Source organism: Ambystoma mexicanum, chromosome 3p, assembly GCF_040938575.1.
Source record: "Ambystoma mexicanum isolate Mex_15411 chromosome 3p, UKY_AmexF1_1, whole genome shotgun sequence".
In the NCBI taxonomy this organism is placed as follows: domain Eukaryota; kingdom Metazoa; phylum Chordata; class Amphibia; order Caudata; family Ambystomatidae; genus Ambystoma; species Ambystoma mexicanum.
The window spans coordinates 660,160,357-660,232,445 of NC_090925.1; positions in this window are offsets into that span (position 1 = coordinate 660,160,357).

Here is a 72,089-nt window from a genome sequence, read left to right on the forward strand (position 1 = left end):
ATTTAGAGGGCTTTGTAAAGGACCTCTTGCACTATAGTTTGACGTGGCAGAATGGTTTTAAGAAATACACAAAAAAAATCTCCATTCCTATAGCCATGATGTGGCTAGTACGAAATAAATAATGTGTGCCAAAATTAGAGCATTGATTTCTTCTGAGTCTTGGGTTCAAATGTAGTTCAAGCAAAAAAGAAAGGCAATCTCACAAGCATTGGCAATCAAGCCCATGTATTCAACTAAATGCTGAAAGTATGTTGATGATTTTGGGAAAGAAAGAGTACAGGTCATTCTGGTATCTAATGAATGATATGGAAAGTACCCAATCAGAATACAGAACACAGAATGTCTTCTTTATCTGAAAAGCAATGGGTCATTCACTTTAGTAAGGTTTTCTCTGGGGTTGATGTAGGGGAAGATAATATGGTGATATTAAATACTATTGACCCTCATAATTGGACACTATCTGTTGATTCCCAATTGATAACTACTGAGGTTTATTTATTTATTTATTTATTTATTTATTCAGGACTGGATCAAATTCAAAACAATGGCAATCACCACAAATGCCTCACTAACATAGCTCCTAAATATTTTACCAACCGGCTCACTCCAACCCAAACCACCAAGCCTACGTGTTCCGCTTCAGCCTTCCTTCTCTCTGTTATGAAATTCAAAAGAACAAAGGCCGGGGGACGTAGCTTCCCAGTTTTGGCAGCCAAAGGCTGGAACGCCCTACCTCTAGACATTAGATCCGACCCTACCCACACTTGGGTTCTTCACCTCCAATGTGTAGCCTTCTGTGCCTTAATGTCTACAATATCATCCTTATAAAAATATGTTTCTGCAAATACATCTGCTTTACCTCATTTGTAAATTACTTATGCTAATAAGTTGCACATGTACATACTACTAATTATTTACCGATGTGAACAATGTATCTGTAAATATCTTATGTCTGTTAATATGCTTAATATGATATATGTCAAACCTATGCTCTCTATTGTTGCCTGTGGTAACCCCTGTAATGTGTATTACCTGCTCTCCAGCGCCCAGATGCCTACGGGTTTGGTGCACGATACAAATGTTAAATAAATAAATAAATGAATGTTGAACAAAAGCAAATAAAGGTTTCAAGCCACCTCTTGATATTTCCAAGTCAAAACAAATGTTCATCAAACAAAAATACACATGTAACAAATCATTTGTTCCTGGATGAAAGATCCCCTTGCAACTTGCAGTAAAGAAATAGCACTGATGGTAATCTTGGTTATGATAATATGTCTCTTCTTCCAAATAGTTTGCCACAGTTCAAAAGAAGGTGTAATATTCCCCAATGTCAATAATTTACAATTGTTCAGGACTTCTTTAGTTACAACTTTACATCAGTGTATTTGTCAAGATGTTTCCTTGTAGCTGCGTCTTCCACCTCAACAACCATACTTCTACTGTTAGTACTATGAGAACGGTCACCTTGGGCCCACAGTGCGTTACTGGTTCATACCACTTCAAGGTTACATCTGCTTACAACTTAGTATACCACAACAGTTTAAGTATTACTACCACAGCTTAGTAATTTGAAATGTTAGACAGGCTTCGACAAGATACACTTCAACCTCTTCAGGTAGGCAAAGCGAGCTTCCTTTTTAATGATATTCTCAAAAAGGGGCAGCCTCTTTGCCTCTCCTTTTGTCTGCCACCAGAACAACCTGCTTCTGCTGATAAGACTCACTTCCCTCTAGCTTCATCAGTCGTTGGCAACACTGGTTGTATTTTTCTTCAGAATATTCTTAACAAGCATTTTGTTCTGCTTCCCCAGCTTTGCTCACACCTTTCTCCCAGCCGTGAGCCCAAGCAATCCCCCAGAAGCTTACTCTGTTCTTTATGTATGTGCTTTATGTAACAAGGGTATACTTGTATCTTAGGCCACTTGAGTGTTAACAACTTCACAGTGTAGTTGGATGGCTCTTTAACACTTGGCAAGTCTAGTTTCACTACAGAAAGGGGTTGCCTCTTGGCTTGGATAATGCTTGTTCTTTTATTCAAGGGTTTAGACTCTTTATTTCATAGAAATGCAAGGTATGTCACTTCTGGATGCAGTATAGATACAACCTTCCAACTGAAAACACAATTGGGCACATGCAACCTGTCTTTAAAGTTGATTTTAAAATGTAAGGTTGAATAAAGAATTGTTCTCCTGTGTAACGGCAAAGGATGAAGATCTGACTTCCTTTGGGAATTACAATTAGGCACACGTGATGAAATTTTCACTCTTTGTAACTTGTATCTCGTATATTGTCAAAGTTAGGTATTCAGTAATGGTTTAGATAGTGTTACCTCTTCTTAATTAGGGACACACAACCACTCTGTTAAGCAGTAACAGTCTTTAAATAGTTCAATAATGGTTTTCATTGACTTTAGCTTCGCGCACGAGTGTTGATCTTCTACAGTATATGCTAGTGCTACAATTCCATTGTTAACAAGACTTTGCATATAACGAACAGCTTTCATATGCATTAAGCAATATGCAAGTGAATTAGTAGCTGGCTACAAAATTACTGACAAGGCTTGTGCAGTGCATTAGAACACTGTACTTCATTCACCGGCTTCAAAGACACTAGATTTGCAGGGTGCACTGATTTCCCGACTTCCTCTACCCCTTTACTGCTTCTGGCTTGCTGGGGACGCACACTCTTCTCCTGAACTGGTGTCTCCAGGCTGGCCACTCGAATTGGATGTTCCTTTTCTTCCCGAGACCCTCGGCTTGCCTTCTGCTTCTGACCTTATTCTCCTGCACGTTCACAGCTCTGCAATCACAACAATACAGCTCACACAGAGAAAACATAGCCTCCTGCATGTCTTCTGTGGCACAGCCTCTGCATTTAAGATTTTGGGAGAACAGGACCTTCTCAGAACTTGCAGGTGAAATCTGCTGTCTCCATGTTCCAGCGTCCCTTCTGTGCTCCCACTTGTTCGTGATTTGCGTACCTCATGCTTCCCCTCTGCTTCTACTCCTACAGCCAGCCTTTCAGCTCTTGTTCCAACTACTTCTACTTCTTCCTTCCTGAGGGGTCCTTTTATGTCTCCCAGGTACCGTAATAGGCTTCAGATGTGGGCTATTAACCTTGATTGCCTGACTACTGCAATGGCTACTATGCTTAATTGCCTGACTGCTACATCTGCATGCCTCTTCTGCCCTGTTCCTAGTCTCAGTGTGTCTAGGATTCTGGGACAGGGATGTCATTTCACCAAAATGCCAGGGGTAGCGGAAGTGACATCACACAACCCTCGACCGCTGATGAAATCACAGGAAGTGATGTAATTACCCCCAACCCCAGCCCCCTGAAGTGACATCACGGGAAGCGTAGAACATGTCCTTTAACCCCTTGACAAAACAGGAAGTGGTATCACATAGCATTGTTCCTAAGTACACTATGAATAATATGGTTATGATATCACTATAATGTGATTTACATTTCATACAAATGGATTACCATATGTATCATTAATATCAGTGTGTATAGGCCCATATTTACCAAATTACTGTGAATGCAAGCAGGCATCCAAGGCCAAATGATAATGATGTGTTAGTATATAGTACTTACGTTTACGCGCCTTATATAGAACAAATATACATGCAATTTCACCCAACCTGTGTTGGTACTCATTTATCAACCTCAGAAGGATTAAAGGCTGAATTGAGGTGTTTAAGAACAGACTAAATCAGTGACTCACCCCCTGAAGTGTGCCAGAAATAAACCTTTATTGAGTCTAGCAATTATTGTATAGAATTCCAGAAAGACAAATGATGTGGTATTCCTATTCTTTCTTGTTTTGGCTCACTACTTAAAGTGTTACACTGTGGAACCCCCTGTTTTTTTAAGAGGCCTGAACAAGAAAGGCAGCCACTGAAGAAACTAAGAGCCACTTGGCACTGGCCACAGTCCAGGAGCTTACATTTAAAAAAAGAAAAGTAAAAAATATATCTTTCAATAAAGTTATGTTTTTCCACTTATGCATTGCTTGTAATCACAGATTTGATTCCTTTAAAGTTTTTTTAACAGTGGGGTTTTGAGAAGGAGCTATTACAGAGGAAGGTGGTTTCGTGAAGACAACATTTCCATACTCCTTTTTATTGTACCCTTCAGATCGAGGAAGGTGTTTAGTTTGGGATACTGAAAAGGATCTTTCTTTTGGTATAGATTGCTCTGGTCTAATAACCTTAGGGTTCACAACCCTAATTCTAATATGAGTTTTAGAGACATTAAAATGACAATAAGGCATAACCTATTTAGTCACATTGGGAAGAATCTTCCTGTCAGAGGAAAAATACTGTCTCTCATTCCATGGAATCTCCTCACCACCCTGGGCCCTGTCTCCTCCCAGGATATCCTCCTACAGTGAACCACCCCCAGGGTTGGGATCAGAAAGCGTCTGCCTTCCCCTGGTCACATGGGAGGAGACTTTAGACAGGGTTTCAGTGATGGATCCTTAGGATTGTTGACACTATGCAGCGCCCAGAAACTGGAATCCTCCAGGCAATAGATGTGTCTAGCTCCCAACACCCCCTCGTTCTCTAAAAAATGTAAATGTAAATACCTCTCCAAATCCTACTTCTCTGTATACATACTGTTTGTGGATTATTTACCCTCTGTGAATAATCTATTAACCCCTCGTCCGTCTTCCTCGTCAGAATACTTACTTATGGAAGGCATCAGAAACTACTCTTTCAAAACATATTCTTTCTTCTTTTTTATCATTAGCATTAGACCTATAAAAGCCCCACACTCCCATACTGCACTCTGCTTTATACCAAGTGGACCAGGCACAGGGCAGGAGGTCTGGAAAACTAGGTCTGTGAAGGGGAAGACTAGGACTTGTAGTAATGATGATTACTGGTTAGGAGTCGGGCTATTACGCCCTCATCAGTCTTCCTCATCACAGTGTTTACTTTCACAAGGAACTACCAATCAGCCTAAGAGTCAGTCTTTATCCACCCATTGCAGCAACATTTTAAAAGCAGCATAAGGCTAATGGCAAGCGATGATCACCTTGGATGTTTTGGAAGATCCATTCTTCAACCAGTCAGAATGCTGTCAACATAGATATATATTGGTTATAACCGTACCTAACCCAATTGATCCAAAAATGCACTCCTCTGCAAGGGACATGTACATGAGGAGGGCAGCAGAAGGTCCTCAAAGTATCCTGCCAACAAACTGAGTTGAGCTTTGACCCTGTGTAACTGAGTGGATGTGCTTCTGTGGTGGGACATGAACTACAGGAATTAACCCATGGGCAAAAAGAGATTGTTGGCGCTGAGGGAACCCTACTTGAGAAGAACAGGCAGAACTACCTCCTGATACAGGAAAAAGGAACACCTCATGGGAAGGAAGCCCTGCATGGAGGACTACAGGTACAACTACAGAAATTGCAATACAGCTTTCACTTATCAACCATTGAGCAGTCTGATATGATAATATAACACTTGATGGACTTTTGTTTATCAGAAATGCACAATACAACACCATGCATCCAAAAATCAGCCCATTTTGCTAGTATTTAGTAGGCCATGCTAATTTACAGAAAGAGAGAGTTCACACAAATGATTTGTAGAGGGATCCTATTATCACCATGATAATAGGTTTTCTAATCCCAGACAGGGTGGAACAGTACTCCTCATCTATACTCAAATGAAGATGTCTGTTGTCCATCCTCATACCAGGCTATGGGGGGAAATGGGACCCTTGACTTCACTCTTCATCATCTCTAGAATTCACAACCTCCCTAATCCAAGGTACTGTAACTCCTATGCCCAAGCATTCTGACCACAAGACCATCTACACAGTGCCCAGTGAGCCATGACAGCTGGTCTATGATGATGGTCTAAGATTGGTCTATGGGGATGCCACCAAAATAAAAGGGTGATGATCAAGTATCTCAATGGATGCAAACCTCTTCATGGTAAGCCCAATATATCCCAAGGACAATACTCTTCCTTGGAACGGAAGAGTTCAGCTTGCCTAGATATTCCAGAGGTCAGGGCTTTTTCCCAAGAAGTGATCTGAAGTCTAGTTGGCATACTGAAATGGAGACTCAGCCTTGGTGCCACCTGTATTTTACAGGCACAAAGTGCCTCACAATTAATGTCTTCCCTGTTACGAGGACCACAGGGAGAGACACGGTTACAGTAGGATTAAGCTATGGTTACCTTACAACATGCCATATTGCAGGAAACCTTAGAAAACATGCATGTACTATTTCCCTGTCAGTAAGCTTATGGAAATCATACTCTGTCTTTGACAATTGCATTTTCAAGGCCACACTCCCTAAAGAGTGACATACAGAATGCCACGTACAGATAGCCACATCCCATGAGCCACTCTTTGGGGGGCTGTGGCCTGACGGGATGCAGGAAGACTATTTGGGAGTTCATTTTGGTAAGTGGGGTGTGGATGGGAGTGTGGCGGAGGCACCGCACAGTGGAAATTAGGAAAAGGAAGAAGTAGGGGAAAGGCTGACCTTGAAGAGGTGGCCTTCAAGGCTGCCTTCTGCAAAGTCAGTCTTTTGATTGCAGGGTTTAGACCTGGAATCATATTTGAATATCACTGAAACCATGTTGAGGTAAGCACACATTGAGGTACTTTCCCGACCAGTAAATGAAGAGCCAAGTTCTGCTTTTAAACATGGGAAGCTTCAGAGACAGGCGTCCACCTACCCGTACTGGCCTGCCAGATATACCCCCACTGTAATGTTGTCTCCACTTTGGTACAGTGAGACCTCTGAGGGGGGATCATTGGCCCTGCCTAGCCAGAAACAGAGAGGAAGCTGGGCTGCAAAGGCTTCCCAAGTGAAATTAACTTGCTTTGACTTATTTTTATAAGTGTGCGTTTTTATTCAAATGACATCTAATTTGAGTCTGGAACCGGACCTCCCAATTCTTTCTTTCCCAATTTGCTGTCACCTTGGGAATCTTTAACTTGGTATTCAGAGGATCATGTGCCTAATAAATTGCTTCTGAATAACTGCTGAAAATCTCCATGTGGCCCCATACGGTTGGTGGAGCACAAACATAGTAACGCAATGATTAGGATTGTTGGAAGAGAGCTGGACATTGCTGGTTCCTGACAGGATTGCTGCTCACTTTCGTAGAGACTCTGCAGTGCAATGGAACTTGATATATGTACAGTAACCTATTCCTCCATCATTCGCCTGTCATTTTCAAAGTGACTTCTGGGTTGATTCGGTCGGAACCTTGTCATACTGGCTAAAATGCACACACACATTCTAAATTCCTCTCATCAATCTCCCCTACTTTGGACTTTGGTCCACCAAGGGAGTTCACCTACAGTGCTTTGAGTTCATACCAAAGGGAATATCTGCCGTACAAATGTAATTTTACATTACATTATGCAAAGGTAGAAATGTGCAGCACTCTGGGTAGTGAATCAGAGGTGAAAGGCAAGTAGTAACCACATGTTCTTTCAAATTATAAGTTCTTGTGTGCAAAAAGTGATTAAAGGTGACATAATCAGTTTCTAGGAACTAAAGGTGAACCTAGGGTGCATTTAGCAGTCAATAATATATTACTTCAATTCTTTACAGTTCGACAGTATTGAACCAAGTTTTTCGATACTCTTTGTTTAGTTTGAATCAGGCTTGAACGCATCCGGTGTGTAGTTCCAGACAGGAAGGAGGTGTCGAGCAGGGGTTAAATTGATGTTTTGTTGCAGTTCTAAGAATTGCAGATTGTGAGGTCCACCAGGGTCATGTTCGACAGACAATTGATGGCGAAGATGCAGATGTTGGGATGTCTAGTTTGAGATGGGCGGACTGATGCATCATCAAGGGTCATAGATCAATAACACCACAAGGTGAGTTTGACTGGCTATAAACATCGGCAGCACATATTCAGGCAGTTCAAAGAATGGCTCCCAGCAGGATGCAGAAAAGTGTAGATTGTGATGGCTTCCAGGGTTAATTAAACAGTCAGTTCGATGGGGAAGATGTTGGTGACTGGATGCGTAGTTGGAGTTGGATGGCTCTAGTGGTGGTTCAAAAGATACTCCAGTGTCTGGTCGACTGTTGAAGAAGATCAGCAAAAAAGATGCCAGTGGTTCGAAAGGTGGTTGGAAGAAAGCAAGTGCAACGATGAGCTTCCAATTTGAGCCTGGTAAACAATGTACTCAGCTGGTGTGGTACAATGGAATACTGGTTCAAGATCACAGAACAGCAGCTTGAATATCAGTTGAGTGTTAAAAACAGCTCTGGATAGTCCTGTTGGTTTGTAAGCAGTTGAATGCTAGCCACATGGATCCTGGCTGACTTGATTCTCAGATTGGTGTGAGTCCCAATCCAGTGTCTCTGTCTCTCAGCTGTGTGTGTGTGTGTGTTTGATCTTTTATAGAACAGAAACCTCACACTTTTAAAGTGTGTATGATTTCCCAAATCCTATTGGTCAATGAATATAATTGAATAATTTTCCCAAAGTGATATCACAGAAGACCTTCCCATCAGTAGTCATTGGACATATTACGGAGGGGGCAGTCAATGGGAGTAACTTCAACACCAAGTTTCCCTCCCAGTTAATATGCTGTCATCTCAGAGGCTTCTTGCATTAAAATGAATCACATTCAAAAATGTTAAATTCCACCTATTTGACCAATTTAATAATTTGCTCACCAGATTCCTCTCTCTGACAGAAACCAATTGATAAACCCACACAGGGTACAGGTGCATCATGCTTGATTATATCATTCAGAAACTGCTTGGAAATAGCTAAAATGACCCTAAACACTTTACTAATTGACCCCTAAGAGTGGACTATTTCTAGGTGGAGGTGATGTGCTGCCTATCTAGGGCTAGGGGACTGTGAAGAGGCTGGCCCTCCTTTAACTAAGGAATATCCAAAAGCATGAATGTTTGCATGATATGTACTGAAATAAAATCTGGAGCTTAAAACCATCTGGACTGTAAGCATGAGTGGAAGTAAATATGCTTTAATGCTCTCACTTCTATGCTCAGAAACAATGTGAGAGAAAATAAAAATATATGTTTATTCAATTATGGGTGCCTGGTTATTGACTGAGCATCTCACTATTGTCTGTGGTTAACCAGTTTCAGTGGGTTATTTTATCTCTTTTATCCCACTCTCTTCAGGGCCCAATGGTTGACAGGAATATTTGTATGAATACTTCTCAGCTGGTTACTGGTTCAAAGACTGGGGCCACTGTGTCTCAGATAATGAGTTCCCCGTAGAAAACAACATTTCCTGGCAGGCGACACAAGGCAATAAATGCAAATTGAAACATTCCCAGCATGATGCCTTACAGATATACAATGTCATTCTTTCTGGGCTTATAATTTAAAATATTAACTCAACAAAACAGTTGACTCTACTGGCTTCTATACAGTGATGACAGCCATCTGGATTCAAGCTGCATATTACACCTAAACAAAACAAGTGTTGAGGTGTAAAAGGAAATTCTGAAGGGAAAGGAATCCAGCGGTCATTCTATTAAATGCCACATTGCAATAGTTCACTCTTCAAAAATACATCTACAAAACCTCTGTGAGCCTCTAAACACCTAAAATAGACTCCCTACCTCGTCAGTATGTGGTTAGGAAATGTGGCCACATCTACACCATTCCCTGGTGTCGGTGCAGAAAGTGTTGTTACTGTTTCGTGCATCTGTGCTCAAAACGCCATCTTAAAGGCATATGTAAGCATCATGTACGTATATGCGCAGAAAGCCAGATTCTCCTGATGATAGTGACCGCCATTATTGCATAGCATGGAACATTATGTCAGCCAGATTGCATACTGTGATATGCTCCAGGCAAAATTATTATAGTGTGTACTGTACTCCATGCAGGTGTTGGTAAGTATGCAGGCATATTTAAAAAAAAAATGTTAGAAAAGTTTCTGCACCTGCGGAGTCACAGCATTAAATGGGCAATGCTTGTTATTCTTTTACTTAAGTAGAATATACACAGAATTTGTGCTCTGACTATTCTTCTTTGCCCTCCATCTAGGGACATACAGGTAGTGGTGCATGTGAATGTGAGTATGCCACTAGCCTGTATGTATGTGCATGCGCAGATTGCATGATCTGTTACAGAATGCTGTCCACCATTGCTCAATGGTGTCACACATCACAATGAACATGTTTAGTAATGTGACACACTTCCATTGTGCTTGCTTAACAAAGCACAAGTGAATCTGGCTTAATGATGAAATTACACAGACATTTAGATGTTATGATTGGAAGTTCCTAGATGATATGCATCACACTGGATGTCTACATTGTTATAATAAATTCCCATTGAAGTTGGTTTTCAAAGTTATTAGTCCATACGAATATGTGATAGAATTTCATATGTATTTGCATGAACCAAAAGAAGTCACTCAGAGGATACTAATCCACAGCCTGCAATGTGTAATCCATATTGTGCATGCAATATGTATGCTAAACTACTGTGGATTACTGATGAGTAGCTCGTATTCACAAGTGGAGATAAGCATGTAATCTCATATTTGTAATGACAGGGTAGCCAAAGTCAGTCAGCTGGTTTTGTGAAAACAGAAAAACAATATGAGGTCGGGAAGCCCAAAAGGAAACACACCAAACACTGGTTACAAAGGAACATACAAAGTACTTTATTTTAAGCTCAAGCAGTTACAAAGTCAACGACAGATCGGATAGCTATCGGCCCTCAGTACAACACAACGAACTTCAACGGGGTTTGATGTATTCAGTGAGAGACTGTACATTGGGACAATCATGCCTTTTATACATTTCTCCAGCCTTTTGTCCAACCCCTTCGCGGGTTAACCATTCCATGAATGTATTACTGGTCTAGGGTCTCTGCCAGGTCAACCTTTAATATATTCATCAGTATGTGCATAGATCAGTTCCGTTGATACAGGTAATCCATTTACACACAGATCAACAGAAGGACAAGGTCTCAGTTCACGACCCTAACAAGTGGCCTGCAGGCAAGTTATACATTAGCTGTACTGAGGTCATGACGACCAGATGCTGTTCGGAATGACATTGTCCGCCATTTTGATGTGCAGGGTGACTTTTACAACTCAAGAGAACCTAAAATGGCGGCTTGATTCAAGATGGTGGCCTACATCAATTTCTAAGGTCAAGACCTTGCCGTAGAGAGTTATTCGCATACAGTTTAAAGCAACTTGGCGTAGGCCAATATCCATACAATCGTTACAATAGGAGGAATAATATAATATTCAATTTGACAAACCCTCCTTTTGGCCTGTGCCGAGTGCTAAGACTACGTGTGATGTCCTTGCAAGTAACTCCATACGTCATCGTCCATACACCCTGAATCTCTGTCAGAGATATCTATGGCCATCAGGTCGTCCACTAAATTCTCTTTTAACACATACTCCTTGGAAGTTTTATCCGGGACATATACTTTATGTCCTATCATACCTATCGGCTGAGTGCAACATCCCCCCAGCATCGAACATATACTAGGCAGACATTGAATACAACAACAAAGGAATAGCAGAATTACCGAAATGATCAGCAAGACTGAAAGCACTTTCCAGCCCCAAGATCGCCAGAAATCCCAAAACCAAGCACTAAGATTCCAGTTCCCCTCGGGAACATGCACTTCTGAGCTAAGGACGTGCAGATTCTGAATTGCCTTGAAAATGGTCGGGGAGGAATCTGGTTAGAAAACAAAGCAAGCAGACCCCACTAATTTACATACTCCACCACGTTCAGCCAGAATGACATCTAATGCCATCCGGTTCTGGAGTGCTACTAGTCTTATCGCTTTCTGCTCTAATGTCATGTTATAGAGTATATCTGTGGTCCGGTTGATGGTTCTCTCCAGTACTCTTGCTAGACTCCTGATATGTTCGGAATTTGCTATCTGCCCCCAAAATGGCACAACTGATTTTGCTATATCTCCCAGTATTTGTGCGGGAGTATCACCATTCTCGTCCCGCCGTGGACGAGCCTTTGAAACTTCCAAAGTGCTTGCTATGAACACCCCAGGTAACAGGATCCCTAAATAACAGGTTCCCTGCCAATCCATGGGCAACCATGGAAATGCTACATTACCGCAAACTAAATAGACAGGTTCGCCTACATACAAAGGTCTGTTTTCCCCAGTCAAATTTGCAACGTTGGCACAACCTTTAAAATCTCCCATTCACCGGGTGCCATTCCTCTGCATGCAGAAAGAAACTGAATCGGGGCTATGCTTAACAGAGTAAGAAGGAGGCAGAGCATCCGTATTGCCTATCGGAGCCATGTTAAAGGAAATCAAAGATTGGAAAGGACGAGATAGTCTATCAGAAGGCCTAATAGAAGCAACATTGAGCTTACTCCTATTTGCGGAAAGCGAGCATCCCAGGGGAGTCAATACACGTTTTTCAAAACTGTTCAAATTAGTTCCATCAAAGTTCTCTGAGATGCTATCATTCCAACAGCAAAAGAACAGTGCTCTAAGAGAGGCATAACAAGCAGTCGTCAAAGGTAAGGGATGAATATACCAACCTAGCCCCTTATCCCCATGTTGCTGTAAATGCGAGCAGACCCAACAATTGGTTTTGTTAAAAATGGCATGGGTCGAATTCATAATTAACATCAGGGTATTGTTGTGATACTTCTATCTATGCTGAGAGTCCCTAGGTGACAGAGTATGCAGAAGTACAAAAGGAGTAAAGACAGTAGGTGCAATTTCAGTTTGCAAAAGAGGCTCTAGAGGATAAATCTCCTAGACGTACCAAAATCCTAAAGCAGTGACTATTAAAATCCCAATTATTATCATCAAAACACAGCAATACGTTTTCGGGGCCCAGGCACATTGTTCATTGTCCAAGTTGGTCACCCCCTTATTTACAAGTCCAATACGAGCAGTAGCGGTGGCGGGCATCGTAGTCTTCGGATGGAAACCCCAATGTTCGTTGCTGGCGACCCCCTGGTCGCGCGGCTTCTTAGTCCTTCCACACCCTTAGCCAACAGAATCCCTTTTTTCTCTCAAATCTGGGCAAAAACAAGCCCTCAATGATCCTTTCCTTTTCCAAATGCACGGACAAACCGTGCCGTAGGTCTATTTTTTCCATCGAAGATTTTATCTGGTGGTTCCCGGTACTGTTTGATCTGGAAATAAAGTAACGTCACTTCCTGAGGGAAGCAACGTATCAGAGACAATGGAAGTTGCAGAATTCGGAGCAATGGTTTCCGGAAATGACTTTTTCGAAGAGTGTGGAGACAAATTGGAAGGTTCCCCAAGCCCCACAGGCTCAGAGAGATTCTCCGACTCACTCACAGTGCTATTTGCTGCTTCATGATCATCGATTGCAGCGTTAGCAAGGGGTTCTGCTTCTTCTGTAACGTGTGGCGTTGGGTGAGGAAGTTTCTTGACATGCGTCGCGTGGATCCAATTCTTCCTTCCAGCCACCCGCACTGCCGTTTGGGTGACCAACAAAACCTGGAATGGTCAACGCCAGCGAGGCGCGAGGCAAGAGGACCGCTCGTATGCTCTCACCAGGTGTCATGAAGCCTACCCCCGGAGCACCAGGCCAGGCCCAGCACCCCCGGGAGCAGGCATCACGCCCCCGGGTAAAAGCCCAGCGGCCCTTTATAGGGGCTCTTTGGACTCTGTCCTGGTGCCGTTGGCTCCAGGCTCATGTTGGACATCAGTCCTGGCGCCATAGGCGCCAGGCTCATAAGGGGAAGTGTTTGGTGCACTTAACTGAAGCAGACCATGCTGCACGCTCACCTGATGCAGACCATGCTGCATGAAGAACCAAGCCAAATGAGGCTTAGGAGGGACTATTTTTCTGAAGGAACTACTTTGTTACTTGGGTGGAGCTGTGGAAGAATACTCACCTGGAACTTCTTTCAAGGCTATTTAAGCCACGCCCGGACAGCCACACGTGCTTCGCGTTGTTCTGCATCCCAGCAGCTGAAAGCTCACTGTGTCTGCTCCTGCACCTGGACTCCAGCCACCCCCGCCTCGAACCTGGAAGGGAATAAGAGAAGAGAAAGGTGAAGAACTTATTCAACCTTCTTACCTGCATGCGAAATCTTCACGCCAGCATTCCTGAAGGAAGACTTCCATTTAAAAGCACTGCGTTGCTCGCTGCAGCGCTGCGCTTCACTCACCTGTTCCCGAGACGCCGCCCGGCTCCATTGCGGCTCTCAGCACCGATCGCCACATCTCTGCACCTAGGGGAGAGAAGAAGAGACAAAAGGTGAGCAAGGGAACACAAGAGGAAAGCCGAATTTTGAGCCATATTACTTACTGGCTTTTCTTGGTGAACCATTCCACATCTCGGGTCGGCGCCGCATCTTTGGCAGGCATCGCACCCCGGCCCCTATGGGGAAAGGACAAAAGACATTACTGGGGAACTATAAAGACATTTAGAGGGGTCGCCCTCATCACTAACTCACCTGATTTTACCACTGGCAATTTAACCCCTCAACACATCGCCTTTGTTCTGCACCTGAAATAAAGGACAGAAAAAAACAACATAAAAGGAGGCTCACACTGAACTTTTGCATCTTCATACTTACGGCGTATCGCTCAGAAAAGTCAAGTGGATGTTCCAGCGCCATTCTGAAAACCAGTGAAGTAACTGGATGAACGCGCGCCCCTGCACCAGAAGCAGGATGGAGAGTTCATCCTTCCAAACCATAAGGTGAGCTTAAACCGGGGGTTTTGGAGGAAGTCAGAGAAGAACGAAGAGGGAAAGGGGGGAGCAAGCACACTATTCAGCAGACAGTTAATCCCCTTTCTCATCTGCAGAAGGATATTCGTACGGGCCAGACAAGCACGATTTGGGGGTCCTGTTCAATCAGTGGTCCGAATTCTGTGCATCACGCTTGAAGAGGCCACAGCAACCCAGACCAGACCAGCGCCTCCGTGGGAGCCAGGTGAGCGTTACACCAGGACCCAGCTTCCAGGCCGGATGTTGTGACCTGGGCCCTCGTAGCGTACAGGTAAAGCTGATTGTACCTGATGATAAATGAAATACAGATTTTTAGTGAACTGGTTACAGTAGTCTGAAAGCAATACATTCTCAACACTTCTCAACGCTTTAGGTTTCAGAAGACCCCAAATATTGGCAGGCCTCCCCATCACCACCTCAAATGGAGAGAGCCCAGTCTTAGTTTGAGGGGTAGTGTGCATGGCTAGTAACACGATCGGTAAGGCGTCCGGCCATTTTAGTTTGGTGCCGGCACACGTCTTAGCGAGCTTGTTCTTTAAGATACCGTTATGTCTCTCTACCAACCCGGCACTTTGAGGATGTCTAGCCGAATGAAATCGCTTATCAATATGTAGTGCCGTACATATCTGCAAAATTACAGCAGCAACAAAATGTGGACCATTGTCCGACCAAATGACTCTTGGCAACCCAATCCGCGGGAAATATTCTTTTATCATAATTTTCGCAGTGGTCATGGCTGTAGCATCTTTGACAGGGAAAGCCTCAACCCATTTACCAAAGGCACAAATGACCACAAGGACATATTTTAAGCTATTGCACCGCTCCATCTCAATAAAATCAAAATTCAAATGGGACAGAAGGAGGCCCAAAGCTACCTCTTGGCGTTGCTGTCTCCTTTCCCACATTGTGCTATAGGCAAACCATGCAATTTTGGACATAATACTGAGCAATTTTTGAAATCTTATCATTTACCCAGACTTTCTCTAACATTTTCGTGATCTGTTGAGCACACACATGTGTGGGACCGCGTGCCATGGTAACCATCATTACTATGTAGGCATTAGGAAGCAACCATTTCCCTTCAATTGTGTCCACCCAACACCCATCATCATCTAATTTCCCCAAGCCTTCAGCCCACTTCTTAGATTCTTCCATTGTGGCATCAGCTTGGATATCCCGTACAGACCCAATATCCTCGTCCATTACATAGGCATCCCTAGTTTCTCTTAGAGCATACATTTCTGTGCGAAGATCTGTGGCAGTTTGTCTGGCTATCTGATCAGCGAAAGCATTCCTTTTCCTACATCATCTGTGATCTTGTGATGCGCTGCGCATTTCATGATCGCTAACTGACTAGGGAGCGCGAGCGCTGAGAGCAATTGTACTATCAGGGGCCAATGCTGAATCTTGGTCCCATGTGAAGTTAGAAACCCCCTCTCTGACCAAAGTCTCCCAAAGTTGTGAGCCACCCCAAAGGCATACTGACTGTCAGTATATATATATTCACCGTTAGCCCTTCGGAAAGCTCAAAAGCTCGGGTTAATGCTATAATCTCTGCGGCCTGCGCGGAGCTATGCGTAATTAACTTGGTTTCTACAACCATACTCAATGTAGTGACTGCATAAGCAGCTGTGGATGTACCATCCGGAAGTTTGAAGCAGGAGCCGTCACAAAACAGCTCCCCTTGTGCATTCTCCAAAGGAGTGTCCTTAAGATCAATTCTGCCCTTTGTCTCTTGTTCAGTAGTATACAGGCAGTCATGTGACTCATCATCACCGCAAACAGTATCTTGCGGGAACGGTAGGAGTTCAGCCGGATTAAGAACACAACACCTCCTAATTTGGATGTGGGGAGCAAACAAGATCAATTCATATCTCGTCAATCGTGCGGAAGTGAGGTGTTGCGTTTGGGTTTTGTTCAATAGGACATCTACAGAGTGGGGTACCAACAGGGTTAGATCATGGCCTAGGACCATTCCCTCACTCTGCTTTACAGACGCGGCAGCAGCAGGGACAGCTCGCAAACATCTTGGCAAAGCGCATGCGACAGGATCAAGGGCGGAAGAGTAGTAACCGCACGGCCTATTTTTCCCTCCATGTTCCTGCGTTAATACAGCCAAAGCACATCCATCACATTCATGCACAAACAACAAAAAGGCCTTGTTGTAATTTGGTGTACCCAAAACCGGTGCAGAGCATGTGGTTTTGAGAAGCTCAAATGATTGTTGATGTTCCGATTTCCATGGCAATGGCAAAGAAATGCCCTTCTTTGTCAAGGCCAACATCGGTTTTATCACTAGTGAAAAATGTGTGATCCATAACCTACAGTAAGAAGCCATACCTATTAAGGCTCTGACTTCCTTCTGTGTATTTGGGACAGACATGCCAGAGATGTGTTTTATTCTTTCAGGTGTCAATCTTCTTCCCTCCTTTGACAGGAGATAGCCTAAATAGGCGACCTCCTGGCAACAATATTGAAACTTTTTAAGCGAAGCTTTGTGACTATGCTTGGCTAGATGGATGAGCAACAACACAGTGCCCTCTTTACAAGAGCTCTCAGAATCTGCTGCTAAAAGCAAGTCATCAACGTACTGAAGCAGCGTACAAGTAGAGGGTAATTCAAGAGTATCAAGCTGTTCTTTCAAAGCCCTACTATAAATTCTAGGACTCTCGGTGTAACCTTGAGGTGCACGAGTAAATGTGAACGAGCATCCCCCTAAGGTGAACGCGAACAAATATCTGCTGTCCTTGTGTATAGGAATACTGAAGAAAGCATTGTTCAGGTCCACAACACTAAAGTAAGTAGCCATAGCTGGAATCATAGTTAATATCGTCGTCACATCGGCCACAATTGGAAATTGCAAAGCGACAACTCTATTGATGGCACGCAAATCAATTATAAAACGAAACGGATTGGCATTATCAGCATTTTTGTACACGGGTAAAATCGGACTATTGCACAAGCTTCCTGCAATCTCCTCAATCACCCCATGATGCACAAAATCGGAAACAATGCTCTTCAAAGCACGCTCACCTTCAACCGAGATTTTATACTGCGGGATGCGTGGCAGCTTAATACCATGTTTCAAGACTATTCTAACAGGCTCAATCTGTAGAACACCGACATCATTGTCATCAGCTGCCCACAAACACTCTGGGACATTACTGAATTTGGGTGGCAAAGGTCTGGTCAAAAATTGTGAAACAGAAAATTGCTGTGGTGAAATCGTCAAACGCACTCCATCAGAAGAACAAAGAATTACCATTTCCTTCAACAGATTCAACCCCAACAAATTCTCTCCACAATTCGCAGTCAAAAGAAATGGACAGTGGTCCATAAAGGGACCCAAAGAAATAGGTACCAGCGAAGAAACCGGACAAACAACTGGTGTGCCAGAAAACCCTACGGAGACATTGGTTTGCCCTGACAGTAGAATGTTTGGAACCCGAGAATGATCAATGGAGCACTTCTGTGCTCCAGTGTCTATCAAGAACTGATGCTTCCTTTTTCCCACTACCATTTCAACGTAGGGACCTTTTTGACTAACGGGAATAGGTGTAGGTTCCAAACCCTGCTTCGGGCAATCCTAACAAAACAGATTATCATCAAAAGGAAGCTCCTCAGAGAGGTAAGCAACAGAAGGGTGATCGAATATGTTTCTAGTATCCACACTCGAAGTCTCTGATTGTCCTGTGAAAAAGGTTGCTGAGGATCCTGTGAAAACTGACCTCTACCAGGGCCCACCACCCTGGGGCGACCTCTGGGTCGTCTACCCATACTCCCAAATGTGTTATTTGACCTCTGTCGAAGGACGGGGCATTGTGCACGCCAATGACCCTCCTGGTGACAATAGGCACACTGGTTAATGTTCACAGGACCCAAGGGCACGTTCCATTGTGGAACATACTGGCCTCTAATCTGTGAACTACCCTCTCTGGGGCCTCTAACAATTTGTTGTAGCAATACTTTAGTCTTTAAGTCTCCTTTTCTCTTCTCAACTCTATCTTTTTCATTATTGACACGGTTCTCGTAGTACTGAGCCATGTGCAGTACTTCTGATTCGGATTTCGCCTGCCAAGCGCTTTCGGAAGACATAATTTATGACTGGATGTCAGGCAGCAATCCACACACAAATGTGTCCACAAATAACCTTTTCTCAGACTCTGTACCTAAGTCCTGTCCACTGAAGTCCGAGAATACTTGTTTGAACCGATTAAAGAACTCAGTGGCACCCTCAGATTTTCCTTGGACACAGGCCGTAACCTTGTCCCAAATAATTCTTTTTTCGGGAATTATAGTTTTTAATTTTGCAATGATTCTGTCAGGCAAAGTAAGTATCACCTGAGGCGGTCTCTCACCAGCTGGCCTTTCCCCGTCAAGCCTAGTTATGTTAGCCCACGTATCTCCCAACCCAGGTGCATCATCTATTGTTCTAACCTGCTTCCACAAATCTACGGGCAGGAGTACAGGGAATAACAAGTCAATATCGCCTAGGGTGAACACTGAGGACTGCAAGACGGACTCTATCTCTTTATAGAATCCTGTCTGATTTTTCCTAATGTCGGGAATAGATTGCCTAATAGTGTTCACTTCCTGTCGCGAAAACGGGACGTGAACAAACTGCGATACATAATGTGCGAGAATGTCCACAGCAGCTATACCTGCTGCAACATTAGCAGCAATCTCAACTTTTGGGACAAATGTCAGAGGCACCTCTCTCATAGGCAACTGAGATATAGGCAACTCCGATCGCTTACTTAGCAACAGAGCGAGGTCGAGCGCTAAAGCAGTCGAAGACGTGTCGAGCGAGAAAACCCCCTTACAAATACCCAATAACTCTGTGGAACAACTAACCTTCTTCCTCACACATTCATCCTGCAGGTACTCTACCATTACCTGAATCACCTTCCTCTGCATTTCTAGCGTATATTGACTGTATGTGTCATATACCTAAACTGGAGTTATTGACGAATCCGAAATCCATCTAATCGCATCTTTGTACAAATTCGCGCTTCCTCAGATGCCGATTTACGAAACGGAAGAAATCGTTTCTGTACATACATACTTTCTTCTTCGTCATCCTCATTCTGTAACTTTTCCAAATCTCTCCTATACTCAAATAACCTTTCAACATGCTCATGTGCTTTCTCCATAGTGTCTCTTGAAAGTGCTAAAATATTCAGATCCCTCAGTCCTTGTGGGAGATCCACATTATTTAATTTACCCCACATTACACATAAATGAATCCCTAAACCTTCAATGAAAACTTTTTTCTCAGGAAAATTATCCATATTAGACAGTGTGACAAAAACATTAGCTCGATCATCTCTCTCCATGCAAGCTTAGCCCATACAAACAAATACCGCTTCTTATCTGTAGGGACAGTATTTCGAGTAGCAACCTTCGACCCCGCACCTCAATCAACTACAGTCGGTACGGAACCACTCGGGAGTGGAGGTGCAGGCAAATTCAATGGAGGTGTTATTAATGGTGCAATGGGAAGAGGTGGTAGAGCAGGCGGAGAAACAACAGCCGGAAGAATAGGAACAACACGTTGAGCAGGGAGAGCAGGAATAACAGCAGGAAGAAGCAAAGCAACAGGAAGAGGATCATACGGAGGTGGTGCAGAGGCACCAGGCCTTCGCTCATTTAACAATTTGTCGAGAAACTCGTCAGAAACTCGAAGGTCTTTAGAAGGATAGATTTTCTGAATACCGAGTGAGAAAGCCCTATCCGTATTCCTAACCGACTCAGACTGTTTGTCCTGATCATATAACAACGCCTTTTTCCATACTCTTAAGCTGCTGCAACGCTTCTCTTTTCCAATTCTGCAGAACATCAAATGCTGCAGGTCTGGCCTTTTTCTTTAACAAGACTGACTCTAAATATTCAATATGAGGGATCTCAAAACTACCATTGATTAGCCACTGAAGTTCAGAGGCATGTCTGGTTTGTCTGTGCCAAATATCATTAAATACTACACTTCCAATGCCATGCTTACAATACATAGTACACGCCGGCGACCCATCCTGTGATGCCGGGCGGCTAAATTCCAAAGATTGTCGATCGCTGCGGAATAATGCCCTAAAGCAGTTAGACAATTTCCCAGGCATTTCTCAAATACTTGGTGTTACCTGGTCAATAATTGTGTCTGCAGATACAATGCGCCAAATTCAAATTGTCAGGGTTAAATTAAGAGTCTGGTCACGACTCACCTGACCAAACCTAAGGAGGACCGTACGGTTTATCAAAGAACTTACCTAACGAATTTTACCTTGTGTTTGGTGATTTCGGCAAATCTGCACGCCTCAAAAGTGGACCCTTATCAAGATGCCATCTCAGACCACACGGCTATCGTCCAAGCATCGGATCGTGCAGCGCTGTAGAGGTGTCGCGTCTCGTTCAGTTGGGCACGTAGTATCACACCGTCTGATCCCAGTCCGATAGCATGCGTCAACCTTCAATGATCCGGCATCAATCTTGAGGGTCCCTATTCGGGCGCTAACTGTGAAAACAGAAAAACAATATGAGGAAGGGAAGCCCAAAAGGAAACACACCAAACACAGGTTACAAAGGAACAAACAAAGTACTTTATTTTAAGCTCAAGCAGTTACAAAGTCAATGACAGATCGGATAGCTATCGGCCCTCAGTACAACACAACGAACTTTAACGGGGTTAGATGCATTCAGTGAGAGACTGTACATTGGGACAATCAGGCTTTTATACATTTCTCCAGCCTTTTGTCCAACCGCTTCGCGGGTTAACCATTCCATGAATGTATTACTGGTCTAGGGTCTCTGCCAGGTCAACCTTTAATATATTCATCAGTATGCGCATAGATCAGTTCCGTTGATACAGGTAATCCATTTACACACAGGTCAACAGAAGGACAAGGTCTCAGTTTACGACCCTAACAAGTGGTCCGCCATTTTGAAGTGCAGGGTGACTTTTACACAGCAAGAGAACCTAAAATGGTGGCTTGATTCAAGATGGCAGCCTACATCAATTTCTAAGGTCAAGACCTTGCCATAGAGAGTTATTCGCATACAGTTTTAAGCAACTTGGCGTAGGCCAATATACATACAATCGTTACAATAGGAGGCATAATATAATATTCAATTTGACAGTTTGCTAATTAAGATCCATGGAGTCTATCTTCAAATGGAAAACCCACATCTGTTCGCTCTTGAACAGAAATGCACCAATATCTCCTCCACGTTTCAGAATCTTAATGTTTTCCAGAATAGTCCATGTGAAATCTCTATGTGAATGTTGGTGGGTCACAACATTTTCCACCATAGGTGTTGAGAGTTTCCTCATGCAAATGCATGACCTATGTTCTTCAATCTTAATCTTGACTGGAAGGCTAATCATTCCCACGTATCTAAGACCACATGGGCATGCAACAAAGTAAACAACCTGAGGGTTATTACAATTAGTACATTTCCTCTGTGCCCATTAGAAATTGAAACCTATATCGACAGAAGTGCTCCATTTCATTTTGGGACACACTGCACAATGTCCACAAGAAACATGTCCTGTTAGTCCAACATTGTTCCACAGAGTGTTCTGGCTGTTACCATCTCTGTCAGTATATGTGGAAATAAGCAAATCTCTAAGGTTCTACTTGGATTTAATGGTAAATATTGCAATTGGGATGTTGTGAGCTCCTTCACTTCAGATTGTCCGTAGCTTCAGAATCTCTCGTATGATACGGTTTACTAAGGGTGAATGGGCCTCATTCCGGGTTTGGAGCTAACCATGGAGGAATTAGCTCCGTGGTTGCCTCTGAAACCGTCCCAAATCCGGCATGATGAATGGAGTAATTACCGGTCCATTCCAGGGTTGGAGGGACCGGTAATTCCCTATTCACCTTTTGCCCTTCCCCATTCCCATTTCTGCCCCATAGGGCTCAATGGGAATGGGGAAGGAGGTAATTACGGCACCGTAAATTACGGTACCGTAATTACCTCTGAAGTACCTTTGCGGGTCCCGTACTTTACTCCTGCTAAAAGCAGGAGGTAAGGAAGCACCCGCAAAGGGACCTCAGAATACAGAGGTAAGGGATTACCGGCATCGCCAAAGTTACCGGTGCCGGTAATTCCATACCTCCAACCTCGGAATGACCCCCAAAAACTTATCATCGCTGTGATGTTAACAGAAGTATGTTTTCTAGAAGGATGATGTCTCTGGGAATATGTCTAGCTCGATTGCACGCATCACACAATACTTTTCTAGGGTATCCCTGTGTTCGCAATTTTTGAATGAACTCAACTGCTTGTCCATCATAATCATGCAAAGAGGAACAGTTTCTTCAGTAAATGAGAAATTTTCCATAAGGGAGATTCTGTTTAAGACTCTTGTGATGGTAACTCTGAAATTGGAGGAGGGAGTGCAATTGATGCAAGTATTATCGTTACAGCACACATAATATCTGAGCTATAGATTTTTCCCTTCAAATCATTTCTACAATTATATTCAAAGTATGTTTCCATTTCAACATAGCAGGCTCGTCCCTGCGAATGCTATGATATATGACACACTAGCGTGCACCCTTTTATTATGACAAAATGAAAATGTGCATAATTTGCATAATTTGCATATTTAAACTGCATTTTGAAAATGGCCTTCAGTCCAACTAATAGAGGATTCTCACCTGAATATTTCAACACCTAAATGAGTTATAAAAGAGGTTTGGTTCCAGAGATACAGCCGATATGAACACATCAATGTATATTTTAAATGGGGATTTTCCTTCATACAAAAATATGGCATTATTTTCTATTAGGTCAGTGCTGCAAATCTGCTTTTAGTGACTCAAGCATGGCTCATGTGGTCTTCATGACTCAGGGCCTGGCTGATGAAAAGAGCCTTTGTAATTTGCAGTTCCTGGGGATTATATGGTGTTAATTTTGTCTCCTCTTGAGAAGTTTCAGACCTTCAGTCCTGTCAAATGTTAAATTCTTACATTCAGGAAGGCCTGTGAGATAGTGTTAATATATTTGACTGACAAGGGTCTTGATTCAATTCATCTGATTTAAAACACTTTACAAAAAAAAGTTCATCCATAGCACACCTACAGGGCAAGTAATACAACTCAACACTTAAACTTCATGGCTTTGCTGGATCCTTATCTGCAGTAGGCAACTTCAATGACTCTATTAGCTTGGGAAAGGAACGTATCTGTCCTCCCATCCTGTATGCAGGGGTTGGGGATGTCTTGTTCTATTCTGGTCTATAAATGATTATATCACGCCACACACAGGGGGCACGAAGTTAGATGAAAAGTCAGAAAAATCGGTCAATCCCTTTTTCAAAGAGGAATGTTTGCAGGCATTTTTTAAATTGTGTGATTGATGGAATTGGTCTGAGTGAGAGGGGAGGGGTATTCCAATGAAAAAGGGCCCATGCATCAAAGCTAGAACCTCTGATTTAAGGAAAAGCGAGGTTGGAACAGCAGGACATCTTTATTTGATTGAAGTGTGCATCTAATAGTCTTTTTCTTGATACAAGAGCAAAGGTAGGCAGGAACATTACCCACCAAGCATCTGTACACCAGGGTAGACAACTTGAATTTCACTCTTTGTTTAGCCAGAAGCCAGTGCAGCATACAACAGGCCTCGGACACATGGGACCGTCGTCCAATTCCACAGACCGCACAGACTGCTTCATTTTGGATAACGTGTAGCCTCTTAATGTTGGCCTGCATAGTACCTACAAGGAAGCAATTACAACCGTTGAGTTACAAGGATTCCCATATGTCAGAATTAAGTGCTGCCTCCATTTAAAGTTGGTTGTAGTCACAATCGTAGCATGTTCCCTCATTTAAACAAAAGTTGCAAGTTATTTTCTGGTACGTGAAATGTTCATATACTAACGATAACATCCCCTCACTGAGAAATCATTCACAAACAACTACTGGCAATCTTTTGCACTTGTTAATCTGCACAATCCCAACATAACAATCATACCATTTTTAAATATCATTGATGTATTCCATATAAAAATCTTGTATAAAATATAAATACCTCATTGTTCGCAAATATATAAGAAAAAAAACACATTCTGCATTAACCAACACCATACCCATGAAATAGTGCCTAAAGAAATCCCAGACCCTAACCGCAGTTAAAACTCATATATATCTTTTGGCAGTGTATGTTAATTTCTTTGCACTGCCATTTTGCCCCTTTAATTTTCATTGCAGGCCTTGTCTCTATCTTCTGCCTTTAGGGGACTTGATAATTGTACACATTTTGCTTGCATATGTGTTTTCTCCAAACTACTGTGCGCAGGCAGCAGCCCACATGTTGTCTTTTTTGTTAGCATTTTCTATTCATTGGGGATATCCTTACAGATCCCTCACTCCTTGCTCTTAAGCCAGAAGCAAAAGGGGGAAGGCAAGGGATCTTCAGAATTCTTTTTCAGATGCATCTTAATTCCCTCTCTGTTCTTTTTCTTCAAGAGATTTCCTTGGAAGCACCGGCTCCTGTTCCGCAGGTCCTGGAAATCATTCTTTATTTAATGAACTAAAGAAAAGGGGTAGAAAAACTGATTTAGTAACACATAGAGACACACATTTTTATGAAAACAATACATCCAATCACAAAATGTTTACATGTTCCTTTTTCATTCAGTCATTTTCTAGCATTCTAATTTGATTACTTAACCGTTAATGTACCTGTTCATTCCTTTCCTTTTCTTGTTCTTCAGGTTTCATTGTTCACAATTCTCTTCAGCTCTGATGGCTCCTCAATCATTCTCAAAAGCTAAATGAGGGCGACTGCTTTTCAATTGATTGATATGGACCCATTTTTCCTCAACCAGATCTCCTTTTGGGGTTCGGATCTTATACGCAACAGGAGATATGTTTTCTATGATCTCAAAATCACCTCGCCAAGAAGGTAAAAACGTAGCTTGCCTTCTTTGAAAATTGTATTAATAAACCCTGTCATCTATCTCATACTCGATTTTGTTGTCTTGTGCTTACAGTAATAAAACCTTCATTCAGCAAACTTCTCCAGGCAGCATTGGGAATACGCAAAAGCATGCTGTAGATGCTTTTTCACGTTCTCAATGTACTCATGAGTAGTTGAGGCACGTATCAATGTCTGCTCCTGAGTCTGGTAAAGCAGATGTTGGGGTAATACCATTTTTTGTCTAGTCATCATTTCAAACGGAGACATGTTGGTGGCAGAAGAAGGTGTAGATCGAAAGGGCCATCAGCACACACATCAGTCGGATGTCCCAACTTGGTCCAGAATCACACACTTCTTCAAGAATACTCACAATTGTTTTGTTGTATCTTTCCACACCCTCGCTCAATGCTTGGTGGTAGGCGATGTGGAGTTTTCTTTTTAACGCTAGGTTTTCAAACATATTAGTCATCACCTTACTGGTAAATTGACTACCTCTCTTGGACTCAATAATTTGAGGAAGACCAAAATGAGCAAAGATGTGCTTAATCCTCAAAGCAGTGGCAGTCTCCACTGTACAATTTGGGGCAGGTAGACCATCAATCCACTTTGTGAAGAGGCATGTCACCATCAACATGTATATGTTTCCTCTGGAAGAATGAGTGACTGGTCCTATGAAGTCTACTTTCAAATCAGACTATGGTAACATCATTCCTCTTTTCTGCAAAGGTGCTCTGTGTGCGGGAGAATTTGGTTTGAACTGAGCACACATGAGACATCCAGGCCTACGTGTGGCTAGTAAGAAATTTCTCAAAGTATATCCAGAGCCTTTTGAAATCCCCTATGACCACCAGTGGCAGCCTCATGGGGTGGGACCAATCCTGATTTGCATATGGTCTTTACCCTTCTGTAATTTCTTGGCAAGTGAAGATCTATGGTCAGGAGAGTTGCCCAGAGAAACGCCAGAGGTTAAGATTAATTCTAATACTTCGAGCCATCACCTCTTGTGTTTTTCTCTAGTCACCCCGAGTGGGACGGGTATGCCCAGATGTGGGCACCATGCATGCAGTGCCTTGATGCCGAAGCTACTCCTCATTGATGAGGCCTAACAAGGCTGAAACATGTCTGGGGATTCTTGTGCTCCCAAGCAGAAGGGAATTGACCTAGCAGTTTGGGCTGGCCTGCCCATTTTTGGGTGGGGCCAAACTTGATTTGTATATCCTTTTTCTGTCAGGTTTGGCAAGGTTCTTAGGAGAATAGGGGTTCTCAAATACATTTCCTTTTTAGTTTGTTCATATTCCCTTAACTAACTTTCATTTAGAAAGATGAAACACGCCCAAGCCAAGATGGTGGAACACTTTTCCAGCAGTGATTGGTTTAGTTTACTGCAGGCAGTATTGTGTTGTCATTTAGAATGTTACTAACAGTTTTAAACTGCCTTTCATTAAAGTTTCTACCTGAGTAGGTCATGTTATAGTTAGCTCCAGAAAGAAAGGTTTTTGTCTTCATTTAAAATAGTTGTAGATTACTTATATTTTAGTTTTTACCACATATTGTATAGTACTCTATTTAGGTGAAGTCTGCAGTAGAAAGAAGAAAACAATTTCTAGTGACCCTGATGCTGTGCAGCTGATTCCAGTCTTCAGTTAAAGACTGAGCTAATTGAACTTTTGGGTCTTCAAAGATTAATTCCTGTTGGATTCAAGTATTTTTATGTTTATCATTTTAGTGTTTTTAAACTGAATTTAGAACTGTAATTTTGTATATTGATTTTAATTTTGAAAGATTGTTTTTTAGCGCATAATATTTTTCTAATAATATTAACATGGCGCGGGGTGCTTATTCGTCGAGTTATTAATCTTAGAATTAGTTATAGTGCTAATTTCATTTTTTCTTCGGTGCGAGTTGCATTTGTTTTTGCTCGCACGTACCGTGTGTATATTTTGGATGCGCGTGTTTAGAGAAAAGGACCTAACAATGTTGTTTGTGCGTCGTGGCCATCTTGGATTTTCGTTTATTTCATTGTACGAGTGTGTTGCTTCACACAGAGAACTTTTGTGCATTAGATACTCTTCATGGATGCAGAAAATATCGATTTATAAAGTCCATACAACAATATTTAATCTTCTCTTTATCTCAGACCGCTTGAGGTATTTAACATAATGAAATAACTATTTTAAATTCTAAATCTACTAAACTAGAATAGTATGGATAAAGTTCTTTGATGTTTATTTTTAAGGACATTCATTCATGATAATAGAGGAAGAGTTTATTTCGAAAGAACTTTTGAAGAAGAATTGTCTTTTTTAAGAAAAGAGTTACAGAAGTCTACAACCACATAACCAATTAAGAATATACACAGCATAACGACAATTCAAGTTTAGGCTACAGGTAATAGAAAGTGATTAGAAAGTTTGGTCAAGTTGTAGAAAATTAGAAATGTATTAAAAGATTGAATTCTTATTTTAGGAACTCTGCTGAAATCTAAACACAAGGTCATTCCAGTGAAGACAGACAGAAGTGCCAGCAGTAGGAGTTCTAGTCTCTCTCTCTCTCTCCAATTCCCCTTTCCCCTTGGGTTTGCCTGTTCAGTAGTTTTATAGTTACTGGATTGTTGGGCAGGCAGCCTTAGGGGGTTTAGAGGACCAGCTTCACTCCTGCAGGATCCTTCAGCATCAGTTCCTGACAGAAGGAAATGCCCACGAAATTGATCCTGCCTGAGTGAAGATGGATCCTGAGTCTGGATTGAGTTTAGTAGTCTTGGAAAAGATTTTATTGGAAGTAAAGGAAGAATTAAGGGAGACTAGGAAAGAGACATTGTCCCTGGGAATTAAGATGGAGGAGTTAAATAGTCAAGTCAAAAAGGGAGATGCAGCAGGATCTTCAGGTTTAAGATTTGGATTAGAAAGAGAACCACCCATTTTGTATCCTGAAGAAGTTGAAGTAAAAGAACCCAGAATAGTTACACAGAAAGAAAGAGGAGTAAATAGTTTTTTGGGAGGAACAATATAGTATCTACACCTTTAGCTCCACCAGAAAGGTTTGGAGGGGATTTCAGGAAATTCAAATCATTCATTATGCAATGTGAATTACATTATATGTGCAGACCAGAAGCATTTCCCACAGAAACTTCTAGAGTAGCATTTCTAATCTCATATCTCACAGGAGAAGCGGCAGCTTGGTCAGTGCCTTTTGTAGAGAGAAGAGCAGTAGAGTTACATAGTTGGTCGGATTTTAAGTTGATTTTTGGGAGAATGTTTGATAGAAGAACACATTCTCAGAGCATAGATGGAGAACTGTTAGAGTTACGGCAGGGAAATCGTGAGTTGATTTCTTACATCACACAGTTCAGGGGATTGGTGTTAGAAAGTGGTTGGCCAGAAGAAAAAAGAGCTTCCATTTTTTATAGAGGTCTACGAGATGAGTTGAAAGACGCTTTGTCAAATATTGTAGAGAGACCAACCTCTAGTGAAGATCTAATTAATTTAGTGATGCAATTAGACATGAGATTGGGAGAGAGAAGATTAGAAAAGCGAAGAAATTTTTCCGAGAATAGAGTTTGGTTCAGGAATGAACGTTCCAGAACAGAGCAAGTTAAGGAGGCTAAGGGTTCTCTGCAGAATGATACAGTTAGATCAGTTAGGCCACCATTGACTAAGGAAGAAAAGGACAGAAGAAGAAAAGAAAATGTGTGCCTATATTGTGGTGATAGTACTCATTTTGTAGGGAAATGTCCACGTACCCCAAAGCGATTTCAACCAATTACGGGAAAAGGTCAACAGGTGGCGAATACAGTTCAGACAGCAGTTCCATACATCACATTAAACGTATCCTTTAATTGGGAAGGTAAGCCAAAATGTGGTGGACCATGTGTTATTGATTTGGGGGCAACAGGATATTTTTTTGATATTGGTTTGGCAGGTAGATTGGGAATTGCAGTACTTAAAAAAGAAATACCAGAGAAAGTACGAGCTGTAGATGGATCACCACTTACCTCTGGGTTGATAACTCAAATGACAGCTACATTAAGGATGAATATTGGAGAAGAGCATAGTGAAGAAATTGAGTTTGAATTAATAAATGCACCACAGTTACTAATTATTTTAGGACTGCCTTGGCTATCTTTACATAATCCCATAATAGATTGGGGAAAGAGAACAGTAGAGTTTAAATTGTGTTATTGTAAGGAACAATGTTTAACAGGATTAGATGAGGAAGGTCAGGAGGGAATTTCTAAATCCATTGGAGTCTGTTAAGCAGCTGGATTGATGAACGAGCATATAGTGGGAGCAGTAGCTGGAGTCTTACTAGAGTGCTATAAAGATTTTCAGGATGTTTTTGATAAGAAGGAAACTAATGAATTATCACCTCACAGACCATTTGATTGCAAAATTGATCTTGAACTAGGAGCACCAATTCCTTGTGGAAGAATTTATGCTCTTACAGAAAAGGAGAACGAGTTGAAAATTTAGAGGAAAATCTAGCTAAAGGATTTATTCGACACTCGCAATCACCAGCAGCCTCACCTCTATTCTTTGTCCCAAAGAAAGACAAAACTCTGAGAACATGCATTGACTACAGAGCTCTGAATAAAATGACTATCAAAAATCGCTATCCATTACCATTAATATCAGTAATGTTGGATAGAATTCAAGGAGCTAAGATCTTCACAAAATTGGATTTACGAGGGGCCTATCACCTGGTTCGTGTTCGTGAAGGAGACGAGTGGAAAACAGCATTTAGAACACGCTACAGGCTTTTGAGTACCAGGTGATGCCATTTGGCCTTTGTAACGCTCCAGCGGCATTTCAATTTTTTATAAATCAGGTCCTTCGCGAATACTTAGATGTATTTGTGGTTGTGTACATTGACGACATCTTGATTTTTTCTAAAGAAGAAGAACAACATTTGGAACATGTAAAAAAGGTCTTAGTGAAATTGCGTGAGAACAAACATTTTGCAAAACTGTAAAAGAGTCAGTTCCACACCGATAGTGTGGAGTTTTTAGGTTTTGTTTTATCTCCGGAAGGTCTTGAAATGGACTCGAATAAAGTAAAAGCAGTAAGAGAATGGCCACAACCAGGTTCTGTTAAAGATATTCAATGTTTTATTGGATCTCAGTTTGTATCTCCAATTACTAAATTGTTGAAAAAATGAATAAAGTTTTTATGGAGTGAGGAGGCTGAAGACGCCTTTAAATTTCTTAAAGAAAAATTTATTTCAGGACCAATTTTGTTACATCCTGATGTGGATCAACTTTTCTGTGTGGAAGCAGATACTTCTGATTGTGCCATGGGAGCAGTGTTATCGTAACGCCATCCAAGAACAGGACAGATTCATCCGGTAGCATTTTTTTCCATGAAGTTTACATCAGCCGAAAGGAATTATACTATCACAGACCGAGAACCTTTGGCCATCCAAACTGCATTCGAGGAATGGAGACATTACCTTCTGGGTGGACGTCATCAAGTTACAGTTTTAACTGATCACAGAAATTTAACATTTTTGCGTTCTGCCAAAAACTTAACACCAAGACAACTTCGTTGGTCTTTGTTTTTTGCAGAATTTGATTTTGTAATTATGTTTAAGCCTGGACGTTTGAATGGAAAGGCTGATGCATTATCTCGATGCTTTCCAGGAAGTTTGAAGGCAGATGATGGTGTTCCAGGTTCACTCTTGTCTGAGAAGAATTTTATAGTGGGTGAAGTACATAAAGAAGTAGATTTTCGAGAACAAATTCATCTATTATTATCTAAGGAAGAATTGTGGAAGAATGGGAAGCAGGAGATCCTGTGCAAAGTATTAAGGAAGGTTTGCCTTATGTAGATGCAAAATTGTTTCTTCCTTCTGAGAATTTACAGGAAGAGGCGTTGAAGAATTGCCATGATTCACCGTTGGCTGGTCATCCTGGAGTAAAGAAAACTTTAGAACTTCTTTGAAGAGAATTTTGGTGGGAAAAGATGCGTGAAGACACAGAAAATTATGTTAGAACTTGTGAAGTGTGTATTTGAGAAAAATCAGATCATCAAAAAGCTGCTGGTTTATTAGTTCCCTTGCCAATTCGACCTCGTCCATGGCATACTGTATCAATGGATTAAGGGATGTTCAACGATTTTAGTGGTAGTAGATGTTTTTTCTAAAGCAGGACATTTTATTCCTATTAAGGGAGCTGCTACAGCTATGTCTTTGGCACAGGCATTTTTGCAGAATGTAGTGAAACTTCATGGTTTGCCATGTCAGGTGATTTCAGATCGAGGAGCACAGTTTGTCTCTAAGTTTTAGAAGGCTTTGTGTAAGGAATTGGGCATTGAGATTAATTTGACAACTAGTTATCATCCAGAGGGTAATGGCTAAACAGAAAGGGTGAAGCAGGAATTAGAAAAGTACATTCGTTGTTATTTGGGTTCTGATCACAGTTGGGTGGAGTTGTTGTGGTTGGCAGAATTTTGTTATAACAACACTGTAAAGGGTTCTACTTCAATGTCACCATTTTTTGTAAACCAGGGATTTCATCCACGCTTTCTGAGAGGAGTAGTCTTAGAAGAGGTGGAAGTTCCTGATGTAGAGTGCAGGTTGAGAACTATGGGGGATAATTTGGAGAAGGCAGTTTGAGCTTTAAAATTAAGCAAATTAAGTTACAAGAAATTTGCGGATAAAAAACGTAGAGAGGCTCCTAAATATCAGGAGAAAAGGTATGGTTATCTACAAAAAATTTAGCTTTGAAAGGGAAGAACAAATGTAGTCCTCATTTTATTGGACCATTTGAGGTTGAAAAAATATTTTCCCCAGTTACTGTGAAGCTGAAGTTGCCATCTAGTATGAAAATACACCCTACATTTCATGTCAAATGGTTGAAGCCACGTAGAAGTGACACTAGATTAGTGGGAGTACCTGGTCCTGTATTTTCTGATGATGATTGTGAATATGAAGTCCAAGATGAAGTCCAAGCTATTTTGGATTCTAGAATTGTACGAGGTCATTTGCAATATTTAGTGGACTGGAAGGGGTACAGTCCAGAAGAGAGGTCTTGGGTTAGAAGTGAGGATGTCCATTCTCCTAGATTAACCAAAAAATTTCATCACCTAAAGCCTCCTAAACCAGGCCCTGGGACAGGGCTTTACGGGGGGGGTACTGTCAGGTTTTCACATTTTGTACCTCACATTGGCAAGGTTCCTAGGAGAACAGGGTGTTTCAAATACTATTCTAGGAAAGTTAGAATGGGAGGTTTGTTGAAGTATTAAATGAATCATGTTTAGAGAGTAGAACATTTCCTTTTTAGTTTGTTCATATTCCCTTAACTAACTTTCATTTAGAAAGATGAAACACTCCCAAGCCAAGATGGTGGAACACTTTTCCAGCAGTGAGTGGTTTAGTTTACTGCAGGCAGCATTGTGTTGTCATTTAGAATGTTCCTAACAGTTCTAAACTGCCTTTCATTAAAGTTTCTACCTGAGTAGGTCATGTTATAGTTAGGTCCAGAAATAAAGGTTTTTGGGCCTCATTACACGTTGTCTGGTAAGGGAATACCGTTACCGGTAACGAAATACCGGCAACGTTATTCTCCCAAGCCGATCACAACCCGGACCCACCGCTATTAGTGGACCCGTAAAGTACGGTGCCACTAATAGCGGCGGGGCCGCGTGCGCATGACCCCCACACCATAAATAGTGCCTTGGTGCTAATAGCACGCAATCACAACCCATGCATACATGGCAATACCGGCATCCCAAAGACCCAAAAAGCAGTTACCGGCATGGCGCTAATAACAGCAACGAAAACCACACGTTAACAGACCTGAGCAGTGTTCCCATCTGCCACAGGTGGACACAATCAGCACAGGTGGAGGCAATGGGGACAGGCAGCACTAAAGACACACCACACCCCTTCCCACACCCCTTCCCACAGCATGATGGTCCCAATGCCAGCAGCATGGCATGGGCCTGTGTACATGATTGCGGTGCAGCACCAACAACAACAGGCAGCACAGATGAGAGGAAGGAGGAGGAGGAGGAGGAGGGCAAGACTGGCACAGCAAGCACCACCAGGGCACCCAGAAATACCACAAGGGCAGCCAACAAACCCCTGGATTCAAGGCGAAGATGACCATGACATGTGTAAGGCACAACTAAATGTGCATCTGATAGAATATGCCCATGCCACTATGCAACCACCAGATGAGCATGATGTGGATGTGGATGAGCATGGGTGAAATGCTCCGCCAGGACATGCAAGAGGCGATGGCACGGCGGGACAGGATCTGCGTCAGCATCTGATTCAGGAATAGCATCATGTACAAAGGTGGGATATCATGGATGGAGAGATGTGCATTGTTGCCCTTGTGCCCATTTTGAGGCCCACAAAGGCCCCTGTCCCAAAGAAAATCACACATACACAATGATGGAGACCATGCCTGTGTTTCAACCTCAGAACAGTGTATTTCGAACATAATGTGAACAGAAAGTGCATGACCCCAACTGTGCAAATGCCCTTACCCCCCTCCCCCCACAACACCCCCGAATACACCCTTACCCCCCTCCCCCCACAACACCCCAAATACACCCTTACCCCCCTCTCCCCACAACACCCCCGAATACACCCTTACCCCCCTCCCCACACAACACCCCAAATACACCCTTACCCCTCTCCCCCCCAACACTCCCACGTGAGCCTCAAGGCGTGACCGTGTCCCTCTCCACATGTGGCAGATAGTCCTTGATTGCCCTATTTGTCAGTGCCTGCTCTGTCTTCGGGTGGTTGCGATGTGGTGCGCCTCAGGTTGTGCATAGACCGGCGTAGGGGGCTAGTTTGCCGTGAACTCCCTGAGGAGGCGGGCCCTGTTCTTCCTGGGTTGGGAGTGGGCATCTGCGCTCAATTGCATCTGCAATGCGGTTCATGGCCTGCCTTAGTTGGGCCATTTCATCGCAGATCCGGGTGGTGCATGCCTCCATGCACTCCCTTGTCTGCTGTGCAAATGCACCAATGTCCACCCTCAGGCGCCCTGTCTCAGCCACATGTTGCCCTACTAGACCAGTGATTTCGGTCTGCCGCTGAAAAATGGCTGGGAGGTCATGTTGCATGGTGGCTGCCGGTGGGATGGCTGATGCACCTGGATCCATTGCACTGGCATCAGGTGAGGATACCTGGGGGCTCCATGACACATCTTGGTTGTGGGTGGGTGATCCGCCTTGGTTAAACGGACCTGGTGAGAACATCGGGCTTGACAGTAAGGGGCGTGTCGTTATGGGGCTCTGACTCAGATCCTCAATGCCAGGTGCTACCTCCGCATCCGAAAGTGGGGCAGTGGCTGCTGCCTCACCCGTTGAGCTGGTGGCAGCAGAGGGCACTCCCTCAATGCTGCCTTCACTTGCTGGGAGACACACTCCCGTGGGTGCCACGACGGCAGCAGGCATGGCCTCTGGCTGCGTGGAACTGCTGCTCCTGCTGCCTTTGTCCCTGTGATCATGGTCACTCCTCCTGGGTCCCCTAGAGGATGTGGCGGTATCCCCCGTGGCATCCCACCTGGCTTTTTTCCTGGGTGCGGGAGCAGGTGTTGAAGTGTGTGGCTCCTCAGTTTCCGTGTGTGATCCTGCAGGGGTGAGAAAAGGGGAAAATCATCATCTATGGGCCTGCCTGCCTTATGTAGGATGCATACGTCATGCTGTCCAATGCATTTGGGGCTCTTCAGTGTGGAGGCAGGTAATGGGGATGTTGGCTGGCTCATGCATGTTTGGCCCTCTTTTGGACGGGTATGTGGTGATGCATGCATGTCTGTTTGTGGCTGGATCCACGGCATTCATATGGACACATGATTGGGGGACCCCTCACCCTTCACTGCGCATTAATTGGTGTATACACTCACCTGCATCGGATGAAATGGCCACGCCAAGCTCCATATCTCTGACCCCTTCGATCGATTCGATCCAATCGTGGAGGCACATATCTCCTCCCACTCCTTCAACTTCAATGGGGACTCTGCACCACCTCCTGTGCCCATTGCCATGTTGCGGTTCACTGATAATATATTCCGCACATGGACCCGGAGGTCGTCCCACCTCTTGCGGCAGTCCTTGACACTCCGGGTGGTTGTGCCCACCGCACTGACTTTTTGTGCGACTTTGGCCCAGATGGCCTTTTTCTTAAGGAGGGCCTCCCTCCGCATGTCATTCACAAACACTACTTCTGCATTGGCAGCAAGTGTGGTGGTCAGCTCCTCATTGGAAACATTTTCTTTGTTCTGGCGATCAGCTGTTTTTTTTAGGGCCTTCAGCATCTTCGGGCTATCCGGTATGGTTCCTGGTCGGAGTTCCCTGGATATATGTCCTAGATGCAGAGGATGGCAAGGGTTGTGTTTTTAAAGATGGCCGCCGTGCTCTTTCCCGTTCTTGTGCGATGGTGTAATTTCCCGTTCCGCTTTTTAACGGTGACCGGTAATACCGGTGACCGCTATTTACAGGTGGCGGGAGGGCGGAGGCGCTATCGACGGTTTGGACGACGCCGGTAAGGGGCGTTTTGGGGAATTTAGTGGCAGGGCGGTATGTCGCTATGCTCGTGTCCGCATACTCGTGATGGGACGCTATTAGCGGCCTCTTGCAAGGGCAGACACTCTGATAGCGCCATGCCGTTAAATTCTGATTTTTACCAGACAACGTGTAATGAGGCCCTTTGTCTTCATTTAAAATAGTTGTAGATTACTTATTTTAGTTTTTACCACATATGGTATACTACTCTATTTAGGTGAAGTCTGCAGTAGAAAGAAGAAAACAATTTCTAGTGACTCTGATGCAGTGCAGCTGATTCCAGTCTTCAGTTACAGACTAAGCTAAGTGAACTTTTGGATCTTCAAAGATTAATTCCTATTGGATTCAAGTATTTTAATGTTTATCATTTTAGTGTTTTTAAACTGAACTTAGAACTGTAATTTTGTATATTGATTTTACATTTTTAAAGATTGTTTTTTAGCGCATAATATTTATCTAATAATATTAACATGGCGCGGGGTGCTTATTCGTCGAGTTATTAATCTTAGAATTAGTTATAGTGCTAATTTCATTTTTTCTTCGGTGCGAGTTGCATTTGTTTTTGCTTGCACGTACCGTGTGTATATTTTGGATGCGCGTGTTTAGAGAAAAGGACCTAACAACGTTGTTTGTGCGTCGTGGCCATCTTGGATTTTCGTTTATTTCATTGTACGAGTGTGTTGCTTCACACGGAGAACTTTTGTGCATTAGATACTCTTCATGGATGCAGAAAATATCGATTTTTAAAGTCCATACAACAATATTTAATCTTCTCTTTATCTCAGACCGCTTGAGGTATTTAACATAATGAAATAACTATTTTAAATTCTAAATCTACTAAACTAGAATAGTATGGATAAAGTTCTTTGATGTTTATTTTTAAGGACATTCATTCATGATAATAGAGGAAGAGTTTATTTCGAAAGAACTTTTGAAGAAGAATTGTCTTTTTTAAGAAAAGAGTTACAGAAGTCTACAACCACATAACCAATTAAGAATATACACAGCATAACGACAATTCAAGTTTAGGCTACAGGTAATAGAACCTAGTTGATTAGAAAGTTTGGTCAAGTTGTAGAAAATTAGAAATGTATTAAAAGATTGAATTCTTATTTTAGGAACTCTGCGGAAATCTAAACACAAGGTCATTCCAGTGAAGACAGACAGAAGTGCCAGCAGTAGGAGTTCTAGTCTCTCTCTCTCTCTCCAATTCCCCTTTCCCCTTGGGTTTGCCTGTTCAGTAGTTTTATAGTTACTGGATTGTTGGGCAGGCAGGCTTAGGGGGTTTAGAGGACCAGCTTCACTCCTGCAGGATCCTTCAGCATCAGTTCCTGACAGAAGGAAATGCCCACGAAATTGATCCTGCCTGAGTGAAGATGGATCCTGAGTCTGGATTGAGTTTAGTAGTCTTGGAAAAGATTTTATTGGAAGTAAAGGAAGAATTAAGGGAGACTAGGAAAGAGACCTTGTCCCTGGGAATTAAGATGGAGGAGTTAAATAGTCAAGTCAAAAAGGGAGATGCAGCAGGATCTTCAGGTTTAAGATTTGGATTAGAAAGAGAACCACCCATTTTGTATCCTGAAGAAGTTGAAGTAAAAGAACCCAGAATAGTTACACAGAAAGAAAGAGGAGTAAATAGTTTTTTGGGAGGAACAATATAGTATCTACACCTTTAGCTCCACCAGAAAGGTTTGGAGGGGATTTCAGGAAATTCAAATCATCCATTATGCAATGTGAATTACATTATATGTGCAGACCAGAGGCATTTCCCACAGAAACTTCTAGAGTAGCATTTCTAATCTCATATCTCACAGGAGAAGCAGCAGCTTGGTCAGTGCCTTTTGTAGAGAGAAGAGCAGTAGAGTTACATAGTTGGTCGGATTTTAAGTTGATTTTTGGGAGAATGTTTGATAGAAGAACACATTCTCAGAGCATAGATGGAGAACTGTTAGAGTTACGGCAGGGAAATCGTGAGTTGATTTCTTACATCACACAGTTCAGGGGATTGGTGTTAGAAAGTGGTTGGCCAGAAGAAAAAAGAGCTTCCATTTTTTATAGAGGTCTACGAGATGAGTTGAAAGACGCCTTGTCAAATATTGTAGAGAGACCAACCTCTAGTGAAGATCTAATTAATTTAGTGATGCAATTAGACATGAGATTGGGAGAGAGAAGATTAGAAAAGCGAAGAAATTTTTCCGAGAATAGAGTTTGGTTCAGGAATGAACGTTCCAGAACAGAGCAAGTTAAGGAGGTTAAGGGTTTTCTGCAGAATGATACAGTTAGATCAGTTAGGCCACCATTGACTAAGGAAGAAAAGGACAGAAGAAGAAAAGAAAATGTGTGCCTATATTGTGGTGATAGTACTCATTTTGTAGGGAAATGTCCACGTACCCCAAAGCGATTTCAACCAATTACGGGAAAAGGTCAACAGGTGGCGAATACAGTTCAGACAGCAGTTCCATACATCACATTAAACGTATCCTTTAATTGGGAAGGTAAGCCAAAATGTGGTGGACCATGTGTTATTGATTTGGGGGCAACAGGATATTTTTTTGATATTGGTTTGGCAGGTAGATTGGGAATTGCAGTACTTAAAAAAGAAATACCAGAGAAAGTACGAGCTGTAGATGGATCACCACTTACCTCTGGGTTGATAACTCAAATGACAGCTACATTAAGGATGAATATTGGAGAAGAGCATAGTGAAGAAATTGAGTTTGAATTAATAAATGCACCACAGTTACTAATTATTTTAGGACTGCCTTGGCTATCTTTACATAATCCCATAATAGATTGGGGAAAGAGAACAGTAGAGTTTAAATTGTGTTATTGTAAGGAACAATGTTTAACAGGATTAGATGAGGAAGGTCAGGAGGGAATTTCTAAATCCATTGGAGTCTGTTAAGCAGCTGGATTGATGAACGAGCATATAGTGGGAGCAGTAGCTGGAGTCTTACTAGAGTGCTGTAAAGATTTTCAGGATGTTTTTGATAAGAAGGAAACTAATGAATTATCACCTCACAGATCATTTGATTGCAAAATTGATCTTGAACTAGGAGCACCAATTCCTTGTGGAAGAATTTATGCTCTTACAGAAAAGGAGAACGAGTTGAAAATTTAGAGGAAAATCTAGCTAAAGGATTTATTCGACACTCGCAATCACCAGCAGCCTCACCTCTATTCTTTGTCCCAAAGAAAGACAAAACTCTGAGAACATGCATTGACTACAGAGCTCTGAATAAAATGACTATCAAAAATCGCTATCCATTACCATTAATATCAGTAATGTTGGATAGAATTCAAGGAGCTAAGATCTTCACAAAATTGGATTTACGAGGGGCCTATCACCTGGTTCGTGTTCGTGAAGGAGACGAGTGGAAAACAGCATTTAGAATACGCTACAGGCTTTTTGAGTACCAGGTGATGCCATTTGGCCTTTGTAACGCTCCAGCGGCATTTCAATTTTTTATAAATCAGGTCCTTCGCGAATACTTAGATGTATTTGTGGCTGTGTACATTGACGACATCTTGATTTTTTCTAAAGAAGAAGAACAACATTTGGAACATGTAAAAAAGGTCTTAGTGAAATTGCGTGAGAACAAACATTTTGCAAAACTGTAAAAGAGTCAGTTCCACACCGATAGTGTGGAGTTTTTAGGTTTTGTTTTATCTCCGGAAGGTCTTGAAATGGACTCGAATAAAGTAAAAGCAGTAAGAGAATGTCCACAACCAGGTTCTGTTAAAGATATTCAATTTTTTATTGGATCTCAGTTTGTATCTCCAATTACTAAATTGTTTAAAAAATGAATAAAGTTTTTATGGAGTGAGGAGGCTGAAGACGCCTTTAAATTTCTTAAAGAAAAATTTATTTCAGGACCAATTTTGTTACATCCTGATGTGGATCAACTTTTCTTTGTGGAAGCAGATACTTCTGATTGTGCCATGGGAGCAGTGTTATCGTAACGCCATCCAAGAACAGGACAGATTCATCCGGTAGCATTTTTTTCCATGAAGTTTACATCAGCCGAAAGGAATTATACTATCACAGACCGAGAACCTTTGGCCATCCAAACTGCATTTGAGGAATGGAGACATTATCTTCTGGGTGGACGTCATCAAGTTACAGTTTTAACTGATCACAGAAATTTAACATTTTTGCGTTCTGCCAAAAACTTAACACCAAGACAACTTCGTTGGTCTTTGTTTTTTGCAGAATATGATTTTGTAATTATGTTTAAGCCTGGACGTTTGAATGGAAAGGCTGATGCATTATCTCGATGCTTTCCAGGAAGTTTGAAGGCAGATGATGGTGTTCCAGGTTCACTCTTGTCTGAGAAGAATTTTATAGTGGGTGAAGTACATAAAGAAGTAGATTTTCGAGAACAATTCATCTATTATTATCTAAGGAAGAATTGTGGAAGAATGGGAAGCAGGAGATCCTGTGCAAAGCATTAAGGAAGGTTTGCCTTATGTAGATGCAAAATTGTTTCTTCCTTCTGAGAATTTACAGGAAGAGGCGTTGAAGAATTGGCATGATTCACCGTTGGCTGGTCATCCTGGAGTAAAGAAAACTTTAGAACTTCTTTGAAGAGAATTTTGGTGGGAAAAGATGCGTGAAGACACAGAAAATTATGTTAGAACTTGTGAAGTGTGTATTTGAGAAAAATCAGATCATCAAAAAGCTGCTGGTTTATTAGTTCCCTTGCCAATTCGACCTCGTCCATGACATACTGTATCAATGGATGAAGGGATGTTCAACCATTTTAGTGGTAGTAGATGTTTTTTCTAAAGCAGGACATTTTATTCCTATTAAGGGAGCTGCTACAGCTATGTCGTTGGCACAGGCATTTTTGCAGAATGTAGTGAAACTTCATGGTTTGCCATGTCAGGTGATTTCAGATCGAGGAGCACAGTTTGTCTCTAAGTTTTAGAAGGCTTTGTGTAAGGAATTGGGCATTGAGATTAATTTGACAACTAGTTATCATCCAGAGGGTAATGGCTAAACAGAAAGGGTGAAGCAGGAATTAGAAAAGTACATTCGTTGTTATTTGGGTTCTGATCACAGTTGGGTGGAGTTGTTGTGGTTGGCAGAATTTTGTTATAACAACACTGTAAAGGGTTCTACTTCAATGTCACCATTTTTTGTAAACCAGGGATTTCATCCACGCTTTCTGAGAGGAGTAGTCTTAGAAGAGGTGGAAGTTCCTGATGTAGAGTGCAGGTTGAGAACTATGGGGGATAATTTGGAGAAGGCAGTTCGAGCTTTAAAATTAAGCAAATTAAGTTACAAGAAATTTGCGGATAAAAAACGTAGAGAGGCTCCTAAATATCAGAAAGGAGAAAAGGTATGGTTATCTACAAAAAATTTAGCTTTGAAAGGGAAGAACAAATGTAGTCCTCATTTTATTGGACCATTTGAGGTTGAAAAAATATTTTCCCCAGTTACTGTGAAGCTGAAGTTGCCATCTAGTATGAAAATACACCCTACATTTCATGTCAAATGGTTGAAGCCACGTAGAAGTGACACTAGATTAGTGGGAGTACCTGGTCCTGTATTTTCTGATGATGTTTGTGAATATGAAGTCCAAGATGAAGTCCAAGCTATTTTGGATTCTAGAATTGTACGAGGTCATTTGCAATATTTAGTGGACTGGAAGGGGTACAGTCCAGAAGAGAGGTCTTGGGTTAGAAGTGAGGATGTCCATTCTCCTAGATTAACCAAAACATTTCATCACCTAAAGCCTCTTAAACCAGACCCTGGGACAGGGCTTTACAGGGGGGGTACTGTCAGGTTTTCACATTTTGTACCTCACATTGGCAAGGTTCCTAGGAGAACAGGGTGTTTCAAATACTATTCTAGGAAAGTTAGAATGGGAGGTTTGTTGAAGTATTAAATGAATCATGTTTAGAGAGTAGAACATTTCCTTTTTAGTTTGTTCATATTCCCTTAACTAACTTTCATTTAGAAAGTTGAAACACTCCCGAGCCAAGATGGTGGAACACTTTTCCAGCAGTGAGTGGTTTAGTTTACTGCAGGCAGCATTGTGTTGTCATTTAGAATGTTCCTAACAGTTCTAACCTGCCTTTCATTAAAGTTTCTACCTGAGTAGGTCATGTTATAGTTAGGTCCAGAAATAAAGGTTTTTGGGCCTCATTACACGTTGTCTGGTAAGGGAATACCGTTACCAGTAACGAAATACCGGCAACGTTATTCTCCCAAGCCGATCACGACCCGGACCCACCGCTATTAGTGGACCCGTAAAGTACGGTGCCACTAATAGCGGCGGGGCCGCGTGCGCATGACCCCCACACCATAAATAGTGCCATGGTGCTAATAGCACGCAATCACAACCCATGCATACATGGCAATACCGGCATCCCAAAGACCCAAAAAGCAGTTACCGGCATGGTGCTAATAACAGCAACGAAAACCACACGTTAACAGACCTGAGCAGTGTTCCCATCTGCCACAGGTGGACACAATCAGCACAGGTGGAGGCAATGGGGACAGGCAGCACTAAAGACACACCACACCCCTTCCCACACCCCTTCCCACAGCATGATGGTCCCAATGCCAGCAGCATGGCATGGGCCTGTGTACATGATTGCGGTGCAGCACCAACAACAACAGGCAGCACAGATGAGAGGAAGGAGGAGGAGGAGGAGGAGGGCAAGACTGGCGCAGTAAGCACCACCAGGGCACCCAGAAATACCACAAGGGCAGCCAACAAACCCCTGGATTCAAGGCGAAGATGACCATGACATGTGTAAGGCACAACTAAATGTGCATCTGATAGAATATGCCCATGCCACTATGCAACCACCAGATGAGCATGATGTGGATGTGGCTGAGCATGGGTGAAATGCTCCGCCAGGACATGCAAGAGGCGATGGCACGGCGGGACAGGATCTGCGTCAGCATCTGATTCAGGAATAGCATCATGTACAAAGGTGGGATATCATGGATGGAGAGATGTGCATTGTTGCCCTTGTGCCCATTTTGAGGCCCACAAAGGCCCCTGTCCCAAAGAAAATCACACATACACAATGATGGAGACCATGCCTGTGTTTCAACCTCAGAACAGTGTATTTCGAACATAATGTGAACAGAAAGTGCATGACCCCAACTGTGCAAATGCCCTTACCCCCCTCCCCCCACAACACCCCCGAATACACCCTTACCCCCCTCCCCCCACAACACCCCCAAATACACCCTTACCCCCCTCTCCCCACAACGCCCCCGAATACACCCTTACCCCCCTCCCCACACAACACCCCAAATACACCCTTACCCCTCTCCCCCCCAACCCTCCCACGTGAGCCTCAAGGCGTGACCATGTCCCTCTCCACATGTGGCAGATAGTCCTTGATTGCCCTATTTGTCAGTGCCTGCTCTGTCTTCGGGTGGTTGCGATGTGGTGCGCCTCAGGTTGTGCATAGACCGGCGTAGGGGGCTAGTTTGCCGTGAACTCCCTGAGGAGGCGGGCCCTGTTCTTCCTGGGTTGGGAGTGGGCATCTGCGCTCAATTGCATCTGCAATGCGGTTCATGGCCTGCCTTAGTTGGGCCATTTCATCGCAGATCCGGGTGGTGCATGCCTCCATGCACTCCCTTGTCTGCTGTGCAAATGCACCAATGTCCACCCTCAGGCGCCCTGTCTCAGCCACATGTTGCCCTACTAGACCAGTGATTTCGGTCTGCCGCTGAAAAATGGCTGGGAGGTCATGTTGCATGGTGGCTGCCGGTGGGATGGCTGATGCACCTGGATCCATTGCACTGGAATCAGGTGAGGATACCTGGGGGCTCCATGACACATCTTGGTTGTGGGTGGGTGATCCGCCTTGGTTAAACGGACCTGGTGAGAACATCAGGCTTGACAGTAAGGGGCATGTCGTTATGGGGCTCTGACTCAGATCCTCAATGCCAGGTGCTACCTCCGCATCCGAAAGTGGGGCAGTGGCTGCTGCCTCACCCGTTGAGCTGGTGGCAGCAGAGGGCACTCCCTCAATGCTGCCTTCACTTGCTGGGAGACACACTCCCGTGGGTGCCACGACGGCAGCAGGCATGGCCTCTGGCTGCGTGGAACTGCTGCTCCTGCTGCCTTTGTCCCTGTGATCATGGTCACTCCTCCTGGGTCCCCTAGAGGATGTGGCGGTATCCCCCGTGGCATCCCACCTGGCTTTTTTCCTGGGTGCGGGAGCAGGTGTTGAAGTGTGTGGCTCCTCAGTTTCCGTGTGTGATCCTGCAGGGGTGAGAAAAGGGGTAAATCATCATCTATGGGTCGGCCTGCCTTATGTAGGATGCATACGTCATGCTGTCCAATGCATTTGGGGCTCTTCAGTGAGGAGGCAGGTAATGGGGATGTTGGCTGGCTCATGCATGATTGGCCCTGTTTTGGACGGGTATGTGGTGATGCATGCATGTCTGTTTGTGGCTGGATCCACGGCATTCATATGGACACATGATTGGGGGACCCCTCACCCTTCACTGCGCATTAATTGGTGTATACACTCACCTGCATCGGATGAAATGGCCACGCCAAGCTCCATATCTCTGACCCCTTCGATCGATTCGACTCCAATCGTGGAGGCACATATCTCCTCCCACTCCTTCAACTTCAATGGGGACTTTGCGCCACCTCCTGTGCCCATTGCCATGTTGCGGTTCACTGATAATATATTCCGCACATGGACCCGGAGGTCGTCCCACCTCTTGCGGCAGTCCTTGACACTCCGGGTGGTAGTGCCCACCGCACTGACTTTTTGTGCGACTTTGGCCCAGATGGCCTTTTTCTTAAGGAGGGCCTCCCTCCGCATGTCATTCACAAACACTACTTCTGCATTGGCAGCAAGTGTGGTGGTCAGCTCCTCATTGGAAACATTTTCTTTGTTCTGGCGATCAGCTGTTTTTTTTAGGGCCTTCAGCATCTTCGGGCTATCCGGTATGGTTCCTGGTCAGAGTTCCCTGGATATATGTCCTAGATGCAGAGGATGGCAAGGGTTGTGTTTTTAAAGATGGCCGCCGTGCTCTTTCCCGTTCTTGTGCGATGGTGTAATTTCCCGTTCCGCTTTTTAACGGTGACCGGTAATAGCGGTGACCGCTATTTACAGGTGGCGGGAGGGCGGAGCGCTATCGACGGTTTGGACGACGCCGGTAAGGGGCGTTTTGGGGAATTTAGTGGCAGGGCGGTATGTCGCTATGCTCGTGTCCGCATACTTGTGATGGGACGCTATTAGCGGCCTCTTGCAAGGGCGGACACTCTGATAGCGCCATGCCGTTAAATTCTGATTTTTACCGGACAACGTGTAATGAGGCCCTTTGTCTTCATTTAAAATAGTTGAAGATTACTTATTTTAGTTTTTACCACATATGGTATACTACTCTATTTAGGTGAAGTCTGCAGTAGAAAGAAGAAAACAATTTCTAGTGACTCTGATGCAGTGCAGCTGATTCCAGTCTTCAGTTACAGACTAAGCTAAGTGAACTTTTGGATCTTCAAAGATTAATTCCTATTGGATTCAAGTATTTTAATGTTTATCATTTTAGTGTTTTTAAACTGAACTTAGAACTGTAATTTTGTATATTGATTTTACATTTTTAAAGATTGTTTTTTAGCGCATAATATTTATCTAATAATATTAACATGGCGCGCGGTGCTTATTCGTTGAGTTATTAATCTTAGAATTAGTTATAGTGCTAATTTCATTTTTTCTTCGGCACGAGTTGCATTTGTTTTTGCTTGCTGTACCGTGTGTACATTTTGGATGCGTGCGATTAAAGAAAAGGACCTAACGACCTTGTTCGTGCGTTGCTTCACACAGAGAACTTTTGTGCATTAGAGACTCTTCATGAATGCAGAAAATATCGATTTTTAAAGTCCATACAAAAATATTTAATCATCTCTTCATCTCAGACCGCCTGTGGTATTTAACATAATAAAAAAACTTTTTTAAATTCTAAATCTACTAAACTAGAATAGTATGGATAAAGTTCTTTGATGTTTATTTTTAAGGACATTCATTCGTGATAATAGAGGAAGAGTTTATTTTGAAAGAACTTTTGAAGAAGAATTGTCTTTTTTAAGAAAAGAGTTACAGAAGTCTACAACCACATAACCAATTAAGAATATACACAGCCTAACGGCAATTCAAGCTTAGACTACAGGTAATAGAACCTAGTTGATTAGAAAGTTTGGTCAAGTTGTAGAAAATTAGAAATGTATTAAAAGATTGAATTCTTATTTTAGGAAGTCTGCGGAAATCTAAACACAAGGTCATTCCAGTGAAGACAGACAGAAGTGCCAGCAGTAGGAGTTCCAGTCTCTCTCTCTCTCCAATTCCCCTTTCCCCTTGGGTTTGCCTGTTCAGTAGTTTTATAGTTACTGGATTGTTGGGCAGGCAGACTTAGGGCGTTTAGAGGACCAGCTTCACTCCTGCAGGATCCTTCAGCATCAGTTCCTGACATTTTCTCCTTTTGTAATGGCTTGGAAGGTGAAGAGCGATGGTCTGGAGGGTTGCCTGGAGCAATGCCAGAAGTTAAGATTCATTTGAAATCTGTCAGCCATCACCTCTTGCATTTTGCTTGAGTTTGGTAAAGCAGATGTTGAGTCAATACTATTTTTGGCTAGTAATCAGTTCAAAAAGAGAGATTTTGTGGCAGAATAGGTGTAGATTGAATGGCCATCAAGACAAGCGTCAATCAGATGTCCCAACTTGGTCCAGAATCAACCACACACTTTTTCAAGATACTCACAATTATTTTGTTGTATCTCTCGCACCCCATCTCGATGCTGCCCGATAAGTTATGTGGAGTTTTCTTTTTAACTCTAGAATTTCCCACATCTTAGTCTTCACCAGACTAGTAAAATTACTACCTCTGTTGGACCCAACTCTTTGAGGAAGACTGAAACGAGAGAAGATGTACTTAATCATCAAAGCAGTGGCTGTCTCTGCCATACAATTTGGCGCATGAAGACCCTCAATCACACTTTGTGAAGAGGCATGTCACTGTCAACAAATATTTGTTTCCTCAAGTGAACGAGTGACTGGTCCAATGAAGTCTACTTGAAAATCAGAAAATGGTAATATCTGTCCTCTTGCCTGTAAAGATGCTCTGTCTGTGGGAGAATTTGCCTGGAACTGAGCACACACAAGACATCATGGCCCAATGTAAGCGACTTCACAAAGTATCTCCAGTGTCTTTTGACCAGCAATGGCAGACTCATGGGACCGGTTCAGCATCAGCCTTCAGAATGAGGATGGTACCACCATGCTGTTCACACCCAGATCGGGGGGTTCCTCCCCAAAAGCCTGTCTTGAATCATAAACATATTCTGAAATTTCATCAAAATACAAAGATATTCCTTTCCCTTGTAGTCTGATTCTGCTAGAGGCAATCTGACAGTATCTTCCTAATATTTACAGAATTTGCCAAATATAGGAACCACTTTTAGAGCAGTGATCAAGTCTGCCTCAGGAGTATCTCTACTCCACTGAGCATCTGTAAATTCAGTGTGGGTTTGTGATCCGGTCACTGTAGTTACCTGGATTATGCCCAGGAGGTCCCCCTTGTAGATCTCCTGTTTTGGTCAATGGATCAGCCAAGTCATTTGCAGTCTTATCAGGACCCTCTGACTTGGAATGCCTTTGATAATTTTTCCAGTAGATTGTCCTTTCATTAGACATCACTAGATCATCAATAGTCTGGCTTAATCTACCATGTTTTAACAGTTTATTATTAGCACACAGCATGCCCCTGTTTTTCCAATTAATCAGGTGTTCCATAATCCTATTTTGCACATAATCATAAACAGTGATAATCACCAGTTTTGTGAAATGGTGGTTTATAGCAGTGAGGGCAACTTGATAAGTTGCCATCAGCTCTGCCACCTGAATGCTTCAGGGACCTATTTTGTAACCAGCAGAGCTTTCGGGAAGATAATTTACCCATGCATTCCCAATCCCAGAAACCAATTCTTTCTCCCTGTATTTTGTAATATGGTAGGAACACCCATTCACATAAACTGTGGGTATCCCATGACACATGTTTTCTTTGAATACTTTGTACAGGGGTGCCAGGTATGCCTCCACATTACTCTTGATGATTAGACTTTCATCTTCGAAACAGTGTTATTCTGCACAATCCTGTAAGTCTGCCAATCTTTGAGCTAGAGGGCTCTTCTTATTTTGGTCATACCTGACTGCCACAGGAAAGTCCTGCATTGACAGAATCCAAGAAGTGATTCTTGAATTAGAAAGATTTGCAGCATATCTATCAGGATATTGTAACGGTTGGTGGGAGGACTCTGCTATGATGTTCTCGCCCTGGATAAACTGGTGGTCATTTTTCGATGCCCTCATTGTTGCCAGAAGGGCTTTTTTGCAATCATTGAATTTTTCTTCTACAGAGGATGATGTCTTCCTCACGTAGGAGATTACCTTATTGAATTTGTCATGTTTTTGACACAACACTGCCATCAAACAGGTTTCCGAGAAGCCAGTCTCCAAGAAAAACTCCTTATTCTTGATGGTGTAAGCCAAACAAGGAGCTTGTGACAGGCTTCTTTTCAATCGCTTCAATGCGTAGGATTGTGCTTCACCCCGACCTTCAATAAGTGTATGTAATGTTGAGTGATCTCTGCATAATCCTCAATACGTTTTTTACCATCAGTAGTCAGTCCATGGAGTTCTTTAGTTTCAGTAGTGTCTTGATCACCTTTTTTCTGGGGATTGAGACCCTCAGATGTGATTTCACGTATTAGAAAGTTCAGTCTGATCTTACAGCATTGCGCTTTCTGGAAAGATCATTTTGCACAAGCTTTTTCCAACTGGGTAAGAAGTTTTCTGATTTCTGCCAAATGTTCTTCCACAGTTAAACTTTATATCAACAGATTGTCCACATAGGCCAAGTTTCCTCTTTCACTGAGATCAGATATGGCTCTATGAAGTAAACTGTTTTACTCATTTCTTGACGTGATGTATATGAAGCGAGTACAGGTCCAAGTATATTGTTACCCTTGGAAGCGTGCCCCCCGAAGGTAAAGGCAAGTTTCTACTGGTCTTCCCTATTCACGGGTACTGTCAAATGACAATTTTTCAAGTCAAGAGCTGAGTGCACTTTTGATCCTTGGATCTGTGCCAGTCCTTGATCGATATAGGGAAGAGGCCACCTTGACATGTGGGCCCATTTATTCAACTCCCTCAGGTCAGCATAAAGTCTCCATTGTCCATTCGGTTTTAGGATCCACAGTACTGGGCTCTTAAAGGTATTGTGGATAGGATGAATTATGCCATGGAATTCCAGGTTTCTGATAATCTCATTGAGTGATTCTGTGGAGATGAGAGGCACCGGTATTGCCTTACAAACATGGGAGCCATTTTGTGATCCGGTGGTATCGCCATAGAATGAATAGTTGTCTGCCCATAATCACAGGAGTCAACTGAGGTGGAACTCTGGAAATCCAGGAATGCATGTCTCATTTGTAGTCGCTGGCCATCGGTTTCACAGGAATTGGCCAGAATGATCTGTTTTTCCAGCATCTGCCGAAAACCCTGAAATACTGCTGGAGTTTATGTTTCAGAAGTATCCACCAACTAAGTGTACAGATTTATTTTAATGGTATTTACCGGGACAGGAGGTTCAATGGATTTGAGATAGATGTTATGAACTCTAAATACTACCTCATCTTCCAAGATGTCACAGGTAGCATCTTCTACCCTGTAAGGGCATGAGGAATACATGTTCCCCATGTAGTGTGTTGATCTTTTATGGTTGGATACTGTCTGTTTTGTTAGAACAATTTTCAGGAATTGTACCTATAATTTCATTTTCTAAATCAATAGAATAATATTGGGAATCAACTGACATTCCAATAGAGGTGTCTGCACCCAAAGTCATACTTTGAGGGTTGCTATTATCTGCCAATATTCAAATGGTGTTGTCATTTAGATTGACTAAGGTTGTTGGATGCAGGCGGCACAATCCTTGTTGATGGAAGACATGACTCAAGTTTACAAATGTTTCCTAATATTTTGATTGACCAAAACAATTCTTCACGTAGGAAGCTTTTTCCATTGTTTAGACCCACTCTGGCAAACACAGAATCTTTCCCTCCATTTATCTGGATGATGAAGAATGTGTTTGCCTTTTTTCTGGATGTCAGCCAAATTAGAAAGAATAGTTTGAATTTCTGTGGGGTCCTCCTGAATATAGAACTTCAGGGTATCTCCGTCCAATGTGGAACACCACTTGTTGTTGAGCTAGAGATTATTTCTTGAGAGTTGGGATGAGGTCACCTCACTACTCTGTTCTCGTACTGAGATTATGGTGATTTCGGAAACAGATCATTTTGAAAATGAAATTCAATTGGGATGTCGTTCAATCAAGTGACAAGCACCTTCCAGGTTGACCTAATTGGTACTTCTCTTCAGCTTGATGGGATGGTTTGTTTGGGTTCAGATAATCCAAACTTGTCCTGGGCCTCAAGCCCAGGGACCGTATCTCTCCAGGACTGAAATCTCTACACTGGCTCCCACTGGCTGCGAGGATAAAGTTCAAAACCCTCTGCATTGTCCACAAGGCCTTCTGGGGCCTGGGGCATAACTACCTTCAACTCTCTCTTCCTAAATATCTTCCTTCCCGAGCCCTTCGCTCATCCGTCTCCAACTCCCTCAGGGTCAGACGCTTCTCGAAGCAACGAGGGGGGGTAGATCTCTATCCACGGCAGGGGCTTCCCTCTGGAACAGCCTTCCTGCCTCCCTGAAACTTGAGGAGAACCATCTCCGGTTCCGGAAGCACCTAAAAACCTTCCTCTTTGCTTCTGCTTTCTCTCTCCCTCTCCCCTGCTAACTCTTCGCTGAAACTGCACTGCAATTGGGCCACTCTCACCGACCCCGGTCCTGGGCCCAGCCACTCTCCACTTGCACTGCCTCCATGGCAACCCCTGCACTGCGGGACTGTCTCTGTATCCCTACAGCCCCCCCTTCCCAGCACTTGTCTGCACTTACCTTGCACTTGCCACCAGCTGGCCCTCTTACTTATTTATTTTATTTTATTCTACTTACCTTGTACTACACTCCCCCCCTCCCCTGCCCCTTGCACTTTCTCCCTTCCCGCTACCCCTGAACTTGCGCGATCTGAATGCCACCTGGCCTAGTAGGATCGTTGTCTGTCTTCCCCTTGTTCCCCCCTCCCTGCCTCGTCGCGCCTTGAAACACTTGTGTATAGGTGTGTTACAAATGCCATATCATATCATATCATATCATAACCAGGTTCAGGCTCAATCCATCAGAGGGGACAGCCTCCAAAGAAAATTGATCCGCAGTAAATAGGGTGTGACCCCTGGAGTCACAATGTTTGCTGGATGTTTCAGATGGTGTCACCCAATTTTAATTTCCAGAGCCACAATCCCATTAACATAAATTTCCTTTCCATCCAACACTTTGGATTTGTCCTAGAAGAGGTTTGAGAGGAATTGTATGGCTCTACCCTCTTCCGAGGGTGAGTTTCTCAAACATTTGTTTTGAAATCAAGGTTGCAGGTGACCCTATATCTACCAGATCTAATAAATAATACTAAGCGTGTATTTTGGACACCTACAATTTCTAGGCCTAGCCTACATAAAAAATGTGTATTATTTGACAGCTCTACATGAATTTTCTCGATGTCGATAATTTATATGGCAAAACCTTGGGTGGCCCCCATACCTGTATTTCCTTCCTTTAGGTCAAATTCACGGGGCTTGGTTTGGGAACCTGTTGGAATAAATAGAAATAGGAACTTGGAAATAAGATAGGGATTAGGTGTATCCCCTTTTCCGCACACTGTTTGTTGGCATATCTTTCCAGAGGGCAATCCTAAGAATCTTTTTTAGGAGGGAGGGTACCTCTACTGTTTGTGGACTTTCAGGGTTTATCACATTGACTTTTGTACCTAAGGGTTTCTTTGCACTTCTCGATCTCGTTTCAGAATTCTCAGATTTAGGGTTTTCCATTTTTACCCACTTTTCATTAGGAGTCACTCCATCTCTGAAAGGGAATACTTTCTTTCCTGGGTTTTCTGTGTACTCTTCTGTGTCAATGGTGGCAATTACGATTTAATATTCTTGGCATTTCACTCTTTTTCTCTAGTTCTTGTAGTGTTATTCCCCATTGGAAAGAGTTGTCGCTACTATTTTCTTTGATTTCTTTATGAAATTCAGGGGACGTTATATGGGTCAGAAAGAAAGCTTCCTCTAAGGCTTGGCATATCTTTTCATACCCATCCCCTTTTTCTTCTTTGACAAGGATACTATTACTGGGGTACAACGTCCTTTCGTCGCAGAATGTTTACTGTGAATTTTATTTTGAAAAAACCCATCGAATTCTTTCAAAAATGGGGGGGGTTGGGAGGGAACCCCGCACCCAAAAAAAATAAAAAAAAATCGATGGGTTTTTTGAAAAATATGTTGCGATAAAAAACCCTGTGAAAAAACATTCCGCGATGAAATGACATGGAACCATTACTGGGATGGCTTGCCTCTTGCCATTGGCCCCCGAGCACCTGATCCAGACATTGAGGCATTTTGGGGAACACTTGCAGTCTGAGGGTCCGGTTGGGCCATCAACATCTGTCCAATGTTCTCAGTCAATTGCTTGACCTGTCACTCAGGCTGAGAGAACTTTTCTCCTCCCTCAGAACCGTAGGAAGGTTTTGGGTCATACCTTTGTTGTTCTCTGGAAGGGTAGCTATGTCTTCTAGCAAAGTAACTCAGGTATGTTTGAAATTTACCGCTGCAGCCTTCATTTCTTGGTCTCCACTCTGCTTGATTCTGGGCTCTATTGTCTTGGAATGTAGGAGGAGGCAAAATTGTTTTGAACATTTTGGTTTGGAGGGCGTGTAAGATTTCTTTCCCATGAAGGATTCTGAGTAGGATTTCCTGGGGAAATGGACCTATGATTTGGATTCCCCCCTGTAGAGTGGGAGTGTATCTGTAGCACATGATGGGACTAGAGCCCAGGTACTATGTACTTATGTTGGTACGAGTGTCAGAAGGGTTGGTATTTTAGAACACTGGTTGAGTGTCACTTGATTGGGACTTCTGTCGTTAATTCTGTTTGGTGGTAGAAGCATTCTTTGAACCCATGACTCCTGATCCAAAGGAGGGACACTCTTCACCTTCACCACTTTGATGGTGGTATGAATTGAATTTGATTTGGGAGTTTTGGGATTATTTTTATTTTCTCGAGGATTTTGAACCTCATAATTCCTAGGAGCCTGTGAAAACACCCATTAGAGAGTTTGAGAATCGTTGAAGTCCTGTTATATTATCTTATGTTATTTGGTATTTATATAGCGCTCTATATATCATTGGTATGACCTTAAAGCGCTGGTAATTTGAACACCCTCAGGGACCGCAGTCCAGGTCAGTAGAGAGAAAACGTGTCGTAGGATGCGTGGGTGCACCCGTTATGTGTGCAGCTGATGTAATTGCCAGATGGTAGCTGCATCCTAACCTTAGGTGGAGAAGATATCAGTTGAATGTGTGCAGTCTGGTGGGTGGACACCCAGACTGGGTTCTGGCTGCATTAGGCCTGTAGTATGCTTCTGTGGGCAGCTACCCCGGAATGTCATGGGATAGCTGCGTTTTAGTAGAGTGATGAGGTGTTCATGGGGTAATGCTCATATGTGAACAGCTAGACAGCTAGGCCAAATTGATAAGGGGTATAGCTGCATTCTAATTGTGTGATGGTGTAGAGTAGAGAGTAAGCATAATGATATGGGATGGAAGTGTTTGCGTGGGTTTATGAGCCAATGCAGCAGGAGCAATTTCTAGGTCGAAGTTACTGATAATAATTGTTCTTCTATCTAAGTGTGTCATTTTCTGAGATTTTTCCATCTTGTTTGGGTGTGAATCAGGTTAATGTTCACAATTCTAACTAGGTGTGGAATTGGCAACATTCACAAGCCTATTTAGATGTGACGCAGGCCAATTTTCACAATTCTAACCACGTGTGGCACAAGTCAACATTCACAATCCCATCTAGGTGCGACGCAAGCTAATGTTCACAATTCTAACCAAATGTGGCACTCGCTATCATGTACAATTCTGTCCGGGTCCGGCGTGGGCCGAATGTCCATAATTCTCTCTAAATGTTGGACTACTTAACATTCACAGTCCTATCTAGATGTGATGCAGGCTAATGTTCACAGTACCAACTAGGTGTGGCATTGCTAACATTCATAATTCTGTCTGGGTCCGGAGCATGCTAATGTTCACAATTCTCTCTAAATATTGGCCTACTTCACATTCAAAATCCTATCTAGATGTGATGCGGGCCAATGGTCACAATTCTAACTAAGTGTGGTATTGCTAACATTCATAATTCTGTCAGGGTCTGGCACAATTCTAACTAGGTGTGGCATTGAAGAAAAACAAAGATGTTCCCAGTCTCACTGCGCCAAGACATTATAATTAGTTGTTTGTGCAAAGAGAAGCCTTTATTGTTTGTGCGAAGAGAAACCTGACACGTGTTTCAAGCTGTGTACATCTTTTCATCAGAGGCTTAGGTTGCAACAATAAGAACTCCACATTTAACGTAGGACAATGTCAGATACACTTCTCAAAATGCCTCACATTGCAATGGTAACACGAGTAGACTGAAACACACGGTCATTGAGCTTTCCGCAACTGCGAGGCATTTTGAGAACTGTATCTGGCATTGTCCTACTTTAAATGTGGAGTTCTTATTGTTGCAACCTAAGCCTCTGATGAAGCCTCTGATGAAAGCTGTACACAGCTTGAACACCTGGTCTGACCAGGCCTTATGGACGGGGCCCGTTAAGGGACTTCAGAGCTAATAATGGTACTGCAAATTGTGGTACCGTTATTAGATACTTCCCCATTCCCATTGAGCCCTATGGGGGCTCAAATGGGAATGGGGAATGGATTTTTCAACTGGGACTTACCGGTCCCGCCAAGGTCGGACTGGACTGGTAAATCCCCATTGAACCAGGGCAGATTCGGTACCGTTATTGGAGGCAGTCATGGTGCTAATAGCGCCGTGACTACCTCCAATCTCGGAATGAGGCCCTAAATCTCAAGAGGGGTGCGGGTGACTGAAAGAACTCAATAAGCACACAAAGCAAGGACACTTACAAATTACTCCAGACAGGTGTTATATTAAAAATATAGACACATTTATTACAAGGCCTTTGTTACATAGACCACAGCAAAGAATCACAGTAACACTAAAGTTAACCAACACATCACAATCAACACAATATATATGTACAAGACCACTGGGTTCTAAGGGGTTAAACGCACAAAATATGTAGACCACCTAGATGGGAAGGAAAACAGGCAGTGCAAGTAATCTTTAGACCCAGTTCAACATCAAGAATACACCTAACTAGGAGGCAGTCCGAGTCCTACGAAGAGAGGAGCCTTAGGCTCAATAGTACCTGCACGTGCTGGTGCCAATGGACAAAAGAGGGTCTCTTCCAGGGTCGCTCGCAGCTCAGGAAGGTGGATAATGCAATGAAGAACAAATTACCACTATTCAAGCAGGGCCTCCACTCAAGGGCAGAGGCAGTTTGAGAGTGTGGAATGGAGTCGCTATTTCGCAATAGCTGTGGAAAGGAAAGGAGCCCTCAGGGGCCACTTGGTGTGTAAAAATGGGCTTCTGTGCTAGGGGCCACCAGTTGGGGTAAGGACTACTCACCGGTCCCCGACGCAGGCAGACCCAAACTTCGCCATTACAGTCCACTTCGCTGGCAGGTTCGAATGCGACAATCAGGACATCTCGACACTGTGTAGTTTCCGAGATGCAGCGAGGATTCCCAAACGGGTCAGTGGCGATTTCTCTGCTCTGGGTGGAGGAATCGGCCTAATTCCACTGCAGCAGGCTTCAGGGACGAGGGGGTCACAAATACAGAGCTAGCAGTATGCCAAGTTTCGAGGGCATCCTCGAAACAGCGGCGGTAACAGGGCAAACATCCCAGCTCACTGGTTGGCCCAGGGACACTTCTGAAGAGGCTTACTTGCAGGGTTTGGTGAAGGTGCCGAGAATAGTTGATCCTACTATTCCAATGGGTCGAAATGCCTTCACAGACCTTCTAGGACGATCAGATGCAGAGGGGTCCCACGGGACGACAGCGGGCTCAGGGTAACAAACCTTCCAGCGGGTCACCAGCGGTTCCTCGAGTCAGCTTCTTGTTGCAGGATACTTGGCTCCTTATCCTTCGTTCGGCGTGAACTCAGGAGATCGACATGGTAGTGGTGTTTTCAGCCTCCTTTTATCCAAAGTTCCCTTCGCGCCAAAACGGAGAGGGCCCAATGGGAGATCTGCTCACAAACACTCACTCCATGTGTGGACCAATCACGGACCACGGTGGTCCCAAGCATTCAGGACACTCCAGACCCTCTTGCACCCAGGATGTGTATTGGGAACAGACATCCCAGCCCACATCCTGGAGGCACACACACAAGGCATACAGAAGCCTGCAAATGCATTGGGTTTCGCAGGAAAGTGCATGACCAAATAAGGACTGACCCGGGTCGACTCGACCTGGGGAAGGTGAAGGGGCAAGATGGCTAAAGGACAGGACATAGAACCTCGTGGCATGGCCATTTTGGAGCCAGGCCACCTATTCGTGCCAATCGCGGGTTAACGTGGTTAACATGGAAAGAAAGGGTTAAAAATATATGAAAACTAGAGCTACCACCAGTCCTGTCCCTGGCGGTGAAAGCAGCCGAGGATACACGTACAGCTTATCATGGCAAACAAGATTTCTTCAGAAAACACAAGGACAATCTTTAATTAAGAAGAAATTGGTTCTTAACTACAAACCAAAGAATTGCTCATTTGAAGTGGCCTAAACAATTCTCTTGGATAAAAGTACACTGGTTCAAGCATAATCATAAAAACAGATACGTAAATAGGAAACCATTTCTTTTCTCCTGATGAAGCATTGCAACTGGCAGTGGGGAAACATGTGTTAAGAAAGTACGTTTGTTAAGTGAAAGCAAATTTGTTATGGACAAATGGATACAATGTGTAAAAGCAGATTGGTGTGAAAATAACACTAAGAGCAAGAACATTTGAGAACGTGAATGTGTTTATGGACAACTGGATTTAAATTGTGAAAACGGATTGGTGTGAAAATACACTAAGTGAATGAAAATTTGCTTATGAAAACCTGGTTAAAAGTAAAGAAGTGCGAAATCAACGCTATGAACATGAATTGAATGGCTCTCTCCTTTTTTTGACTCACCATTACTATTTTCATGAAACTTTTATTAGGAGTTGTCGCATTGGAGTAACACTTTCTCATATTGGAAAATTAATGCAATTTGCTTGTGTAGTAGCCACACAAATTAATGGGTAACACTCATGCTGACAACCCGCATTTTTCTTCCTATAGAAACAGGAAGCACCAACAGATTCATTTATAACCATTTGAGTTGTCGCTAGGGTTGAGCTTAGGTTGGTTACAAATATATTTTTTCTGTCCCTGACACATCTGCACAGTTTTTAAAAAGTCCAGCGAGAGTTTCTAGGGCCTTAGGAATGACTAGAGACACAAGTGTGCTGTAAGGTAAGTTACAGTGCACACTTGTTACATGTTGCACAAAAGCTGCAACATGAGGAAAGGACTAAGGGAAACAAAGTCTCCCAGTACTGACTGTCATAAGGGCATGTCAGTTTCCCCATAAAAAGTGAGTAAAAGCCCAGAGGAGTGCAGCTGAGTGCTGTGCTTCTCTGGCAAGATCACTCATAGGTGTTTAAACAGCAGCAAAAAGTTTGGGCGTTGACACATGGAGGGAAAATTACATGCAACCATGAAATCTTTCCTAACACTCGCCCTTCCCAGACTAAGGACAGGGGGAACTGATCCACCATTGGATGAGTTTCTTGTTCAGGTCGGTTAAACATTCTGGACAACCCATCAGCATTGCCATGTTGGACCCTTGGCCTATGCTCAGTAGTGAAGTCTCTCCCTTCATGTTCATTGGCCATTTTAAGGGCTTATGGTCAGTTTGCACAGTGAAGTGGGTCCCATAGAGGTAGGGCATCAGCTTCCTAAGGGCCCACACAACAGAGAGACATTCTTTCTCTACTGTGGACCATCTGAGTTCTCTGTCCTTAAACTGGCGACTAATGAAGCCAATAGGGTGTTCCTTACCCTTCTCATCTACTTGTGATAGTACAGCTCCTATCCCAGTGTCAGAGGCATCTGTATGCACAAGAAATGGTCTTTGGTAATCAGGGGCCCTGAGAATAGGGGCATGGCACAAGGAGTCTTTTAAGCCATTGAGGGCCTTCACACACTCTTCAGTCCAAGTTACCTTCTTGGGTTTCTTTGGAGTAGTGAGAGCAGTCAGAGGGGCAGCTATGGTACCATAGTCTGCCATGAAATTTCTGTAGTACCCAGTGAGTCCTAGGAAGGCTCTCACTTGGGTCTGTGTAGTGGGGGTAGGCCAGTCTTGTACTGAATGTACTTTACTGGGTAGAGTCTGTATCCTCCCTCCACCTAAGTCATGTCCAAGGTAAACCACTGATCCTTGTCCAATCTGGCACTTGCTGGCCTTTATGGTCAAGTGGGCTTACTGAAAAGCCTGTAACACAATCCCAAAGTGTTTCACATGGTCTTCCCAGGTGGCACTGAAAACTGCTATATCATCCAGATATGCAAGACAGAATTCATCCAACCCATTCAACACATGATTCACAAGCCTCTGGAAAGTGGCAGGTGCATTCTCCAACCCAAAAGGCATTACCCTGAACTGGTAAAGACCCTCTGGAGTTGAGAAAGCTGTCTTCTCCTTGGCATGTTCTGCAAGGGCTATTTGCCATTATCCTGCAGTGAGGTCAAACGTGCTGAGGTACTTGGAGGCACCCAAGGTATCCACCAGCTCATCTGTTCTTGGCAAGGGGTGTGCATCTGTCTTGGTGACAGCATTCAGAGCCCTGTAATCCACACAGAACCTCAATTCAGAAGTACCTGCATTTGGAACCAAAACCACAGGGCTGGACCAAGGACTACTGGAGGGTTCAATCACCCTAGTATCCAACATTTTGCTGATATCTGTCTTAATGTAAGACCTTACTTTGTCTGACATTCTGTATCCCCTAATTTTGGTAGGTACACTGTCTCCTGTGCCTATGTTATGTTGGCACTAATGTGTCAAACCAGGGGAATGTGAAAACAGGGGGGAAAATTGCCTAAGCAAACTTTTCACCTCAGCCTGCTGATCAGAAGTCAGGTGAGGGGCCAGTCGGACACTCTCAATGGAGTTATCTGAAGGACTGCTTTGGAATAGGTCAGGAAGAGGTTCAGACTCCTATTCCTCAACATCTGAAGCCAATAGCAGTGCTGTGATTTCAACTCTTGGGATGAAATTCTTCAGCCTATTTACATGGAACACTTTTGGAGCCTGTCCAGGCTTCCAAGGTCCACTAAATAGTTGGCCTCAACCAGTGACTCCACCACTGTGTAAGGGCCTGACCATTTATCCTGTAGAGCCCTAGGCCTTATGGGATTCATGATCAAGACTTTCTGACCAGGTGTGAAGTTGATGAGGGAAGCCTTTTGGTCATACCAATGTTTCACCAGAGCTTGTCCTGCCTTCAACTTGTCACTAGCCAGACCCATCAGGAGTACCATCCTTTTTCTGAGCCCTAGCACATAGTCTACTATGTTGGCAGTAATGGGGGGAGTGGGCATCACCCATCCCTCCTTGACTATGGCTAAGGGTCCCCTTACAGGGTGACCAAACAGAAGTTCAAAGGGGCTGAAGCCAACTCCCTCTTGTGGTACCTCTCTGCAGGCAAACAGTAAGCATGGTAATAGAAGATCCCATTTCTTCTTTGAGGTTCTTCCAGAGCCCCAATCATACTTTTCAAGGTCCTGTTAAACCTTTCCACCAGACCATTGGTCTGGGGGTGGTATGCGGAGGAAAACTTATAGGTGTCCCCACATTCCTTCCACATAGCCTGCATATACTTTGACATAAAGTTGCTGCCTCTGTCTGACACAACTACTTTCGGGAAGCCAACCCTAGTAAAAATGCCAAGTAAGGCTTTTGCAACTGACTTGGCAGTCACAGTTTTCAATGGGATGACCTCAGGATACCTGGCGGCATGGTCGACCGGCACCAGGATTATCCTATTGCCTGAGGATGCTTGAGGGTCAAGGGGACCAACAATGTCGATCCCTACCCTCTCAAATGGTATCCCCACAACTGGGAGTGGTACCAGTGGAGCTTGGATTGTTGAGCCACTCTTACCAGATAACTGGCAGGAGGCACAACTCCTGCAGTGACTTTCTACTTGGACCCCCATCTTGGGCCAGTAGAAGTGCATGGATAACCTTTGCTTGGTCCTCTTAATACCAAGGTGCCCAGCAAGGAGCACTTCATGCGCCAGCTGCAGGAGGAAGGTTCTTACAGCAAGGGGAACCACCAACCTCCTATGGTCTCCTTCTATAGACTCTGCAGGCTCACTGTACAGGAGCCCACCTTCCCAATAAATACGATGGTTCCCAGGAGGTTCACCCTCAAGCTGGTAGCAGGCCTGTCTCCTTAGGCCTTCCAGAGATGGGCACTCACGTTGGCCCTTACTGAATTCTTCCCTGTCAGGACTACCTTCTACCAACACATCTTTTAGTTCGGGATGGTCACTGGGGTCAAATACTTCAGGCATCACCACCTCCTCATCAGGTCCTGGTGATTGACCAACTACCTCCACCTCAGTGCTAGGTGAGTTAGGGCGAATATTTTCTTTCCCTTTTTTTGATTTTCTGACTCCTTTAGCCTTGGGTTTCCCCTTTGGTTTGGGCAGGGCATTGGCCTTGGCCAGTGCTGCCCTTGTATGAGACCTTGTGCAGGGTCTGTCAGCAGTGTCTCCCACAAGCCCTAAAGCTCTGAGATCATTGCCCAACACGACCTTTCCTGGGACACTCCTCTGAATGCTCACTGGAATCCCGACTGCTGTACCATTTATAGTAAGATTTACAGGTATTACTGGGAACATGAGAGGTGGGTCATCAGCCAACTTAGTGGGCATCAGAGTAGCTCTGGCAACTTCCTCTGGGTCTACCAAGGTACAATCCACTACAGTTCGACTGCACCCACTATCCCTAAGAGCTGGAGTATCTACTCCATTGATCAACACACTGGGCCTCATTACGACCCTGGCGTTGGACCATGGTGCTAATAGCACCATGGTCCATGCCGGTAACTTACCAACTCCGCCATGGCGGAATGGGGAATTACCGCCCCATTCCGAGGTTGGCGGAGCGGTAATTCCCCATGCCGCCATGGCCCTTCCCCATTCCCATTTTTGCCCCATAGGGCTCAATGGGAATGGAGAAGGCGCTAAGTACGGTGCCGCAAATTGCGGCACCGTACTTAGCACCAAGGTCCCTTTGCGGGTTGGTTTTTAACGCCTGCAAAAAGCAGGCGTTAAAGTCTCCAACCCGCAAAGGTACCGGTAATCCCTTAGCGCCAGGGTCATAATGAGGCCCACTATCTTTAAAGTAGTGCTTGGTATTATCTGGAATCCTAGCATAAGCCTCTGAGACTTTAGGCTCCCAGGAACCCAGGGAAACTAAAACTACCTCAGCTTCTATCCCACTGGGGAAGGAGTCTGAGGAGAAGAATGCTCCTGTAATCTCTTCTTCCTCATAGGAGGAGAAGGCCAGATTAGCAGAGTGGACCCCCAAGGTTTTAACCTTACATCTGGGATCCCCCTTCACATGGTCAGTTGCTCCACAAGCAAAACAAGATCAATTGGGTCTGTTTACATAGGGAGGCGTGCTACAACCAGAACTCTGTTTTGGAGGCTGACCTCCACTACCCTGTGAGTTCTCTTGTGTCTTACCCTTATTTTTCTTTTTGTGGCCCTTATGGGAGGAAGATTTATCAGTTTCCCCACCCTCTTTATCTTTGGACTTGGTCCCTTCCTCCTGCTTACCAGGATGAGTCTTGTCCTTATGGGACACTCTATGTGACACCCACAAATCTGCTGCAATGGCTAGTTTCTTAGGCTCTATCTCCTTTGAATCTGCCAAATGCTGCTTAAGCTCAGGGGAAGAAGATGCACAAATATGTTCCAGCATGACAAGACTTATCATACCTTCAAAGGTAGAAACCTTATAACCTTCAACCCAGCCAGTCAAGTTCTTCAGGGATTCAGTTACATAAGATACCCAAGTACCACCTTCTTTCTTTTTATACTCTCTGAACCTCTTTAAGTATTGGGCAGGAGTCTTTCCAAACTTTAAGATGAGAGTTTGCTTCAACATTGCAAAATATGCTCTCTCAGCCTTTGACATTTCCATAATGGCACTGTAGCCCGAATGGGGCAGTCAGCTAAGTAACCAGGCAATTTTATCAGCATTGTCAACTTGTTGAACTTCACATGCATACTCAGCCAGTCCATAATGTCATTCTTTTCATCATACACACTGAGCAGATATTTTGGAAACCTTGGATGAGAGGAGGCCCCAGACCCATGTCCAGGACCATTGGATCCATTGGCAACTTGGAGCTTGGCCAGATCCAACTGGTGATTCCTGTCTTTCTGTATTTCTGCCTGCTCTATCTTTAGTTTGGCCATATTGAACTCAAGCTCCTTCTGCCTAAACAGCAGTTCCTGTTTCTTGAATTCAAGTATGGCCTCCCCATCAGCACTGGCAGAGGAAACATTAGACATTACATCCTCCATGTCCTCATGGTTGCTGTGGATCAGTGCAGCGGCAGAACCATCGGTTCTACCAGTGAGAGCAGCCCCACCTCCTTCTGCACTGTCGTCAGAAGCTATAGCTCTAAGCTGAGCTTCTTGCCAGTCCATGATTCTTTGGAACATTTCTACTTTTGTGCCTTGAGAGGGGACACCTCTCTCAGCACACATCTTTCTCATTGTTTTAGATTTAGAAGCATTTAAAGTTAACAAGTTATATGTTTCCATACTGTTAGATAGGACTATGGCCTTTAAAAAGTTATTCTACAACAATTCACTATGTGTCCTGGTAGAAATAACTTTAAATGCCTTTACTAGTGTGCAACACTGGATACCTTCAGTCCTATCCCACCGCTGTACACCAATTTGTTAAGAGGGATTTCTGAACTCTGACCTGGAGGGGCAGAGATTCAGAAGGCCAACCTAGTTTCTTGGAACAGGGTAACATCTGGACAAGCCAGACCAATCAGGGTAGCGATGGCAGGCAGTCAAGACTAAGGGCCTCATTACGAGTCTGGCGGTAACCCTTAAATGCGACAGAGGCGCTATTACCGCCGCATTTAAGGGTCGGCCAGATAATGGCCTTGGCAGATTTCCCCCCAGCCTTAAGATGGGGGGAAATCCGCAGAAAAAATTCCCGATTTTCAGCACTATTACCGCCAGCGGGAAATCCGCGTGCGGTAATAGCGCAAATGTTCCCCATTGGGCCCAATGGGGAATGAGGAATTCCCAAATAGGCCCAATGGGGAATGGGCAATAACCCTTCCGCCAAACCCATGATCCAGTGCTAATATCAGACTCAATGGGAATGGGGATTTACCGAATTTCGCCTCCGGAATTCCCGGGACACCAGGGTCGTAATGCCCTGGTATTTCCGGGAGTCACAGAGGCAGAATGGTAATACGAGTCTGGCGGTAACCAGGCGGTTTTACCGCCTCGGTTACCGCCGGACTCGTAATGAGGCCCAATAAGTCCTTATTTTGTAATTCCTGTTGTAAAGATTAATTCTGGCTCTGGCAATTTTGAATTACAGTAGCCAATTATTGTCTTTTCTCTTGCCAGTGGCAGAGCGTCATTTATTTCTCAAAATACACTTTTAATTGAACTGCCTGTTTCAGGTGTGTTTCCATGTGTTCTAGTTTATCCTGTAGATGTACATTTGCATCTTCCACTTTGTCTAATTCTTGGGAAGACACTTGGTTCAAACCCTCATTTTCCTGCACCTGATGTAGTTTCTGCACCATTTGCTGTTTCTTATGTATTGGAGCATCATGCTCTTGTGCGTGCTGATCTCTCTCATTCTTGCAGCCGCAAAATATCTTGCAGTGGTCGCTACACAATTAGTTGACGCTCAGCAGCTCTTCAGAATTTGTGTGTGCCACTTCTTGGCACTGTTTAATCTGAATCTCCCTGACTGCTAACCTGCCCTCCAGCAATAGGTGAAAATACAAGTCTGCAGAGTGGCAGATCAGTTTAAGTTCTCTTGTTTGACAGTGGAAGTCCTATATAGCCTCTGTAGGGACTGGTTTAATGGCCCATGCTCATCTCAAATGTCCCCACCCACTGAGGTGATTTTGTCTAACATCTATGTCTTCCAACGGTTAATATGTGTGGCTGTCAAATCGCCTTTCAAAAATAACTTTGAGAGAGCACAGATACCAAAATGCCAGACATCTCCTTATTTAAAAAATAGTATTCTACCTCTCAGGTACTTAATAATCAGATATGCAAACTTTTCTTACTCCTACTTTACCACTGTCAATCACTTAAAAATCCTATTTCACCTTAATAAATGTCTACGTGACAATCTTTACTTATGTGCACACCTTAGAATTTCCTTATGAGGCTGCTGGATCAATAGCACTTAATTCAATTCAACACAAAGCTCTAACGCACGTTCATGAGTCGGTCGAGGTTGCAATGACACTCGTAATCCCAGAAATCATATCTCTGTGGGACCTCCAGTTCTGAAGGAGTAGGATTTTTTAAATCAGCAAAATCTAATTCAGGGGACATTTCCACCCACCCCAAACCAGGTATGCACAATTCTCCTATATTTAATAAAGTTCTTTTTATGAATCTGGTACCCCCAATTTAATAGAATTGATTCCCCATAGTTTCCTTCCCCTTTTGGGACAAGAAGCACTCAGGGTTTCACAGAAGGTATATTTACCTACCAAAAATAGAAATAATTGAATCAGATTAGAGATAAACACATTCTCAACAGGTCAATGATAAGAAGTAATCAACACACTATTCACTTTACTTTTCAATGCCAAAGATATGGAAACAGAGATTTAGTAACACACACTACACCATAGTTATCTATGCATTTAATTCACCCTGAGCACACAGGCACAATGGATTACATGCCTTAGAATCCAGGAGGAATCTTTCATTTGTGAAAATAACAAATTATTTAACATTCCCTGCCTATCCACTTCTCATTACTTCCCCTTCATTCAAAATAACACCCCGCCCCTTACTTGATAGATAGATCAGAGTTTCAATTCCATTGTAACCAACTATTGGAGTTTTGGGTTTGTGAATGGCGTGTATAAAAGAAAATGTATGTTCAGCAGTATGTTGGCAACCTTCACTTCAGTGGTGTTTTTTTTCAATTTCTATGTAAAGCATACCTTTCTCCCTTTTGATGGACACCTAAAACAGCAGAAAGAAATGGACAGCACATATTAACACTCTGCCTTTTATCTCGATTAACTTATCTTTAGCAGTTTTCTACTCAATGATATACACAGGAAGTGACTTAATTACTTTCAATTTATCACATTTCTCCAATTAACAATAAATAAACACACATTACATATAAAATAGCAAGACAATGCCAAATACCCCCCAACACCAGTTATTATAACCATCTTTTAGCAACAATCCGATCCATACATAAGTAGGTTAATGAAACGAGATAAAATCGAACTTAAACCTAACATTTCATTTATCTTGCACGATCGATCAAGGCAGACCTAACATATTTATACAAATTAGAAAATAGAATCTACATTATTACAATGTGTAATATACCACATTGCCTCCCACAGTGCCTGATATTGTTCAAAATAAAATATGGTTTCAACAGTTTTGTATGCAGAGTCTTAAAACACTTACAGATCATCAAAAAATGGCCCAGATCCTCTGGGGCAGCCATTTCACAAAAACAAGCATTAGTAGCTTCTCCCTTGCCCATTTATTACGTGCATTTAAGGGGAGCATGTTTAGGCGGATCATCAAAACTAATCTTCGACTTTCAGGCACCATTAGATTACACACCTCTCCTCATACCACTGTAATCCTTATCCCCTCTAACGGTGGCAAACATGCTGCTTTCCTATCTTCCTCCTGGTTAACACAAAAAGCCCTTTGCGTCGAAACAGATCTTAGGTGTGTTTAATTAGTTTGCCTTAAGGTGCTCGCATCTACTAATTCTCACTTCCATAAATAATTTACAATCTTCATTATACCAAGTATAACCAGTGTGAGAGGGGGACTTTACAATTTCCGCTAGTGCATTTTGAATATTTGGATTGCCATTTTCCTGCATGTGAGTCTCCATAAAGAAGGAGCGAAATCTAATTATTGCATGTGTTTAACATTTTGACACCCCTAGTTCCAAGTGGCGAGCAGTATTTGGTGTGCTCAATGGAACACATGTTAACCTTTTTTAGTATTTTATTCTGTATAACAGCAAGATTAGATCATTTTGAATAACCCCAGATCTCACTTCCTTGTAACAGAACTATACCTACCTTAATTTTATAAGCATCTAAATACTTATTTACAATGCACCCACCAAACTTATAGCAAAATCTTACTAGAAACTCCATCCTTGTCTGGGCTTTCTCAGCTACCGGCTCTACATGTTTTGTCCATTTCCATTTCTTGCAAACAAAACACCTACATAGCAAAAAGTATCCACAACTTCAATTTTCACACCATTTTAAAAAGCACAAGTAATTATATTTGTTTTTGCCTCTCCCAAAAACCATGTTCATATTCAACTTTAAATTATTACTTATTACTTTAAATAATGTTCATCATCATTTAAACTTTGCTGCAGTCCACCAGAAGTTGAATCATTTAAGGCTGTATCATTCGCATACAATAAGGATCCTACAGGCATTTTTCACAGTACTGAGGGGCATATTTGAAACCCTATCATTATAGCATTCAAATCAGCTAAAAATAATATAAATAAAAGGGGTGCTAAAGAACAGCCCTGCTTAACACCACTGTTTGTGATAAAGTTGGCTGAAAACTCCCTTTTTTTGCAGCACCTAACTACTCCATGGGTATTCATAAAACAATGTATAAAAGGTTGCAATAATGTGGGGCAGGTGGAGCTTCAAGGTAATCATCTTCTGCCACATAGCATCCCTCTCGACAGAGTCAAATGCTTTTTCAAGGTCCAGAAAGGCTATGTACAACCTATCCCCTCTAACAAAACAGGATTTTTCAATTAGAGTATTTAAAAAAGAACAATGATCAACGGTCAAAATCCCCTTCCTAAACCCTGATTGCAATACTTGCTAAATAATATTCAAATACACCCACACCTCCAGTTGATTTTAAGGCACTTATTAAAAATCGTACTCATGGGGCCTGATTCATGGAAGTGTTTTATAATGCTGCAATCCCATAGGATCGTTCCACGAATCAGGCCCATGACGTCTTCACAGAGTGATGGGGCGATAACAATGTGGGTCAGCAATACAGTCCTTTTTAACAATTGGAACTATTATTTATGGTGCTTTTCCAGGAGTTGGGGATTACACCGGACCATCTAAAAGCATTAACATTTTTTTCCAAAAATGGACCGGGCACCATTTTAAATATTCTGACCTCAAACCATCTGGGCCAGCGGCTTTTTCATTCGAGAGAGCCTTAACACAGGATAGTATCTCTTCCTTAGAGAAAACAATGTCATTAATTCTGCAATCTACCTCAGTAGCCTTTTCGCCATATCAGGATCATAGAAAATATTCTTTTAATGGTTTACCCGACTTTACACCCACATCATGTTTGTTTAATGGTTCAAATCCCTTTCCTACCACTCTCCAGAAAAGTATACAGTCTTTTGATGACACAGTCTTCTCCATCTACTCCCATTGTTTCATAGCAAACTCCCTGTTTTGGTGCAACATTTTTTAATAATCTTTTCAAGTGCTTATAGCTGACATGCGTTCATTCCGCCAACCTTGACTGCTTTATACAGCTCCGCTTTCATTCATCGGTACTCTTGATCAAACCATTGCACACTCTTCAACATTTTTTATATGAGTTTTGGGGTGGCTATTACAAGCATTTGTACATTCTCAGTAAATGACTTTAACATTTCATAACAGTTTATCACATCAACACTGTCTTGTGGAGTTGATTTCAGATCATTAACAATATCTCCAATATGTATAGAAGAGATAATATTGATCAGTTGTTCCTGACTCACACTGGGTTGTGTTATACAGGAAGTGGTCTGAAAATTAACATCTTGTTTTAAAGACTGTAAAGGGTACTTAATCTCCAATCTTTGAATTACTTTATTTGTCTAGGTATGCATACAGTGAGAAATGCTATGCTCTTCTGTACTTGTGCACTGCCCGGAGAAAGGGTCAGGGGATTGTAGTATCTGCACCCCCATGGACCTAGTCGACAATTACATATGTTTATGCAGAAGCTCATACACTTTCTGAAATGTTCCCTAACTTCACAGGATGCACAATAAAATTACCTACTTCCACCCGCTCAGTTCTAACAAATAATAGGGGCCAGGATTTACTCTAATTATCTTAATATGATCACTCCCCACAAGATTACTTCACTTTTATATAATACTCACGTCAGGATACCTATTGACTGAGTACCAGACAGATGGGCACCCTCTTACAGATGGCTTCAATTCCCTCCATCTAGGAACAAGTGGTCTTCAGCCAGTACAATAGGATCAGCTTTTCTACAAAGATGGTCTGCTTTCTCACCCACTAAAGAAGGCACTTTAATCTCTTCTAGACCTCACTTTCAGGGCTCTGGTGTTAATCCAAAATGGGTACAAAGAGAGAGCAATCTATTCTATATTCTTCTGGTAATTATCAAATCTCCTTTCTCTCCTTCCCCATCAGTGAGTGAGTGAGTGAGTGAGTTTTTTCAGTGAGTGTCCATGAGTAAAGGTCTCAGTCTCTCAATGCCTTTGTGTATTTGAGCTTTTATAGAATAGAAACCCCACCCTTTTCAGGTATGTATGATTTCCCCAAATCAATTGATCAATGTATATGATTGAATAATGTTCCCAAAGTGACAACACAGTACACGTTTCCCTCGGAAGGGGGCAGCCAATGGGAGTAAATTCTGCACCCAGCTTCCCTCCCATTTAATATAGTGTCCTCTAAGAGGTTTCTGTCATTAAAATGTATCACATTTTTAAACATTAAATACCACCTATGTGACCACTTCAGTGACGTATTTAGGCTTCCTGCTGCCCTAGGCCCGAATAAGTGAATGCACCCCCCCAATTTAACTCCGCCTCTGTCAGACTCTGCACCTTCACCAGATTCTGCTCCTTCAACAAACTCTGTCCGCATTGTCCAAATTATGCCCCTTCACCCCCATTTTGGCACCATAACATTTATAATGATGTTTTTAAGGGTGCAGGGATTTGAAAGTTATTGCTACTTCTCTATTAATTCAAGCCTGTCATCTTCTATGCTATGTTAGTTGAACAAGTGTTTTCAGATCTCTACTGCCCAAGAATTGGAGATGGCAATGTGTTCTACAGTTCAGTGCACTAGAGGTAATTGTTATGGTTATGTTCAAAAATAATCTTTCAGAGGAAGTGCTAAGAACATAAGCTGTCTGCCAACTGGACACATGTGAGAGAAGGTTGGAACGAGGAATTTTGGTTTTAATGCTAATATCTGGTTTCTCTCACACATTGCCTGCTGTCACTCTATGAAAAGCACGTAGACTGGTCCGTAATGTTAATGCACATAACTAGATTTCTACGTCCGGTATTGTCTAATTGTAAAGTTTACATTTGAAATATATGCAAGTGGTACAGGCACATCTTATAAAAATGTTGAATAAAAAGAACTCAACTGGAAAGAATGCCATTAATATAAAGCAAAATCACAAGTGAAGTGTGTATACTATGCCTGGGCATAAACACCTCAGTAGAGTAAAGACAATTGGAGAAGGTTCTTGGAATCTCTGGCTGTGCATTCGTAGCAGCACAACACAGAGACCTTTTATAACAAATTAAGTAGTATATACTGTTTGCATCATTGCTGTTTGTGCAATTATTCAAAATACCCAACACTTCAACAGTAAAATTGAGCAATAGATAGGGCATTCAAGCATAAGTTTACCTTTGTGGGTGTAGTTTAGGCAATGGGTCTTGCCAGCTTGCATTTAAGGTAATTTAAAATGTTTTTTTAACTCCATAGGGTTGGTTGGACTCTACAATTCATAGGAGCATTTTGAGAGTTGTTTGTGTAGATATAGATGGCCTGCTGTCACTTGAAGTACTGTTTCACAGTAAAAGTCCTACCTTGTATTTGAACTATAATGTAAAGATTACTTCTGAACATCAGAGTTATGCATTGTGTAACATATTTTGCAGTTTGGTTTCCAGGTAGTACTGAGCGTGCAGACGAATGTCATCAAAGACGCATGATAAACACTCCGTTCTGGCACCATTGTGTTCCAATTCCCTTCCGTCCTGACAACAGTGCGGTGCCTTTAGCAGCAGGTTTCGACCACTCCAACCGCTGTATTCTTCACCCACCCACCACACCAGAAACACCTGAATTGTTTGTGTGTCGACCATTCGTATGTACTTCCTCATTACTAGCAATACATAAAATCATAGTCACTCTAATTGTACTAACCCACTGAAAAATGTACAAAGTATTATGATCTATATGCAATATTGTTCTTTGTTTTTCAATGTGCCCAGGACGGCATATGTCATTGGTTTTTAAAATACTTTTTCATATGTGAACTAATAAATTGCAGAATTCAATGAATTCACTTCACTATCCCCTTTTTCTTATTTCCTGGAAGAGCAAACTGATATACGTTATCTGAAGCTCCACTGCCTATTTTAGCAAACCACCAGAGCGTCATTGACAAGGGTAGCTTTTGACTCCACTTTCTTTCGATATATTTTCCCTAACCCTCTGGAGTCAGGCCCCCACCAAAAAAGAGGGTTTCCCTGCCCTTACTTCAGACAACCCTTTCTTATTAGACAGTAAAACTCAGCAAAGCTGCCAATAGTGGCGAAGGGTGCTATGTAAGACCACATACATTCCATTAAATTACTGCAACACACTTAAACCAAGGCTAACCTGCAGAAGTGAACCGGAATCCTATCTACAGAAACAAAACAATTAAATTCACAAATATCATGACCACAGTCTGGAAAATATTTTCAAAAGTATCAAAAATCTAAAATGGCAAAAACAACATAAAATAGAATTGAACGATGCATGTTTAGAATACATACCATTTTCCCAATTAGTAACACAGTGGTCTTAATTCCAAGTGTGTGCAGATTGCATGGAAGACATGCTAAAGTGTACATTTATGTGCATACATTTCCCTTGGTTCACTTGTCATTGTTTGCACTAGGAAGCATGAAGAATTCACGAAAATCAGATCACGCTGAGGTTTCCTGACATTTTTGCATTTCGTAGTATAAACAATAGGAGGTGCCTCCTGACATGTTCTTGCACTTTGGTAGGAATTAAGACAGATTCCTATGGAATACACCAGCGTTTAATGGGTGATACAAGATGGCTGTTCTCCTAGAGTCTCAGTGCATTTCAGTCAGCATCAAAATCACATGCTTCTGGAAATGCATTTGGTTTTGTACCGCAGAACAGCTGTATCTCGCTGAACCATAAAATGTATAACTGCACCCTCTCTTTCATGTAACACCACCAAAGTGACTTGGACCATAAAAGCATGCTTAAATGTGTTATGTATGTTTTTGAGATTGTTCTTTTTACTATGAAAATGACCCCTAGTGACACAATGCCGCCCCATTAGGTGCTGGAACCACAGGGTAGTATAGCTATGTATGTGGTCATATTGAAAATCAACATCACAGGGAAAAGAACATTTGAGAAAAGACATGTAGTAGTGAAGTAATAACAACATGTTTTCAGGATACTGTGTGAAAGTTGGATCTTAACAGTGGAGTTGAAGCCCCAGTG